This window comes from Castanea sativa, chromosome 6 (assembly GCF_040712315.1).
Source record: "Castanea sativa cultivar Marrone di Chiusa Pesio chromosome 6, ASM4071231v1".
Taxonomy (NCBI): Eukaryota; Viridiplantae; Streptophyta; class Magnoliopsida; order Fagales; family Fagaceae; genus Castanea; species Castanea sativa.
Genome location: NC_134018.1, coordinates 49,274,554 through 49,345,492, shown reverse-complemented (window position 1 = coordinate 49,345,492; position 70,939 = coordinate 49,274,554). Strand labels below are relative to the sequence as shown.

The 70,939-nt window shown below is 35.3% G+C and overlaps 6 protein-coding genes and 1 long non-coding RNA gene across 8 annotated transcripts in view; 4 read left to right on the top strand and 3 right to left on the bottom strand.

Annotated features, from left to right (window-relative positions):
* LOC142639195 (protein TONNEAU 1a-like) overlaps positions 1 to 883 on the top strand; it is a 4,507-nt gene extending 3,624 nt beyond the window's left edge. The window contains exon 8 of the mRNA XM_075813320.1: positions 591 to 883. Coding sequence (XP_075669435.1) covers positions 591 to 642 — 52 coding nt within the window. The 3' untranslated portion in view covers positions 643 to 883. The remainder of the gene's footprint in view (positions 1 to 590) is intronic.
* A 939-nt stretch (positions 884 to 1,822) lies between these two features.
* LOC142639194 (putative adenylate kinase 6, chloroplastic) lies at positions 1,823 to 6,629 on the top strand. Its single transcript, XM_075813319.1, has 4 exons — positions 1,823 to 2,382; positions 3,774 to 3,914; positions 4,618 to 4,890; positions 6,009 to 6,629. The coding sequence occupies exons 1-4, from the start codon at positions 2,047 to 2,049 to the stop codon at positions 6,150 to 6,152; spliced, it is 894 nt and encodes a 297-aa protein (XP_075669434.1). The 5' UTR covers positions 1,823 to 2,046; the 3' UTR covers positions 6,153 to 6,629.
* Positions 6,630 to 23,974: 17,345 nt separating this feature from the next.
* Positions 23,975 to 33,088, top strand: LOC142639161 (two-component response regulator-like PRR37). The gene is made up of 9 exons (XM_075813281.1): positions 23,975 to 24,211; positions 25,470 to 25,980; positions 26,392 to 26,553; positions 26,668 to 26,801; positions 27,107 to 27,271; positions 30,549 to 30,720; positions 30,818 to 31,259; positions 31,341 to 32,142; positions 32,566 to 33,088. The coding sequence occupies exons 2-9, from the start codon at positions 25,611 to 25,613 to the stop codon at positions 32,671 to 32,673; spliced, it is 2,355 nt and encodes a 784-aa protein (XP_075669396.1). The 5' UTR covers positions 23,975 to 24,211; positions 25,470 to 25,610; the 3' UTR covers positions 32,674 to 33,088.
* Positions 32,742 to 33,762, bottom strand: LOC142639162 (uncharacterized). The gene is made up of 2 exons (XR_012845135.1): positions 33,710 to 33,762; positions 32,742 to 33,211 (listed from the first exon to the last, which is right to left on the bottom strand). It is a non-coding gene; the product is annotated as an uncharacterized LOC142639162 (long non-coding RNA).
* A 1,827-nt stretch (positions 33,763 to 35,589) lies between these two features.
* LOC142638389 (elongator complex protein 6) lies at positions 35,590 to 39,258 on the bottom strand. Its single transcript, XM_075812427.1, has 5 exons — positions 38,930 to 39,258; positions 37,994 to 38,066; positions 37,260 to 37,459; positions 36,994 to 37,140; positions 35,590 to 35,971 (listed from the first exon to the last, which is right to left on the bottom strand). Exons 1-5 carry the CDS (start codon positions 39,170 to 39,172, stop codon positions 35,849 to 35,851), a joined length of 786 nt encoding a protein of 261 aa, XP_075668542.1. The 5' UTR covers positions 39,173 to 39,258; the 3' UTR covers positions 35,590 to 35,848.
* Positions 39,259 to 49,496: 10,238 nt separating this feature from the next.
* LOC142638422 (putative serine/threonine-protein kinase PBL7) lies at positions 49,497 to 55,102 on the top strand. Its single transcript, XM_075812462.1, has 5 exons — positions 49,497 to 49,676; positions 50,663 to 50,856; positions 52,940 to 53,129; positions 53,634 to 54,025; positions 54,442 to 55,102. Exons 1-5 carry the CDS (start codon positions 49,586 to 49,588, stop codon positions 54,703 to 54,705), a joined length of 1,131 nt encoding a protein of 376 aa, XP_075668577.1. The 5' UTR covers positions 49,497 to 49,585; the 3' UTR covers positions 54,706 to 55,102.
* Positions 55,103 to 56,299: 1,197 nt separating this feature from the next.
* LOC142638421 (uncharacterized) lies at positions 56,300 to 68,613 on the bottom strand. 2 transcript variants are annotated; one of them, XM_075812459.1, is made up of 19 exons: positions 68,284 to 68,404; positions 67,902 to 67,983; positions 67,683 to 67,752; positions 66,580 to 67,206; positions 66,299 to 66,484; positions 66,064 to 66,177; positions 64,690 to 64,748; positions 64,392 to 64,458; positions 64,196 to 64,247; positions 64,004 to 64,096; positions 63,748 to 63,831; positions 63,194 to 63,618; positions 61,992 to 62,053; positions 60,831 to 60,900; positions 59,777 to 59,857; positions 59,564 to 59,665; positions 57,318 to 57,442; positions 56,959 to 57,076; positions 56,300 to 56,767 (listed from the first exon to the last, which is right to left on the bottom strand). In XM_075812459.1, exons 2-19 carry the CDS (start codon positions 67,976 to 67,978, stop codon positions 56,660 to 56,662), a joined length of 2,520 nt encoding a protein of 839 aa, XP_075668574.1. In that variant the 5' UTR covers positions 67,979 to 67,983; positions 68,284 to 68,404; the 3' UTR covers positions 56,300 to 56,659. The 2 variants fall into 2 exon arrangements, with proteins under 2 accessions (XP_075668574.1, XP_075668575.1); XM_075812460.1 differs by lacking the exon at positions 67,902 to 67,983 and having other exon boundaries at positions 68,284 to 68,613.
* Between the last annotated feature and the right edge of the window lie 2,326 nt (positions 68,614 to 70,939).

The window sequence follows — 70,939 nt, the reverse complement described above, 5'->3', positions numbered from 1 at the left end:
TGATGCATTTTGTTTTGTTAAGAGATGTATTAATGAATGAACAAGCATGTAATATTCGTTCAGCACTCTAGTTCAAATGTTGGCATCTCCTGTCTTTGTAAAGACAAAATGAAAGGCCAGATTACAAGTTCAAGACCCGTCATATATGCATGCATGTATAATTATATATCAATAATGATTTTTTAAAAAAAAAAATCCATGTGGTAGCTGATAGTAAAGGATGGCAACTTGTGCTCTTTTGGCCCCCTTTTTGTTTTTGTTTTTGTTTCAATTTTTCTTTTAAAGTGTGCATTTGACTCCAAATTAAAAAGTCAACTTATTTCACTATTCAGCTTATTTTTGTTACTATTCATGGACCCTACGACACTTTTAAGTACTATTCATGAGTCTCATTGTACTATTTCATCAAACTTTTACCTTTATTTACAATAGTTCAAAAAGTTTTTAGTTTTAACAAAATAAGTAGACTCCAAATAATAATTAAAAAAAAAAAAACTTGGTGTCAACATAGCTTGTGCCTGACTTAACAACCTTAACCTCATAGTTGATGCATATTGTTTTCTTAGCTTATTTGATGGATTCGGCTGCAGGCATGCTGGGGATGGAATCAGTGAAGATGATGGCAGGCCAGACCATATGTAGCTGAGTGACTTCCTTTGTACGACTGCATGTGTATTTCAATGTATTTTTTTTTTCAACTTTGAATGAGGGTAGTGATGTTATGTAAGATATTGTATTGTGATTTGATTTAGTGCTTTGATTGAGCTTTATTTAGTTTTGTTTTATTTCTGACCCATGAATTTCATATCAGTGACTTTGCCGTGTAAAAATTCCTAATTTGGAAGGATTAAATGTTGTGCGAGTGCAAAAATTAAGTTGGCTACGTAGTTCCTGGTCAGCTGTGGCGGCCTTCCCTTTTGGTTAGAATTTTTATCTCACGTTCTGGCATTTGATCTGGATTCAATCCATATACTATTCTTGACAATTCTGGTCAAGTTTCTCTTAAATATTATCTAAGCACTGCAGTCCCTTCTCTGAAAACAATGTAACATTTGGAGTAAGCTGGAGAGAGAGAGATAGGAGGGTTGAAATTATTTTTGCTTCGTTTTCCTTGAGGAAACCAATACTTTAACGATTGTTTAAATAATAGCTTTTAAGTTTAAAATATTTGAAAAGAAATACATGTGGGTGAAAAAATGTGAAAATATATATAATATTGTTTAAAAATTAAAAATTATTATTTAAAACATGTATCAAATACACCTAGGTAATCCGTGACTGTTTCTCAGTTCTCAAGAATGCCTTTGCTCCCTGCGTAGATGTGACTGATCATGATATGGCCTTTATTACCTACTGTTGTAATTGTAAGATTCATTTATTGTAAATAGAAAGGAGGATAAAAACTAGCGTAAACTCTCTTAAGTAGGATATAAAGGAGGATACAAACTAGCATAAACTCTCTTTTAACCAGAACAAGGATCCAAATTTCATGTTCCATATTGTTTTCGATTCGATCCTCAATTTGTGCTCATTTGATTTTTTTTATTTTTATATATATATAAAAAAAAAAACTCGAGCTATTCTTAAACCAAATTTCTAGGTTTGATCCTCAATGTGTGCTTATTGTGAGTTAAAAAAGTCTCTAGGTTCGATCCCCAGTGAGTACTTTTCTTATTTTACCATAAAAAGCTAAAAAAGAAGAAGAAAAGACGGATGGTCGGCAGGGTCAGCTTGTAAGCTTGAAAGTAACCCCACATAGGAAAGAAAAATCAAAGTATCATATGATATCCTTCACGAGAACCTAAACACCTCGTGGGCTAATTCAAAGGTAAACACACATCGTGGCTTTATTTCAAACGTCAAAAACTTTCTTCAGTCCTCACTTTCAGGAACAGGAACACAACACAGCACAGCACAACACAACACAACACATGCGCACAACACAATAATCCATACTTTTGCCACACTCCCCCTAACTTTTCTCTCTCTCTCTCTCTCTCTCTCTCTCTCTTGCTCTGCAACGCTCAAAATTTGGAGCATTATTCCATGGCGGTGTTGAACCGCTTATTATTGAGAGTGAGAGCGAGAGCGAGAGCCACAACTACAAGCTACTCCAAATTCCGTACCTTCTCTTCTCCTTGCTCCATAGCAAATCCAGAAGCTGACCTCAAAGCCTCTTCGTCTTCGTCTTTGCTAGGCTCAAAACCTCTACCTCTCCGCCAAGACCTCCGCCACCCAGTCCAGTGGGTTTTCCTTGGCTGCCCAGGCGTCGGAAAAGGCACCTACGCCTCTCGCCTCTCAAAACTCCTCCATGTCCCTCACATCGCCACCGGCGATCTCGTCCGCGACGAGCTCTCCTCCTCCGGTCCCCTCTCTTCCCAGGTTCAATTCCAATTGTTTTAGGAAATTGAGTCTGACTTTTTTTTTTGGGGTAAAGTGGACTTTTGAGTTACAAGTTACAACAAAGACAATTATTGTTGTTTGTTCTACACTAAGGTTATAAATTGATCCATGTTGGTGACAACTTAGTTTATTGTAACGGCCTTTGATTTGATATGTATCCATTAGCCAACTGTTTTTGTCAATGTTACTGACCAGCTCTCTACTTAATAAGATCTAACTCATCTAAGTAAAAATCAACAGGAAAACTAGAACCCCTTACCTTTTTTTTGCTAAACAGAACCCCTTACCTTTGTAGCAATGATGACATAAACAGCAACTTGATTCGCTTCTCGATAAATATGATTTCCCTTTATATCTTGACTTACTTATATATACTGACTATTATCACAATCATGAATTCTATAAAATCTTTTTCAGCTCATACTAATTTTATCATAAGGTTGTTAACAAGCCAAGGCTACAAAAAAGGCAGAGGAATTCTTAAATTCACATCAGTAGAAGTTGTAAAAAAATGACAAGTCTATTAAGAAGGGGGCAAAGAGTATGTATATAAATAGGATGGAGTGTCAAAAAAATTATAAGATATGTGGCCAATCCATATGAATCTTAATCTGTTAAGGATCCACAGCTAACCCCCAAAGTTGTGGAACTAAGACTTGGTTGTTCTTGTTTTTGAATCACCTTATATAAATGTTACACAAACCCTTATTAATACATGCTTGTAATAAATCCTCCCTTAAAGCTATAGTTTCAATCTTTGGAATAGAAATTCACCTTTTTACCTTTTACCAAGTGCTAGAACACCACCTGTTTTAAAATCTAGAACCATCCAAATTTATTTTAAACCACCCTTGTAGAGGAGGATACCATTGTATGAATCTCTTTGTTTTCAATAACTTTTCATGAACTTTCTTCATCTTAGAGATTTGCAGGAGGAAATAATCATTATACGTTCTGGCAGTCTTTTCTGAAATTATACAGGGCATTTTTTCTGACATTTTCTGCTACAATCATGTTAGAAAAGAATTTTCCTTTTATATAAAAAAAATTAGAATCATTGAATGTATCCAATTTTAAATGACATCGAACTATAGGATAGTTGAGTGTGTGCTTTCAAAGCTTATAAGTTATACGTGAAGAAAATCTGTAAAAGATTTTTTTTTTCAATGAAGATTTGATAACATGAGGACCATTTGTCTTTAGTTATTGCAAAATTTGGATAAAAACCAAAACTTCTCTGAATTTATGCTACATAAGATGAGTCTAATTTTTTGGATGAGTAATGAGTTTTTATTTTATTTTATTTTTTGCTTGGTTTTTTTAGGTGTTTCTCTGAATCGTCTTTATTTTATTTATTCTTTCATTTGCAGCTTGCAGAGATTGTTAACCAAGGGCAATTGGTTTCGGATGAAATTATAATAAATTTGTTATCCAAGCGTCTTGAAGCTGGTGAAGCTAAGGGTGAATCTGGTTTCATTCTTGATGGTTTCCCTCGAACCATAAGACAGGCAGTGAGCATTTCTTCTGATGAATTTCTTGAAAATTGAAACATTAATTTAGCGATCTCTGATATCTTGTTTGATATTGTATGGAATGAATGTTAATAAATGAAGTAGAAAAGGACAGGGGGAGGGGGGGGGGGGGTAGAGAGGCTAATAGAGTTATTGCTAAAGCTAATAAACTTCTCATCAATCTTAGACTCTTAGTACCAATTGTTACTTATCAAAATAAAAATAAAAATTGTAGTACCTGTCATGATGGTTAAGAGGATTTTCCAAATGAGACAGACAAAGTAGCTCTCTTGATAGTTCCTAAAGGTAGATGTCTAAGGGTATGGGAAATTACCATGGATTTAGTTATATAAATAACCTAGTCTGCAATGACACATCGATCCTAACACCAGCCAAAATGAATGCCACTTTTTTCCGCCTAAGCAACTGGAGGACTTATCACTTCTTTTTCAGTTACTCTAATATTACACTCTTTTCCAAATAGCATATATGTGCAAATCAAAAACATATACCCTTTCAGTTCTGTGCCATATTGGTTTCTAAGGTAAAATTATTAACAATGATAAGAAGAGTTTAAAGATTAATATTTTCCAGCTTATTCATATCCTTCTTATTGTTCTCACTTCATACTACATCTAGTGTCATTTTAATGGTGAAGAGGCCTAATAAATTATCTAAACATTATGTTTTGGCTGTTGTCCAGGAAATTCTGGAGGGGGTAACAGACATTGACTTGGTGGTTAACCTGAAGCTTCGAGAAGAAGCATTGCTTGCAAAGTGCCTTGGAAGAAGAACATGTAGTGAATGTGGAGGAAACTACAATGTTGCCTGTATTGACATAAAGGGTGAGGATGGGAGTCCTGGAATGTACATGGCTCCACTTCTTCCCCCTCCACATTGTGCATCTAAACTTATCACTCGAGCGGATGATACTGAAGAAGTTGTAAAGGAACGCCTTCGTATATATTACGAAATGGTATTGCTCCATACTCTCAAATGTTCATTGTTCAACATATTTTTATTAAAATTCTTCTTTATAATATTTTGTATTTCAAAAAATGTTAAAAAGATAGAAAGCGACCACCTATGATGCATGTACACTTTTCCCTTCTGAGCCCTGCTGAGGATTGATGTGTTGGACACTTTGCTGCGCTAAAATTGGTGTCTAGCATCTGTTTCGAGTCTTTCAGCATTTAAAAAAGCATTACCTATTTTTATCTATGAAATTGTTCATAAGATGAGGCTGTAATATCATATTGCTGTAGAAACTTATTCTGTCTATGATACATGAATGTTCACCAATGCAATGCCCTGATGTCTACATTTTTGGAATTGTGTCCTTTAATGTCCCTCTCCATATTTCTCCCTTGTCTATCACCATAATTTATGGAGCCTCTTTATGTGAATTCAATATATTAAGCTACTAAAGACTGTCTCAATTAGTACTGTAATTCCTTAACCAGTGTAGCCTCTTTTATTGTTCATTGTCATCATCATTGGGAACTCAATGGTCCGTAGGATGATATTTGATTGAATGACTGGGAACTTTATGGTCTATCTTCAAAATAGAGAATCCTTTTGCAAGTTAAAAAGAATTGAATAAAGGTTCTGGGGAAGGGGGTTAGGGTTGCTCCTGAGAATGAGGTATTGGATTTCAGTTTTTTATTTTTTTTACTTATCAAAAATAGTTGTTCCATGGTGTTTCTTAAATATGGCCACCTAGTGTTTTGATTTGCAACTGAATCTTACTACAAGTAATTGGTGTCATTTTTTAGAGTTTCGGATGCCTTAGTTGGCTTCAAGTGGTAAATTTAAAGATCTACTACTCATCTATAAGCTACTTTAGAGGAGACTCACAATCATGTGGGGTGGAAGAACATATTAGAATGGAGACATGAACATCCCTAGCTGTTGGGAGTGGGGTGCAGAACCTCATGATCAATGGTGAATGCAACTTGGGCAGTAGAAAAATACATTTCTCTAATCAATATCATACTTTAACATGACTAGTAATTATTTTTAACTTAATCAGCAATGAAATCCATTTTTTGTTCAATTAGTGAGTTTTGCACTGAAATTTCTTCATTCTTGCAGACTCAACCTGTGGAAGAATTCTACCGCAATCGTGGGAAGTTGTTGGAGTTTGATCTGCCAGGTGGGATCCCAGAATCCTGGCCAAAGCTGCTTCAAGCTCTGCATCTTGAAGACCATGATGACAAGCAGTCTGCAGCAGCATGAATTAAGTTCAATCTGTAGTATATATACGAAGTAAGCTAGTTCATTCTTTGCATGTTGAAGATATGTGCATGCATATCTGTTTAAAAACGAAGGGCAACATCATTTATGTCCAAAAAGAAGTGATACATGCCTAGGCATCTACAAGGAAGCTCCCTGTTAGGATTTTGGAGATATGTGGAATTTGTAAGATAATTGTTTGGAGAGCAAGGAGGAATTTTTATATTTTTTTAGCTTGCCTGAATACGACTGGGCCAGTGAGGGCAGCTCTACTGTTTCAAATTGTGTTGTGAGAACTTGAGGATTGAAGGTCCCATATAGAACAGATTTCCCTACTTGTGAACTGGGTCAGAGGTCATAATTCTCCCGATCCACACAATCTGGTGCATCTTGAAACCTTAACGAGTTACCATGAGTTTAGGCCATGTTACTCATATTCAAGTAATCTGTTTTTTCTTTTCTTTACCTTTTTGGGATTATTACGTGAACCATAAGTAACTTCTTGTGTCACATTTTTAACCTAGTTTTCTACACACACACACACACACAGATTGATTTAACAGCCAAACCTCATTGAGTAAAAAAATGTTCTAAATTCCTCTCCCTGATGTCTTTCTCCTTATGCATTTTTCAGAGATTTTTGTGTTCATGCAAACCACAAAAATCTAAATATTCTGCTAGTGTGTTCATTTGGTAGAAAACCTCTAGGGAAATCTTTGGAACACAATAGTTTCGAATTCGTTGTAGACGAGGTTTGTTCATGGAGGAAGTCATGTAGAAAAATTTTATGGACCACTATGGTAAAAACGAGAATGGCATTTGCTTGCATAGAGCATTTTGGATTGCAAAGGTTTTGTAGGTGTAGGCTATTGTAATTGTTTTCTTCAATAGTGCATTTTCTATGGAATGGATCTCATAGGACATAGGGTGGTTTTTCCCTTGAAGCGGTGCTTCATTAGTTTTCCACTTTCATCACCAAAATTAGTATTTTGGTTTTTATTGTTACTAGTTGTAGACTTTGACAATTTTTTTTTTTTTTTTTCAGTAAAAAATGAAAATAGTAGATGAGACTTATAAGTGTTAGTCTCAAATCCTTCTTAAACTAATATAATTATATTTTCTAACAAAATATATTTGATACAATTTATCAATATATTAGATTTTCTAAATTAAATTATCTATAATTCTATATTAATTATTTGAATTTTTTTTTAAATTTTGTAATTGTTTTTTCAAGGAAACATAAAGCTCGATTATATTCAATTATTATAAGACAAGACATTTTGTAAATAATATAATGAGTTATTGGAATTTGTTTCTAGTGCTCCTTACAAACGGTTTGTCATTTATACATTTTGAATGGTCAAAAGAGGAAACAGATATAAGTAAACATATCACTTATATTAGAAGAAGAAGAAAAAAAAAGAAAAAAAAAGGAGAAGACTTTAATAACATATAAGAAAGATGTAGTTTTATCAAGAACCTACTAACATTACGAACTGAATGTGACATAATTGTAATAAAACAATTCCTATATCTACTAGGGGTGGTAATTTGTGTTCACGAGTCGGGTTTGTGTCTTGTCGAGCCATGTGTATTTGGCTATATGAGTTGATCCAAACCAGACATGTTTAGTAAACGTGTCAAGAATCTTCAACCCAAACTCGACTGGTTTATTAAACAAGTCGACCCGACCTGACATGTTTAACTCTTTTAATTAACAAGTCATATAAAGATCAATACAAATGACCCATTTAATAATCTATTTGATTAATAGGTCATATCAAACCTATATAATTTTTTATCAATTCTCATATATCTAAAATTAAAATACAATTTGTTGATGCTCATTTTGGAAAGTCCAACAGCAGGAAGAAGCCCAACTATATGGGTAGGAAGAGAGTTAGTAAATTGAGAGAAGAAACTCATTAAGTCCCATAAAGTAAACAAATGGGCCCAGCAAATGGGCCTACAGGAGCCCAAAGGAAGCAGCAGTAAACCCATGAGCATTATGTGATGTAGAAAAGTGAGAATGGGTCACAGCAAAACTGAAGTAATGAAGTAAGAAAGTAAGGGGTTGATGGAAAGCCCATGAACCCCAAAGATGAAGGATACAGTAATTGGGCCAGGGAAACCCAAAAGAGTTAGTAAAAACCCATGGGAATGTAGAGTTGAAAATGGGCGGAGGACGCCTAAGGAAGGAAAATGGGCCGAGGATGCCCAACGAGGAAGAAATGGGTCAAAGGAGTCCACAAGCAATGTAATTGGTCAAGAAAGCTCAAAGCAACATGATTATAAACCCAATAACAATATTGGAGCTTTGTAACTAATTGAGGGAGGAGCATGCAGTAGGCTTGAAAAAGGCCCAGCAGGCAGGGATCAAATAATACCGCAGCAGGAATAACAGAATGGCATGGCAGGAACACTGACAAGCCAATAGAATGGACAAATAGAGGGCTAAAAGAGAGAAAAAGCCCACTATCAAGCAATGCCCAGCCCTTAGGGGAAGCAAGCCATGAAGGATGAAAGGTCAGAAAACAATTCACGCCACAAGAGGTCAAGAATGAGCGGCAGAATGCACAGGCAAGCCTCCGGTCCACGGCAAACGCATGAGCAACAGACAAGTCTTGGACATACACAGAATGTGGAGCACGCACAAGGCCTAGGCACCACCAACTTGTACCCAGCCAATACAGGAGTGGTGGGTTATGGGTCAAAGGTAAGAAAGGGTATAGTCTGGCAATGGGGAGAAGAGAAGGCCTATTTTGGGGTTCTTGTTCAAACTCTTTTGGGGGAAATGTCTTTCTGGGATGACATACTACCCAAAAGAGGAATGATGAGTCGGAACCACTAGGTGCATGTCATAAGGGATAGTGAGAGAGAGAATACCCACATTATGGTGGATAACAATGCCACGGTGAACAAGCAAACAAAATAAAACTCTTTGTTTGGTAATGGGGTGTGGCACGACCAACGCAAGTAAGTGGTGGTGGCCAGGCAGCTGACAAGCCAGTAAGTGGTCTGGAAGTACATCCACACCTAGAAAAAATTGTTAAAGGGTAAAATAGTAAAACTAGTCACGACAGGCAGTATATAAAAGGCTCTCGCTGTGCACTATATCATCACCAGAACAATAGCAACCACAAAGAGAGAATCACAGCACCACCAAGAAGAAAGAAAAGGAGTGGGAGAGAGAATCAAAAGTAAAAAAAAATGGAAAAAAAGATAAAGAGAATTAGGAAGAGAAATAGAGAGTATAGAATGGCAGGCATGCACCAATAGGTTAATATCCCTTCTCTCCCTCTAAAAGCCTGCCCTCTGTTAAGGATAAAGGGTTCATTTGAGGATAAGTCATTCAGACCCGTTCCCTCAAAGTAGGTAATCTCTAACAGCAGGATCCTCCTGTGAGGATACCCACGTTGAGGAAGTGGTTCCCTCCTTGGACTTAGTTCCGTAACATAGCTGAACGCAACAGACTAACATTTTTCTTTTGCTTTTTATTATTTATCATAATTATTTCCTTTCTTGTCTTTGTAATCTCACTCATAACGTGTTTTCTTATTGCCATATCATTCTATTTTTTAAAGATTTCTCATTTATTTTGTCTAACGGGAAGTACATTGTCCTTATTATTGTCATCCTGCACCTGTCTACAATAACTTTTTTGTAACAGTTTCGCCTACCATGTGCATGTGACCAAAATTTCAGCAAAAGAGGCAGTTTGTGCACAAGCCGGCCCAAGGTGGGTTGCAATTTGACCGGTCCCAACTCTTATATCTAGAACACTCGGATCTTAGTACAGCAGGAGGCAATTTAGCCCAAAATCACAAAAAGCCCACCACACAATTACAACTATAAATATAGTAATAAACATATAAAAACAACTATTAATTAAACAATAATATCAAAATAACTAATCATTTTATAAGTTAAACGTGTCAAATGAGTCAGATGGGTTCGCATGTTGAACACGAACATAACCCGTTTATTAAACGGGTTAGCCGTGTCAACTCGAATATGACCTGAACTTGTTTAGCCTCAACCCATGATCTGTTTATAAATGGGTTTGTCATGTTGGGTTCGCAGGTCGTGTCAGATTTTGCCACCCCTAATTTCTACACAAACTCTCCTCCTAAAGCATCACCAAAGTGGACCAAATGGACTAATGTGAACCAAAATGGATTGAAAAAGACTAAGACCGAGTTGACTAATAAAAGCGTAACAAAAATAAACTAAGCTTTAGCTTCTAGATATTATATCTTTTTTTTTTAAATTTGGCGATTTACAACTATTGTTGTGCAATTTATTTGTGCTAATTTGCATAGAATCATTCAATAATTATTCAATTAATCTGTTGTTTTAAGTTATTTGGGATCAAAATAGTTTTTTTCGCATGCGTGTTAAGATCTCAATTCTCCACGAGGAATGAAAACACTTCTAAAAAAATTGAAATGATATGAACGTGGCTCATTCTTAATCCCCCCCCCCCCCTAACTTTGTGGTTTTGTCGGAGAATCAAGATGCTAATTTTGAAAAATTCTATGTCTACAACATTTTCACAATAATAAATCATAAATGTTGACAGATTATTAGTGGGCTAAAAAGTAATTTTAATGGTAAATTCAAATTAGAACCAATAACAATTGAACAAAGTTTAGCTACGAAATTGGTTGTAGCTTAAGACTACAACCTTATTCAACAAAATAAACATTACTACATATTTTGAAAATATAGCCGTTGAATTTCATATTTTTATGTTATTTACGCTCTTAATACACATGTCAAATTTTGTGTCAATCGGATATTATTTACCATATGATCTATAAGTTTATATCCTATGCATAATTTCAAACTACAAAAACTTTCAATTTAAAAAATTTATTAATGATATTGCTATTGATCTTTAACTTTCTAGAAATTTTGCAAGTGTGAAGAATATAAGAAGAGATGTTATCTAATGGTGAATTTGTCAAAATTCTCCTCAAATAAAAAAATATTGGATAAGGTTGTAACCTAAGGCTATAACCAATTTTGTAACTAAATTTCGTTCATAACAATTTATCATATATGATTTGTTATGAAAATATTGTGTACGTTGCACTTATCGCAAATTTTATGCTATCTAAGCTAGAGCCTAGAGGAATTAATTATGTATTGTAAGAGTCTTGGAGACTCTATTACATCTACATATACAAATATAGAAACAATATGAGAAGAAAGAGTTAGTAAATTGAGAAGAAAACCATTAAGCCTAAATAGTAGGAATAACGAACCATAGGCCTAAAAAAATAGCAGAAGGGCCTCAAAGAAAGCAAGTGGGCCCAAAGGAGCCCGAAGAAAGAAGTGTTAAACCCATGAGCATTATGAGAAATGGAAAGCAAGCAAGAATGAGCCGAAGGAGCCCAAAGGAAGGAACTAAGTAATTAAGGGGTTGGTGGAAAAGCCCATAAACTCCGAAAGTAAAGGATGTGGTAATTTGGGCTGGGGAAGCCCAAAAGGCTTAGGAAAAGCCCATGGGAATGAAGAATTGGATTGGACCGGGGATGTCCAAGAAAATGAAACGGGCCAAGGAAGCCTAGAAGCGATGAAATGGGCCAAGGAAGCCCAAAACAGCGTGAATACTAGCCCAATGATAATGCTGGGCTACTGGAATTGAGCAAAAGGAAAGCGTGCAGTAGGCCCAAAAAAGACCCAACAAGCATAAGTCAAATATTAGCATGGCAAGAACAATGAGATGGCATGGCAAAAGTGTTAACCGACCCACAAAAGAGGGTAAGGAATGGATTGGAGAAGGAAAAGCCTATGATCAAGCAAGACCCAACAAGCTCAGAGACTCATCCACAACACAAGAGGTCAAGAACGAGTAGCCGAACGTGCAGACAAGCCCTCAGGTCATGGCAAACGCATGAACAGCAAAAAAGCTATGGACACACATGAAAATGGAGCACGCACAAGGCTCAAGCACCATCAACTTGTACCTAACCAATACAGGAGTGGTGGGCCATGGGTCAGAGGTAAGAGAGGATACGGTCTGGCGGTGGGGAGAAGGGGAAAACCTATTTTGGGGTTCCCACTCAAGCTCTTTTGAGGGAAATGTCCTGTTGGAATGACATACTACCCAAAAGAGGGAAAGATGAGTTGGGATCACTAGGTGCATGCAATGAGGGATAGTGAGAAAGAATGCCCACCCTTATCCAAATGGGAATTTCACGGTGAGCAAGCAAACAAAATAAAACTCTTTTGTCTGGGAATGGGATGTGGCACAGCCAGCACAGGTAAGTGGTGATGGCTGGGCAGCTGACAGACTAGTGGGTGGTCTAGGAAGGACGCCCATGCTAGGACAAAAGCGATTTAGGGGTAAAATAGTAAAAACCCGCCACAGCAGGAAGTATAAAGAGGGTCTCAGTCGTGCACAGTAAGAGGGAGGACAACAATAACAAAACCACAGAACAGAAGGGAACAAGAGAGAACGAAGAGAAAAGAAAGCAAGAAAGGGAGTGAAAGTTAGAACAGAAAACTTAGAAAGAAAAAAGAAAAGGAATTAGAGAGAAAAACAGAGAGCAAACAAGAATGTGGTAGTGGGCATGCACCAATAGGCTATTCTATTCTCTCCCTCTAAAACCTACTCTCTAGTGAAAATTAAGAAATTTGAGTATAAGCCATTTAGGCTCATTCTCTCAAAGTGGGTAATTTTCATGGCAAGATTTCCCTATGAGATTGCCCACATTGAAGAGTGGTTTTCTTCCTGGATTTAACTCCACAAAGAAGTCAAGCACAACAGACTGATCGTTCTTCCTTTATTTTATTGATCAAGCATTATTGTTGTTTCCTTTTCTTTATTGTTATCACCTTATTTATGTTGCATTTATATTACTGCATTGCTTCTTCCTTTATTAAGATCATGATTTAACATTTTCCATTTTCTGGCTAACAGTAAACATATTCTCCTTATTATTGTCATATAACACCTATTTGTCATAACTCTTTTGTAACAGTTTGCTTTGTTGTGGGTGTGTGTCCAAGGTCTTAGCAAAAAAGGGCTCTAGTTTGTGTACAAGCTGGCTTGGGGTGTGTTGTAGTCAAGCTAGTCCTGACTCTCCTACCCAGAACCATTGGGCCATAACATGGCAGGAGGCAGCCTAGCCTGCAGTTGTGAAAAAGGTCCACCACAATCTCGTCACCTTCCTAAACAATATAATGTTATATTCTTGTATTGAGATTACATTAATATAAAATTACAATAACGTAATATTACAGTGTAATGTAATATTACGGCGAACCAAATGTGAAATGCTCCCTTAAGGCGACCCCTCGCATGTCACACCCCACAAAAGAGAAAATCAACCGGCACAAAAAAGGAAGAAAAAAAAAAAAAAAAAAAAAAAGGGTTCTCCTAGCTCGCAGTAACGTGGATTTCAAAGATGAAAAAGGTAAGGAATCGAACTTTTTGCCCTTGAAGTGTAGGTTCAATGATATGAGTACTACAACGAAAACTCAAACTAATAAGACCATAGAAAAGGTATAAGATGCAAAGGTTTTAATGACAAAAGTAAAAACATAGCATGGACAGAGTCTCCCAACAGGTCGCATTCTACTCCCACTATCGCTTTTTATGGGAATCAACTAATAAGTTGAACATTGATAATTTTGGCCGCAAATGCAACTAGAAATTGCTGTTGGAACTAAAGAAATGCACTGTCATGAATGGAAGTTACTAGAGGAGGTAAACCTTAGAAAGAGAGAATTCATTAATATATAAATCAAAGGAAAAAAAAAAAAAAAAAAGGGGGAATGCCTTACATTTATTGTCATGTGAAAAGTTGGAATGAGATCCTATACAACTTTGCTACGGACAAGGGTCAGCTCAATATAATTTGAGATTTCAAGTCGAAAACTTTAAAGGACTTTTTTGTATATTTAAATATCACTTAAATAATCTTTAGTGTACTAATTATTAATTTAGTTAATGTGTTATATTATAATTTTTTTATTTAAAATTCATTATCTTTACTTTTTAATATGATTAATTCTTTTTTTAAGAATGATTGATTTATTTGAGTAATGCTATACGAAATTTTTTGGAAAAAATGCCCATACACTCCTTGAACTTTGAACTAGTGGCCAAAACACCCCTAAATTTTTTTCTTAGCCAATTTACTCCTTAAACTATACACACCTGCCCAATTAATACTCCAATTAGTTTCAAGTTAAAACACCAAGGGAATAATAGCATGTGAGAAGCATGTGATCTTTAAAAACTAACTAAATCATAGAAAGAAGAGACTGACCGCTGAGGAGAGAGAGAGAGGGAGAGGCAGTAGAAGCATAAGAAAAATATCATTTTCTCCTTTGAGTGGGATTGAATGGAGAAAGATGAGGAAGAGTTTGTCATCATCTTCAGTTTCTATGTGGTCTTCAGCAGTGTCTTCTCGAGAAAATCTCTATAATGGAGTGGGCCCGCACAGAGGAGAGTGAATTGGGTGGCCCATCTGGGTTTTCATTGTTGGTTTACTCTTGGAAGAGATGAAAGCTATAGAGAGGTTTTGGCTGGATTATCTTTCACTTTTGTTTAATTGATTAGTTTGTCTCACTAACTCATTTGTTCATGAACATAGAAGAATAAAACAATTTACAAGATAATATATATGGATTTCATTTATACATTCTTAGCACAACATGCTCGCAGGACTGGGAATTCGCAAATTCGGAAGGGAGTTACTCCTCCTTTTCTCTCTTTGTTAATTCAATCAGATGTATCATAATGTTTAGTCTTGGGTCTTGCCTATGCAGACATGGTTTGTATGTATTTCTTTTTCTGGTTTAATGAAAATCATACCCACTTTCAAAAAAAAGCTAGATCTAACAACTTCTTTTAAAGACAAAAAAGAGTTTATAGAGAGAAAAAAGTTTACAAAGGGAGGCCCAGCTGTGAAACAACACAACTTGCCTAGAAACATCCCCATGCCGGCAATTCGAAAAAAGAAACTCCAAAAAATTCGGCAAGTCTTTCTTTGCTAGCTTTTTTTCTGGGTATGGTAAGGTATTTGTTGTCCGATCTATGTTGGAACTAAGATCCAAAATTTTCCTCTGATGGATCTACTGCCTCTCTCTCTTCTCTGCCGGTCAGTCTCTCCTTTACACCATAAAAATTTTAAATTTCTATCTTGTAAACAGTAATTTAGCTAATTTTTAAACGTCATGTGATTCTCACATGCTGTTGTTTTGTTAGTTTTTTAACGAGAAACTAACTGAGGTAGTAATTTGGCAGATGTGTATAGTTTAGGGAGTAAATTTGTCAATAAAGAAGTTCAGGGAGTGTTTTGGCCACTAGTTCAAAGTTCAGGGGGTGTACAAGCATTTTTCCCAATTTTTTTATTACATAGGCCATACAAACTAACATGTCACTAATCACAAAAAAAAAAAAATGATTCAATCATTCATTTATTATATTATTTAAGTGGCAATAATCATTTTCTTGCCGCATCAGTTTATAAGTTTTTTGTAGTAAAATTTATAGTGGCTTTAGCATTTTCTATTCACTTAATGGTGATTTGGTTGGATTTCTTTTAATCTTTTTTTTTTTTTTGAAAAATGCTAAAACTACTATAAATTTTACTACAAAAACCTTACAAACTAACGTGAAAATTAATGTAATTGATGGCACTTCAATAAGATAATAAATAAGCATTTGTATGACCTAACTAATAAAATTTGATATTTTATCATCAATCAATTTTTATTTATCTATTTTTGATTTCTTAAATTGGAGGAAAAAATATACAACTCACATTAAAAAAATAGAAAAAGAAATCACTTATTGCCTCCAATTTGGGATTTTTCTTAAGTAGGGGCCCTAAGCCTAGGCCAACTAGTCCTACCCTGCTATGGATATAAGTTTTCTACAATTTTTTTCCTTAACTTATTGATGTATCACATAATGAGTATGGATAGTCATTTTTAAATGGATCCACCAACCACCATTATTATCACAATCTATTAATTATCCGTTACAATATAGGTTTTGTATGTCTTTTGATTGGCCAAGAACCTTGTAACTTAACTAATTGACACATCATAGTGTTTTCAACAGAAACATCAAATGTTCAAATCCACTATCCACCATTGTAACTATCGAATTATTTAAAAAAAATGTGTAGAATAATATTCAATCGATTAAAACATGTTGATCGTAAAGTCAGTCAAAACTATGTTGTCCATAGGGGGCTATGGCCCCACAAACTTTTATAAAATCTCTCTAATTGCAAGTAAAAAGTATATTCCAATTCCTATTTATAGAGCTAGCCTCTCCAAGTGCAAAGTTTAGCCCCACTCACCATCACAAGAAATTATTTGATCCACCGGGAGAATTGCTAATGAAATAATGCCACTTATATGCAAATATGTAAGTCAGTTTCTTAATCAACACAAAAATAAAAAATAAAAAAAACTACTAAATGATGTCACATTTGCATAATGTCAGCGTTTTGTTGGTTAGAAATACCAGGAAGACCACTTCAGCAATCCTCCCAGTGGACCTAATAATTTCTCCTCCATCACAACCACAAAATTTAACCCCTTCCCAAATTCCAATTATTTCAACTTTTATCCCATTCCTCTTCCCAACATGTGAAATGAATGCCCATGTATATTTTGTTTACTAACTTTCACCACAAACTTTAGTAGCTTTTATGGCCCGCTTGGTTAGGTGGATTTTAAGAATGATGGAAAAAAGTAGAGAGAAAATGATAGTTTTTTTGTGTTTAGTTAGGAGAGAAGGGAGGGGGGGGGGGGGAACTGGCTCATAAATTTTCTCTCCCAGCCCACCAAAAGTAATCTCCCTAAAATGGGGGAGAAAATGAGAGAAAAAATGTGAGACTACCATTTTGGAAAAATTCATCCCCATATTCTTGCCTTTTTTTCTTTTGGCTTTTGTCTGTTTCATTTTCTCCTTTTCTTCTCTTTCCTTTTTTTTCTTCTTCTTTCTTCTATGCAACTTTATATAGCTTTTGTCTCTCTCACGTTGGACAAAATTGTCCCCTTGGCAACAATCTCTCTTCTTCCTTTTTATTTTTATTTTTTTTTATATATTTGTTTTGGGTTTTTTTTTTTCATCCTTCTATTTTCCCTCATTTGTTTTGGTTTCTTATACTTTTTTTTTTTAAAAATGAAGTGTCATCCATACACAATTGTTTAAAAAAATAATGATATTTTTTTTAATCTAACAGGGGTTGTGGGGTGGTAGGTCCAAGAGTATGTATTGGGCTAGAGGCCCAATCCGAGAATGTTAAATAGTCCGAGGACGGGTGAATGTCTTCCTAAGAATCCGTGTTGGTAGGTAAAGAGGTAAAGCCTGATCGTGATCGTCCAACAAGGTGGTTCGAGGATGAATACTTCCTCGGTTGAGTAAAGCCGAGGTTGGAGGGTACGGTTTGCAACCCGAGAACACCACCCTAGGAGATCCTATAGGTAAGGATATACATCATGAGAGCACAAAACAAGGAAATGTTATGAAATGTCTAAGAGAAAGCTGCTACCACTGCATTGAATGCTCTACAGCTAACTCTTTGGTCGCATTAATGAAGAAGTGATGCCTAAGTAGCATGATTCAGCCTTACAGCTGTTTCCAAAGACTTTAGGAAAGTGTTGATGGGACAAGTATCCAGACAAACAAGCTAATACATACGTGGAGGTTAGAGAGAGGAGGAGGAATAGTATAAAAGGCAAAGGAAGCCCCCAGAACGGGGGAATCAGAGAGGAAGTAGAAAAAACACTGTAGACCAAAGAACAATATTTGTAATCTATCTTTAAGTGAGATATACAAAAGAACTAGCCTCCTCGGATTGAGTCCGAGGACGATTTTCCTCATATAAAACTGTTTCATCTTTACTTTTTGGTCATTTTGGTCCATTGCAATTGATAGACAGACTTATTGGAACCTAGATTTCAAACCTATCCTCTACAAATTCATTGTATTGGACTCTTTGGGCCTATTCCCTTCCTGTTTTGGGTTTAGGTGCAAATTATGTCCTTGCAGGGGTTTTTGAGTAAATTTATATTGTAAAGGTGGGTTTTGTATCTTGGGCCCAAGAATAAATGGATTAAGGCCCAAAGAGCCCATTAATGAATTTGTAGAGAGTGAGCTTAAAAGTTAGGCTTCAATGGATCCAAGAATACATGCTGCGAATAAAAGATAGCAGGAAAGTAAGGAGAACAAGCTCTTAAGTGAAAGAAACCCTCCTCGGCAACGTCCGAGGAGAATGATCTTGGCCTATATTTCTCTTAGTTTCAGACCTTATTACAGTTCTTACTACTATAGTGTTTTCTTCTCTGATTTCCCCCTAGCTCCCGGAAGGTCCCTTACATTATATAGCTCCCCCTAGATGATCTTGGCCCTCCATTTGTTGATCATCCTAACCACCATTCGAGTGTTTGTCCTATCAGACACCTTCTCCAAACCCCTTGTGAGATGATGTAGCTAAGGCAGCACTGTTTAGGGGTCTTCTCCACATAAATGCAGTCAGGTTGTTTGGTGGGATGCATTAAATGTGGTGGTAGCCACCATCCCTTTAGTCATGTCAGTGTTAACCTCTTCCCTGAAGCTCTTTCTCTACAGTATGACCTCCTCTGATGACGCGCTATTAACGTGACCTTACTATCCGAGGATGTGGCCTCCTCGGAGTGATAATGGCCCTTCTCAGCTATGGGTATGACACATGTCGCAATTACCTTATTGGAATTCCGATACCCTACATACACAAACTCTATTTTCTATCCTCCAATTTTTCTTCTCAACCAAACCAAAAAAACAAAAAAAATTCATCCCTCCACTTTTCCACCCCTCCGACTTAACACAAATGAGGGAAAACTAAATTTTTTTTATCCTTCACTTTTCCATCCTCCAACCATTTACTTACTTTGAGCTTCCCTTCATTCATCTGTCCCCATTGCCTCAAACTTTTTAAATTTCTAGGTTCCAACTCCCCTTCATTTAACTTTTCTATTTTAATTCAATTTCTATTTATTTATCTTATAATTTATTATTTTCTTCTTAAATTCAATATATATTTAGCTGAGATACGAAAATGGTTTTGAATTTACTTTTGACCATAGCAGTCTAGTTTATTTTAATTTAAATTCTATTTATTTTATATAAGCAGTGATTTTGTTATATTTAATTTTTATCAATAGTATGTCTTCTTGTACAAGTAGTCTAATTTTGTTATATGCTTATATTTAATTTTTATGAATAATATGGGCTTATGATTGTTCAAAAGAATATGAGAAACTCAAGGAAAAAATGACCTTAAGATACTCAATTGGTCATTTAGCTTTGTTAGTATTTTGAGTGCTAATAAATAATAAGTAGTACACTAATTTAAAATCCCTAACAATAATCTTGTGCTATTGTATATATGATTTATGGTTTACTTTGGATTTAAGATTCTTTTTTGAAATAATGCACAAAGAGATATATGGATGTAAGTACGTAGTACTATGAGTTTTTCTTCAATTGCAAATCAATATGATAGTTTTACATTGGCCCCACAAACAAAAATTCATGATTCTACCATTTCCAATCCATGCTCATTACTGTCTGCTTAAATCGTCCCTATTATACTTTAAACTCGTCACAAAGTTTCCATGAAATTAACCTTAGAAAGACAATGAATCCTACCACTCAAGTCCCACACGGAAATGGCTTGAAAATTTTATAAAAAATAATGAAAAAAGAAAAGAAAAGAAAGCTTAACATGGTCATTTTCGAAAGAGAAAATTTGTAAACACAACTTTTGTTTTAATCCTGATGTGATTGATTATGAATGATGGGGAAAAAAAAAAGCAATAAGTTAACGTGAAAGTAATAGGTATACTATTCACAAATTACCACGCTAGAGTTGTAGCACAAAAATTGAGGTCTTAAAAGAACTATTTTCAAAAGTCTCTTGCTAGATAAGTCCACACCAACATCGATGGTGGCCCAAAATTTACCTAGGGTGGTTGTGAGCAACATGTCCATGTACTTTACATGGCACAAAAGTAGGTTTGTTCAAGCTTCAAATTGGCATTGTTGGAAGTTGAACTCTTCAAAATACTCCACAAACTGCTTTGTGAATATAAGATGGATCCCACCATACTTGATCATTTACTCTGATCTCATTTCAAGAGCTCCAGAGTTTTCCATGCAAGTATATATATATAATAGACCAACTTCTTCTGGATTGAATGACAAAACACCAAACTAGTTTGGAGAGAAATTTTGTTCTTACTTGAATAAAATTTTGACAAGTTTCATTTACATGTTTTGGTTTGGACAAATTACATGAACCTCATTTAAGATTTTATGAAATGACTCTCTCCTTTAAACATTTCAAAAAAATGACTGTCCCTCCCCCCTTTAAGTTGTATAAAAACAACAAATAAGTCTTTATCCTTTCACACTATGACTTAAGTATAAATGACTCATTCTTGGGGTTTGTAAACATAAATGAGTCAAAATCTTTGATTTTTTAAAATGAAATATTTCCATTAGAAAAAAGAAACGCAATAATTATAGTTTTTTTTTTTTTGAGAATCCAAATGGAAATTTTATTCAAAGAAACTAAAACATTCTACAAAAACATTTGGATCTATATCTTCATGTACGTCTTTGAGCCAAACCTGCAGCTCTTCACAAATCTTTTGTGTGTACAAACAAAACCTCCAACTCTTCACAAATCTTTTGTGTGTATGTGTTTGTACATGGTACTAACATTTTTGCTTGCCTTTCTAACTAGAGCATATACTGCAGTATATTCTTCGATGTCAAACATGCTTTGGATTCAAAATAAAGATATTTTATTTACAAAGCTGTTAATATACCTCAAGGAGAAAATAATATAAAAATTTTACCAAAAAGAAAATAGTAGTTGTTGATGCTTATTTAAGGAAGCCCAGTAGGAAGAAGAAGCCCAACAACGTGGGCAGAAGAGAGTTAGTAATTGGATAGAAAAGTCATTAAGCCCAAGCGGCAGGAATAATGGATCATAGGTCCATAAAACAAACAAATGGACTTTGAGAAAACAAACAGGCCTAAAAAGGCCCGAAAAGAGAGAAGTAGCAAACCCATGAGCAGTATGTGATGTAAAAAAGTGAGAATGGGCCACAGCAGCCACAACGAGCCCGAAATAATGCAAGTAAAGAAAGTAAGGGGTAATGGAGAGTCCATAAGCCCCAAGGATGAAAGATAGAGTAATTGGGCCAAGGAAGCTCAAGAAGTTAGTAAAAGCCCATGGAAAATGCAGAATTAGAAAAGGCCAAGGATGCCCAAGGAAAGTAAATGGGTCAAAGATGCCCAAAAGGAAATAAATGAGACACAGGAGCCCGCAAGTAATGTAGTAAAAAGCCTAATGATCATACTGGGTCATCAAAAAAGAAATAAGTAACATGCCTAAAGAGGCCTAGCAAGTTTGGGTCAAATAACATCATAACAGGAATAGCAAAATGATGCGGCAGGAAATGATAACAAGATCGCAGGAAGAAGCAAAAGAATGGCTTGTGGGAAGGAAAGCCCACAATTAAGCAACGCCCAATCCCCTAAAGGAAGCAAGCCAATAAGGAACGAGAAAACAGGAAAACGACTCACGCCGTAAGAAGTCAAGGATGAGCAGAAGTCAAGGAACGCAGCTTATGCCGTAAGACGCCGTAAGAAGTCAAGAAGTCAGACCGCATCGAACGGATAAGCAACAGGCAAGTTTTGGACGAACATAAAAATGAAGCACGCGCAAGGCCCAAACACCACCAACCTGTACCTAGCCAATACAGGAAGTTGTGGGTCATGGGTCAGAGGTAAGAGGGCATGGTCTGGCGGTGGGGAGAAGGGAAAACCTATTTTATGGTTCCTGGTTAGGCTCTTTTAGGGGAGGTGTCCTGCTGGGATGACATACCGCCCAAAAGAAGTAAGGATGAGTTGGAACCACTATATGTATGCCATAATGGATGAAGAGAGAGAGCACCCATGCCGTGGTAGGTAAGAATGCCACGGCAGGCAAGCAAACAAACAAAATAGTCATCTTCGTCTGGTGATGTGGAGTGGCGCGGCCAACACAGGTAAGTGGTGCTGGTTGGGCAACTGACTAATCAGTAATGGTCAGCAAGGACACCCACACCAGACAAAGGTGGTCAAAGGCTAAAATAGTAAAAGCCAACCGCGGCAGACATTATATAAAGGGGGGAAGGAGCACGAACAGAGCAATGGTAACCTCTAGGAAAGAATCACAACAAAGAAGCAAGCATTGAAAAAGAAAACGGAAAGAAAAGAAAAGGATAGTTAGAAAGAATAAAAAGGAGAGAACATAGAATGGCAGACATGCACCAAATAGGCTAATCCTTCTCTCCCTCTAAGCCCCTGCTCTCTACTAAAAAATAAGAAACTCTTCTGGGCACAAACCGTTTAGCCCCATTCCCTCAAAGCAATTAATTTCTTTTTTGAGGGAGATTATTTGCATTGAGGAAATGGTTCCCTTCTTGGTTCCAGCCCTATAAGATAGTTTGGCACGGCAGACTAATGTTCTACTCTTTAATTCAATAAAACTTATTACTATCATTTCCCCATTTAGTTCTGTTGTTTTATGTATGAGGAGTCTTTTGTTACTCTCTTTTATTTATTCTATCTAAATAGTGCGCATTTTCTTTGTTATCTTTATTATATCTGTCTGCCGTAATTTCTCATAGCAGCTCTGCCTGCCATAGGCATGTGATCAAAAATCTTGACAAACGGGGTATAGTTTGTGCACAAGCAAGACCAAGGTGGGTTGCAATTGGACCGGTCTCAACTCCCTAATCCAGAACATTTTGAGCCTAGTACAGCAGGGGCAGCCCAGCCCAACATTACAAAAAAAGGCCCACCACAGTAGTTTAAAATAAATAATGCATTGTCAGTTTGGATAGTCAACATAATAAAATTGACACACTACCCTTAATTAGCACTATCTAAGTCTCTTTTATCATTTTTATTTGTTAATTATTTATCTTCTTTTTTATTATAAATATGTGGCAATTTATCATTTTTTAAAAAGAAAAATAACTTAAATTACTCGAGAGATGATTTAATAATTTTAATGGTAGGAAATATTTGTGATGAGAAATTATTAGGTCCACCAAGAATACTGCTGACGTGATCCTCCCTAACTTCCCAACTAATAAAATACCGTTATTTATGCAAATGTGACATCATCTAGTAATTTTTTTATTTTTTATTTACATAGATGACATCGTCTCATTCGTTGGGAAGACCACATCAGCAGTCCTCCTGGTAGATCTAATAATTATTCTTATCACCCATCACACTTGTAAATTTGGAAGTTATGAATTCAAGTAGTAGCATGTTCCATTATTATTCAGGTCTCATACCATACAAGAGTTGGGTTTAAATAAGCAGAGACAATGATCACAAACGCGACCCCTTTCTTTCATTCATAATATATTTTTTTTTTTTAAACATAACTTTAGCACAAATAAATATTGTCCCGTTGGAATATCAATTTAAATAAATATTGACGTGGAAACCAAAAACGACACAGCCGACTCGTCGTCTACACCAACAAAGGGAAAGCATCTTTAACTCTTCGCACAACGCTCCACGTTTCCAAACCCGATCAAATCCAACGGGGATATCACGAAACTTATATTTATCCTCTCACTCACAGTTCAGCTTTAGATCTCCGACCAGCTCATCCGACGTGTCATCCTACGTGTCATGGCCCAAACCTCCACTTCTTCCACGTCAGTATTCAACCCCTCTCTCTCTCTCTCTCTCTCTTATAATATCTTTTTCGCATCTCTCAGCTTTTATAAGCTTCGCCGTTTCTCAACCAATCACTCCAGTCAAGCCGATTCTTCATCAAAAATATTTGTTCAAACTTTTTATAAATTTTTTCTTTCTCTATTACCCTAAAAGTTGTTTAAAGCTTCGAAGCTTTGGTTTTTTGTTTTTTTTTTCCTATGTGAATCTCGGTGCTTGCTTGAAATTTCGAATTCTTTGACCGTTGTTGTCGTTTAACCGATCTCTAATCAGAGTTACAGAGGTATATAATTTCGTTTAAAGCATGTGAATTTTGTTTCTATTTCTCAGTTTGAATTTCGGCCGTTGCTGATTGGATCCAGCTCCAACTATATCACACTGTTTTTCTTTTAAATTTTTTGGAAATGAAAAAAATATATATCTTTTTTATAAGTTCTTATATTTTTTGAAAATTATATGATTTTTTTTAAAAAAAAAAATTGAGAACTTGGTTGCCAAAAAAAGAAATGAAGTTCTATAAATTAAAAAGATAAAATTAACTAATTAAAATGATTTATATAAGTTTAAACCAAAGTATAAAGTTCAATTGCTGTTTTTCCTTGGTGAAATCTGAACTATATTTTTTGAAATTTGATATCTGTGCTTAATTAGCATCTGTTTGGTGAATGGGAAAAATAAAGAAGGAAAAAAAATTCTGGGACTCTTTAGGTTTGGTTCAGTTGAGTAACATACTTTTTACTTAGGTCTTAACATGAGCAGTTGACTTTTCCAACAACTTTTTTTTTTTTTTTTTTCTGAAACCAAGTTCATTATTTATCTGAATTATTGAAAACTATAACGGAAAAGTTTGGAATGTTGATCATTTTATGATGCTATGAGGGGTCCTATAGGTGCAAAAAAAATTTAGTTGAAGATAATTTTGATAAACGCAATGTTTTGATTATTGATCAGTGTTGTATGTGCAAAAAAAGTGGGAATTCAGTTGAGTGTCTCCTGGCAAGAGATATTTGGTCATTTATGTTTTCATTATTTGTTAGTGTATCTTAGTTTATGCCGAAAACTATGACTCATATGCATGATTTTTGGTGAGGAAGATATTTATCAACACCAGAGTTAAAAAATATGGAAGGGTGTTCCTTTGTGTGTATTGTGGACAATTTGGCGAGAGAGGAATGGTCAGATTTTTTAAAGATTTTGAGCATCTTCAACGTGTTAACATGAAAATATATATACTGAAAACCATAATGTTTTGAATCGTATGTACGTAATCTGCCTTTCCTGGGTCCCAAATGATAAAAAATGTTGATAATTCCAATTCTTTTACACAATGTTTTTGAATCAGGATCCATGTTTGAGAAATTATTCAAACTAGAGGACAAATTTTAGGTTTAGAGCATGTGGTTAATCTGTTTTCTATTCTTTTTACTGTTACAAAAACCAAGGAGGGTTTGAAGGTTTCATGTTATTGTCAGACTAATATTAGAGAACTCGAATTTGTGCAGCTTTGTATTAAAACAGTGGTTTTTATTGGACTTATGCAGGATTTATTGAAGTGGGTTTGTTTGTAGAGGCTTGTATCTTGAAGACATCGGGATGTGCAAGCTCTCTTCAGGATTGGATGAGGGTTTTGCACTAACTCAATCTATTACATTTCTCATTATTAGCCTTTTTGAATCTGGTTGATGAGAATAGTTCAGATGAATAATAATGGTCCTAGGACCGAAGGGTTGATGAAAATAAAACACCATCTGCAAGATGAGCACAAGGAAATAAAGAATGGGAGGATTTTAGGTGAGGACCAAGGTCTATCAGAAGAGAATGAGTCACGGATTAATGAGGATGCAGAGGATGTTGATGATGGGCAGATGGAAGCAGCCCAAGACAAGGTGCAAACCCAGGTTGTCATGCAGGGCTCACAGCAACAGCACCAAAGGCCTCTGGTTCGCTGGGAGAGGTTTCTGCCTCTTAGGTCTCTTAAGGTTCTACTGGTGGAAAATGATGATTCAACTCGGCATGTTGTCAGCGCATTGCTTCGAAATTGTGGCTATGAAGGTAGGTTCTATATCTGTTCCCTTTATAAAATAAATAAAAAAGTTATGTTGAAGTTGAAACTTCAATATAGTTTCACACTTACCAAAGAAAACCTCATGTTGTTCTCATGGTTAAGATGCTTTCTTGACCTATTGAAGTGGTTTATTATGTGTTTTTTATTCTTTTTTTTTTTTTTTTAATGCTAGTTCTTGAACTTGGCATTCTTAAGATTATTTGTTCTCTTTCCCTCCTTTGGGGACTGAAATGCTTTTGGTAAGATGTTATCCATTTTAAATGCAATATGCTTGGTGCATTGGTATCTGAAATTCTGAATATTGTCATTTATCTTGTGTATTGTGCATCCTATGCAACATGGTGTCCTTTTGGCCGTCACTTCTTAAACAAACCTAACAGTTAACCCAATCTTGGCAGTTACAGCAGCAGAAAATGGTCTACAAGCTTGGAAGATCTTAGAAGATTATACCACTCATGTTGATCTAGTTTTGACTGAGGTAGTCATGCCTTGTTTATCAGGCATTGGCCTTTTAAGCAAGATAATGAGCCACAAAACTTGCAAGAATATTCCTGTGATTAGTGAGTGAATTTCTATTATCATTTCTTTTATGTAAAAGTAACATGATATTACCCCTCTTATCTTTAACCAATTGATACTTTTAACTGCTACACCTGGGTGAGTTTTATTTGCAGTGATGTCATCTTACGATTCCATGAATATAGTCTTTAAATGTCTGTCAAAGGGTGCGGTTGACTTTTTAGCAAAGCCGATTCGAAAGAATGAGCTAAAAAATCTTTGGCAGCATGTTTGGAGGAAATGTCACAGCGTAAGTTGCCATAGTTTTTTCCATTTTATCTATGAAACTATATGATGGACCAATTGTTCACTTATACTTCAGGTTGGTTCATAACTATGCATTACATTTTCCCTGAGCACCTATTTGAACCATACCAACTAAAAAGAAGGCGTTGATTTTTCTTGTAGTCATGCCATTTGACCAAGTTTGACTTTTGGAGATATTTTTATCTACCTTTTCTGTTTTCACCATTTATACACCACTTAATTGATAATCACAAAAAAGTGCAGAATTTTCCTCTTCTGTTTTGTATTTATTATTCCTCCTTTCATCAGTGTAGTGGCAGTGGTAGTGGAAGTGAAAGTGCTGTACATATACGAACTTCCACAAAGTTGAAAAGTGGTGATGAGTACAACAACACTGGCAGTAATGATGAAGATGATAATAGAAGCATTGGTTTGAATCTTAGGGATGGGAGTGATGATGGAAGTGGTACTCAGGTATTACTAACAATTTTTAAGTAGGGAGTAGTAACTCTTTGTTGTTTCAATTTTTGCCTCTTCTATACATTGATAGTAGGTGTTACTGACTCTTCTTTCTTATATTACATGCACAACCTATCTGTATACCTTCTTATTTATTAGAAAAATTTTAAATTTCATCAAGATGCTAATTTACTTGCATTTATAATTACCTATGGAAGATTTTTTTCTCTTTATAGTTTGTCTTACCATATCTGATGGTAAAGTTCTAGCTTCAAGGACGTTTCTTTGAAGTTGCATTTAAGTTGGTTATAGTAACAACAGCTTGTCTCTTTAATGTTGGCATGAATAATTTAAAGTCATCAGAGAAGTACATAAGCTTGAAATCCAACTGAACTGATAACTATAGACAATAGATTTTATTAAAAGCACCAAGAAACAAACTTATTCTCTTTATAGTTTGTCTAACCATATCTGATAGTAAAGTTCTAGCCTCAAGGATGTTTCTTTGAAGTTGCATTTAAGTTGGTTATAGTAACAGCAACTTGTCTCTTTAATGTTGGCACGAAATAATTTAAAAATCATCAGAGAAGTACATAAGCTTGAAATCCAACGAACTGATAACTATAGACAATAGATTTTATTAAAAGCACCAAGAAAACAAACTTATTCCTCCCATACAAGTTTATATGAAGTATTATGCCTCGTATCTACGTAATAATTGCATGCACATAGAAGAAATGCATAGTGTAGATAATACCAAAAAGAAGAGAGAGAGAAGGGGGAAGGGGGAGAGGAGGGGGGGGGGGTGGGGGGTGTGCTTACGCTAGCATCAGTAATTAGCATTAAGTGGGTACATGATAGTGTGTTAGCAGAATACCTTGCGCTGATTGGAGAGTAACATTGTTTGAGAGGGAAACAAGGGAGGGCAATGATGGTGGTTTGTGGCAGGCCTCCACATTAGTAAGCTTCTTTTAGTGCACATGGTGAAGCAATCAAGGGACGCGGATAGAAGTCCCACATACATAATGAAGATGCATGTCTAGCTTGGTGAGCCCTTTCTCCAGTTATTAGGCTAAGACCCTGACTCCATCTCAAAGAAACCTTATTTGGTTGTTCCACATAGTAATCTTAGTACTACTATTGGGGAGCTCAAGACCATTGTCTTTCCTGGTGCCATGGAGAATGGGGAAGTTGTCAAGCTACCAACATCACAGAAATGCTTTCTTCATTAAGTTGTTGCTATTTCCATTACTATTAAAAAAATACCAAATATAACATCCAACAAGGATCAAGTCATTGGCTAACAGTTCAATTGTTGGGTCAATGGTTGTCTGGCTGGTTTTCAATAACAAATAATCTCCAATTCATGTGTTTGTCAATTGGACCCCAGGTCTGGTCGTCTGCTTCTTTTTTTTAATAATTATGATTTCTAGGCATTGTGGCAGTCTGTGTAGCAAAACATGGTTTTTCAACACTTGGCAGTTGGCACGTGATAGATCAATGGTTGCCATAATGACATTTTTCAAAAACAACACTAGTATTTTGTCATCCAATGATAGCCAATACCAAACTAATGATTTAGCAGCCATGCATTAGTCTGTATTATGACACCTCATTTGAAGCACCATAATACCTGATCATTATGATACTTGCAAACAGAGAGACTCCTTTGCTTTTACCACCTATCTTGATGCGCCTGATTTTTGTAGTTTGCTTTCCAAATATGGTCTCCCTTAGAAACCTTTATTATCTTGACCATGGTGCAACTTCTGGCCTACTCAAATTTACCTTTGCTTTCTGTTTATAAGGAATTCATTATCAGTCATTTAAGGGAGCAATAAAAAAATTAGTCATGGACTTAGGTTGGACCCAAAAATATCCTAGTTTCAACCTCTTCTACTCAAATACTAAGGGATGCAAAAGAATGCATCTTCCAATATTCCTTATGTATGCTTTCCTTATACCAGTTAGTTACGCTTGACAAGTAACCAAGGAGGGAGCACTATATTAAGTTTTTATCATATTTGGCACATCTCTTCCATAAAATAATCCATACCCTATACATTTTTGCCACTTTCTAGTATTATATTCATGGGTTCGAGCACAATACTGTTATTATCTTGCTAATAAGCACAATACTATTATTTACTCCTTCACTGTAAATAATAATAATAATTCTTTGATAAGTATTAATTTCAATTTAAAAAAAAGGCACAATAAGGGGCGCAACTTGACTACAATGGATGTGGACAGTATACTAGAGAAACACCTAAAAACAAAAGTAACATCTAAAATAAAAAGACCAAAGAAGTCCAGCAAATTTAAAAACGAGATATAATGATTTTATCGAATATACATGTAAAATATTGGAATCCAAAAAATTCTTTCTATATGAGCACAAAATATCACCATTGGTCTGACTAGGAGGACAAGCAGATGTCCAACTAGAAAATGGATTGTGTACGGCGTACGGCAAGAAGCCACTTTTATTAGGCCCAAGTTAAGGAAGGCCCATGGACAATATTGCACTTGGGCTTATCGGCCCATGGTTGGCCCAAGGTCACCAGTCCACTGATCGTTGTCTCGGTATCCAAATACACCTCGGTGACTAAATGATCGGCACGTACACCAATGATGTTCGGTAAATCTCGGCAAACTAGTAATGCCCTGGGAAATTGCGCAGTCGACCAGATTTTGGTAGCTAGCACCAATTCCAATGTGATAACTCTCATTCCCAACGAAATTTATTCCTTGTCAGGAATAATTAGTTTGGGCCCCACCCGCACGAGTGGGGTCCAAACCTAATCATGGTTTCACCGCTAGCCTTAAGCTATAAATAGTGGAAGGGACGATAGAAAAGGGGTTGGAAAATTGTATGTGAGATTGAGAGTGTAACCAAGCACACCCCAGAAAGTGATCTTGTGTGCATTTTGTTCCTAAGCTTGCCCAAGGACTGCCCTTAGTAAGATACCCAATACCAACTGTACAAATAAATTGTGAGCCCAAACCTTAGATCCAGTAGAGTTAGGGGCCTTGGGTACGCACAGATTGAAATGGTAAACGAGACATAATGATTTGATTTGAGGTCAAGGAATCTCATAACTGAGCAGAATTGCCAAAAAAGGAGATTTGTTTAGCCAGGCATGATTAGTTGGGGTGAGGTATTATTGAGTGTGAGCATATGATATATTCTTGTTTGTGTATGTAAACATAAAATACTTAATAGCTGTGATAGAAGGCCTTATAATCCCAAAACAAAGTGAAATTTGAAATTTCTATATGCACCTTGCAGAGCTCTTGGACAAAAAGGGCAGTAGAAGTTGACAGCCCCCAACCAATTTCACCATGGGAACAGTTAGCCGATGCTCCTGATAGCACTTGTGCCCGGGTTTTTCATTCAAGGCCAGAGGCATTTGGCAACAACTGGGTGCCTGTGGAGCATGAAGAGCATGATGATGAGTTTGGTATGCATGGCTCTGCTTTTAACAATAATATATTGACATCTAACTCTGCTATATCTTTACTTATTTTCCTACTTTGTACTGCTTCATTTCAATTTAGACAATGTTGTCATGGGCAAAGACTTGAAGATCGGAGAACCAAGAATTCCAAATTTGCAGCTGGAAGACCCAAGTGCCAAGGGGTTGGCTAACTTAGCTGGCACTAGTGAAGACAAAATTTCTGAAATAGATTCAAGGAAAGATGATGAGAATCTGCTGAAAAGACAAGTGGAGCTCCACAGTGAGAAACTAAATGGCGAATTGGAGGACAAAGCCTCTGATCTAATGGGTCTGACCACTAAAAGGACTGATCCTGAGATGGAAAGTGTGGTCTTTAATGTCCCAAATGGTACCTCCAAGGTATCCAACATGAAAGATAAGGCCATCTTTGACATTAAGGAAACACCGCTCAGTTTAAAGAGGCTGAAAGATGTTGGAGATACTGGCAACAGTGCTCCTGACCGAAATGTTTTGAAACATTCAGACCTTTCAGCCTTCTCAAGGTATATAGACTTAAGATTACATCCATCTTCTGACCTGACATCCTCCAAATTTGACAGGCATAACAATTTTCTTACTTGCAGGTACACCTCTGCAACTACTAATCAGGCTCCAACGGGGAATGTTGGTAGCTGTCCTCTTGGTAAGAGCTCAGAGGCAGCTAAAACTGAATCAAAGCAAAATTTTCAATCTAGCTCAAATAATACACAACCCAATCAATGTTCCAATGGCAGTAGTAACAACATTGACATGGGCTCCACTACTAATAATGTTTCCACCAAACAAGTGCCATTCGATGACAAGTCACTACCCAAATCTGCGGTCAAATGTCTCCATCCCTCCTCTGCCTTCCAACCAGTGCAAAATAGCCATATTCCTCACCCTCAGTCAAGAATACAAGATAAGAAAGATGCTGCAATGACTAATATGATTTTGGCACAAACAAGGGGTCTCAACCAGCAGGTCCAAGTGCAGCACCACCATCATCATTACCACCATCACCACCACCATGTGCACAGCATGGCCCAAGAGGAGCTGGATAACCACGATGATCTGTCTTTGAAAAACCATGCAGATGCAGCTCCTCAATGTGGATCATCAAATTTGTTAAGTGCGTCCCTTGAAGGAAATGCTGGCAGTCACAGTTTGAATGGAAGTGCCTCAGGAAGCAACCACGGAAGCAATGGGCAGAATGGAAGCACTGCCACTTTAAATGCTTCAGGAACAAATATGGAAAGTGATAATGGGATCGCTGGAAAAGGGGAAGCAAGTGGTATAATCGGATTTACAAGCAGAAGTGGAATTGATCCAGACCGTGTTGCACTAAGAGAGGCTGCTTTAAACAAATTCCGCCAGAAGAGGAAAGAGAGATGCTTTGAGAAAAAGGTAACTGAAAGTGTGTTAAACATTTGAGTAACATGGCCACTAGAGATTCATTAAATCGTCCCTTTATATATAAATATACTTTTAATGGAAAGTTTCCCATCATGAAGTATGTCTTCAAATCTTCGATAGTTTTCAATCTTGATGTTAGACAACCTGAAATCATTAAATCACCGTTTCTATTCAAGACAAATGCTAAATCAATTTGAGCTGTATTTCACCTTTTCAACATACTTTTTGGCATTCATTTAGTATGATCAGTCTACATTTCTTTTCTTGGGTAATTGGTATGACCATAGTAAGATAAGTTGTTTCAATACTGAAAAGATTTGATTACTTGTTCCTGCATTCCCATTATGTAATCTTTACTCCTTTGATTTTGGAAGAGAAATGAAAGAACTATCTTCTTTATGTCTTCTTCTTTAGGTCCGATACCAGAGCAGGAAGAAACTGGCAGAACAGAGACCACGGGTTCGGGGGCAATTTGTTCGACAGGTGGTGCACGAAAACCAAAGCAAGCATACACATTGCTAACCCGATTTGTCCCTGATAGTACGTATAGAATCTTGTACATGTAATAGGCACTAGCTGTGTTCAGGAGAGGAAGCATACAGATTTCATCTTGCTGGATGTGGGTATGAGGTGGAAATTTACCAATGTGGTGATCAAAGACCAAATGGATTGTGTGTGAGGGACTCGACAGAAACACCTTAGACCTTAGACTCTGTTTTATTGTTATGCACTAGTACTAGTATTAGTACTACGATTACCACTACTCAAAAGGTGGTAACCCTTGAAAGGGTAGACCTCCTCTAAAAAAACTCTTCCAACTCGGTTTGCTGTTGTATTTTAAGACTTTTTTACATGAGTGGATGCTTGAAGAACTCTTATTTTTATGTAAACCTTTTTCGCTCTTATTTTGAAGCATTTCTGTTCTGATGTTCTTGGATTAAGTGGCGTTACATGGATGTGCAGCCAACCAAATGAAATTATCATTTGGGCAGCAGTGAAAAAGACCACGGGTCACCAGAAGCTTTGGTCATTCCTCATCACACAAGCAGGCTAGCTGTGCCTGTGAGTTTGAGATAAGCACAAATCAAATGTTTTGAGTTCCCAAAGAGACATTAACCAACAGTTTTATGCAATCATATTCACAAACTCTAATGATATCTGAACTGATAATTTCACAAACGGGCAGCACTTTCAACTAATTATGCCATGGAAGGAGCTTCCACTTGCAGGCAGACCTGCATGTGTGGCATGAGGATGAAATTTAATTTTTCTGTATCATGGCCACCAAAGCCCTTGGCTCGAGTGGTTCATCCGGCTCTACCCCCATGGGAAGGCTCGGAGAAATCTGAGTTCTGTTGTCTCCTTAAAACTTTTGTATAGAAAAAAGAAATTCAGATTCTGGATCATGATTCATGATTGAGCATGCTCATGAAGACAATTACTCAATTAGACTAGGAAAAAAAAACAAGCACATAATATTCACAGGGGATTGTAGCTCAATTATATTCAATATTCATAGATTAATCAGATTACCAGAGAGAGATAATGAGAAGCTAACCTCTGTGAGGCTCCAGCATCTGGGCTTCAGGCAGCTCCAGGATAAAGCACAATACAGGAAAACAAGGGGGAATTTTTTTTTTTTTTTTAAATGGTCCTTTTTTTAAGAAACAAATACTAGCAATGACACACACAAAAGGCAAGGGAATGTGACTATTGTATTGATTGCACAGCAGGTACTATTTTAATGGGAATAAAAAATTAACATACTATAGTATAGGTCTGGTGAACGCGTACCCTTAAGATATATATTAAGCCATTTATTTATGGTAAAAATTTTTCAAAAATTGAAAAAAGTGTTAATATTTTTGAAAATTTTTGAAAATTTTTTTTTTAAAAATAAATAATTATTGTGTACTTTAAGACATACATTAGCAAAATTCTTATAATATATATGGGTAAGGAAAAACGAAAAGAGCTGCACTTGATGACATGGCATGAAGCAATTGGCTTGGAAACCATGAAAAATTGGATGGCTTTTTATACCAGTTATGACTTATTATTCGTGGCTCATAAACAAAGGAAACTGAGTGTACAGTATCCAATATTAGCTAAGGTCTGGTCCCACTCTATCCATTATCCGAACCAACAAAACAGTCCACGTGGCAGAGGTCAACACGAACACAAAACGTTCGCTATTACAAGGTAGTCAGTGTTTCACGTGTCATTATCAACTTGAAAAGTGCTCATCTTTTTCTTCTCATAATCATCAAGTGATGCATATTATAAATCTTTTTTTTTTATTACTTCCGGATAATTTGCCAAAATCTTTAGGCAAGAGACTTTATTCAACTTGGTTAGGCATTGAAAACTCAATGAATCTATAAATTAATTCCCATAGTGCAAATATAAAATAAAGACAATCACTTGTGGAAGATCACTAATTATTTTTTACTTCGAGAACAAATTTTTTTTTTTTTTTTTTATATCCTCTCAAGTAATAATAGGTTATTGTCATTAAGTTTATGATAAAATATTTATCATTCATATAAAAATAAAAATTGAATACTTTTAGACCACATAATTCATAGTCATTCTTTTTACTCCTTTTTTTTAGGTAGCTTCTTTTTATTCTTTCACATTACATATTCAATCCACACCCACCCTTCTTCTCATTTACTAAATGCCTCCCCTTTTACTAAACCTTCTCTCCTTCCTCCTCTCACTTTTTCTCTAAAAATTTTGTATGCATTTGAAAAAGAACTTCAACCAAGCTAAATTAAAGGTTTCATCGAGAATCAATTCTAAAACCTAGTTTTTTCACTTTGGGTCTATTCCTCAAAAGACCTTCAACCAAGTTGAATTAAAGGTTTAATCAAGAATCAATTCCAAAACCTAGTTTTGTCACTTTGGGTCTATTCTTCATCTTTGAGTTTGTCATTCACCTTCTTCATTACATGGGCGGTGGGCTCCACCACTTTGTGCACAAATTTGAATTTGAAGTATGAGATATGCACACCCAAGGTATGGAACCAAACACATATTTGGGGTGAAGAAAAAACAGAGATACAAATATGAGTTATGAGAATTGAGTTAGAGTTATAATAAGATATGAGAACTGAATTATGAGTGATGCTTAAACCAAATGCCCCTAACTTCTACCTTTTATCTCTGGTGCTTAAAGCAAAAGGTTATCAACACAAAGCTAAATTAGTTGTTTCCGAATTGACACTTTTGTTGTGCTCGTTTATGAAGGTAGTAGGTCATATAACTAACCAGTTAGGAAGTCACTCACATATGGTGTGATTTCCACTCTGTCGGATGTCCAAATCCCTCGCTCACCCCAAAGGCGAAAGTAAATGCTATTAAAACTCAACATTATATTAAGTAGATGGGTCCATTTGCTGCTGTCATTGTAAAAGCTGATCGTGAAGCCTTGAATTTGAGTTTGATTGGAAACTTGGGATTGATTAAACTCTGATACAGATTCAAATACATGGTCTGCATATGAACTTATATGCAATACACTCCGCATGGTCTATAATAGAGGAAAATTTATCTCTTGTAACTCACATACCAAGTCATCCCCATTAGTTATAACAAACAGAGGAGTAGATAAAAAGTTATGTTTCATTGTTTCTAGTTTCCCTAAACTCATTTCTCCATCTTATCTTGACTTTCCCAACTAGGTGGTGTCTCATCAAGTTTTGCTTCCAGGATAAAAATATTCAACACCGTTCTCCTTGACCCTGAAGTGAAAATTACATATCTTGTTTCTTGAGCTCCCCTGCTCATCCCGTATTTCCTTGTTTAAAACTCTCAACTGCAACAAAGAAACATAATGACTAATCAATTTGAGGCAAATATCAAATGGCCGTACAAACGTAAAATATGCTCTACTTGTATGACTCGAATGATTAGGTACAAATTTGAGACATGTTATACTTCAGGTACAACTTGCTATTTTACACCATCCCATATGTTAAGATCAAATAGTCTTAAAGGATCTACACATATATTAGTGGGTGCTCTTCCTGAATGTAATTCAATTGAAGATAACAGAACTGCTGAAGTTATAGGTAAACTTGGCAGTTAACCAGTCACTTTTTAGAAGTAGGCTGCTGTTGATTTTTAATATATATATATATATTAGGTTAAAAAAAAGGACTAAAGAAGAAAAACCAACAGTAACTTTTTCTTTTAATACCAACAGTAACATTGTGTGAGACATTGTTTAACAAAATGAGTGTAAAACTGTGTCAATGCAACATTTGGAGGATAAACATAGCCCATGTATATTTTCCTACAACTAGATATAGAATGTAATTTAATACACAGTAAAATTATGTAATGTCGTAAACTAACAACCAGAATCTAAAAATGAATCCATGAGTACACAAAAGTAATATGATCAAGAATACAGTTAATGTCAATGAAGACTGGGATGGGATCAATATAAAGTTTTCTTTTTTCCTGTGCTAGTACTGTCTCCAGGCTAGCCGCTATGAGTCATCAAATGACCAACCATGACCATGGCTGAGAAAAACCAGCATGTATAAAAGTTATTTGAACTTTGAAGATCTCACATATTAACTTTTTTTAAGGTCTCGCCTATTTAAGTCAATTGCACCATCTAGACTCACAAAACAGAACACCCTGAGAAACAACCAGTATAAATAAGAACAGAGCACTTATTGGGGGCACAAGAAGTTTCTACTTATACATTGTGGCTGTTCCATTACCAAACCTCAGTAAGGCATTAGATTAATAAACACACACGGGCATGCATGCACGCACACACACATAACATAAAAGAAAATTTAGATAGAAATAACAAAACCCTACCTGTCCGTGCACATCTGTGGCCAAACCAGTGGCCAATGGTTCTGCCTTTATTAGAATGTCTGCAAGGTACTCCATCTGTAAAATAAGTGCAGGTCTCTCTATGCTTGAATATATATCCTCATGGTTAAGGACAACTAAAGAACAACCCTGATACAAGAATAGAACAAAAACACTATAAGAAGGCACAAGACTCAACAAAAGAACCAGAAGTAGAGAACAAAATTAGAAGAAAAAAAAAAGAGTTGACAGTAGCCTCATGGTCTTACAAATGCCGATGTTAATGTGCGGCAGTAACGCAGAAAGTCTAAGACATAATTTGTAGAGCCATTAGCAGCCACCTCCATAAGAGAGAAATCATCTATAACAATGGTAATACACTTCTTGTTTTCTTGAAATGAGGTAGTGACCACTTTTTCAATTTTCCCATACAAAGCAACAAGCCCATCTTTATTTCCTTCATCTCCATCTATTCATCAATTAACCAAAGAAAACTTATTGTCATGGTTCAATCCTATCAAGTATCATTTATTTGTCTTTTATCATCCTCCAAAAGATCTTTTATTCTATCATGATTTGTTAAAGCAATAGACTAAATTTTTGCAAAAAGCATAAAGGTCAAATAACTGGACCATGTGTGTACAGCATACATATTCTCGGGTGCACAAAGTTTTTAAACACACATTGACATTTTTATTTTTGATATGTAACACATTGACAAATTTTCTTGAGCGCACAAAGTTCTATGTGCACATTCATTAAGTGATTAAAAAGAAAAATAATAAAATAAAGTTTCTTGACCACACCTAACAAATGGTAAGACCAAAAAGAACAAGAATGCTTGATGAACAGATCTTGAGCTGACATTTAGATTCCAACTTTTAAAAGACCTGTATTTATTCTTCCCTTATTAAAGAGGTTGCATTTATAGGTTCCGTCAGAAAAAATGCAAAAAACATTGTAGCTTAGAAATAGCAAGAATCAATTACACCTAATTTCTCACCTGGAAACTCTGACATGAGCAAGTCAAGGAAAAAGAATCTGTTATTCTCTCTTTGGGCAGTTAAGTTGCAACCCTGTCATAACAATATACCTCAAAAAACAAAATATATAAATTGTATTTAATTTTCATATAACATACATAAAACTGCTTTGAAAATACTAATAATATTAACCACTGAGCTAAATCTAAATGAAAGATGTGAGGAGTAGAATGAGGAACGATTTCACAAGTGCAATTTGATATTTTAAAAGAAAGAAAAATTATCCGGCACATTCTGCATCTCGTTTTTAAAAGCTAAAAGCGTTGTCTTAGGGACATTTGATTAATCACTTATAAAATTTTATTGCAGCAGCTAGCTCAACATAATTTTAAACAAAAATATTCCCATAACTATAGTAGATATGAAACACAACATTGCGACCAAACAGTCTATTAATAACTAAAATTCACTAGCACATGTATTCTTTTTCTGTCATTCTAGTAAATGACACTATTTACTATCTGACATGTCCCTTTTTACTGCTTCTACTTATGTTATTTCAAGCCTTCCTCTATGTTTTGCCATTCCCTCAAATGACATTTAAAAAAACAAAATTATTAGAAATGCAAAAGAATTGTAATCCTTCTAAATTTCTTGCCTTTTTGCTTAATTTATATAAACTATTCTATTTAAAACACACACACATACACACACAAACACAAACACAAACACAAAACACACTCTTTTTAAGAGAATATAACAAACAGTAAAAGGAACAAAATTTTTCAAACAAAATCACACAATTCCAAGAATGGTTCTAAACCCACGAAAGTAAATGAACAAATAAACCAGATAATTCACCAAAATCAAAGAATTGTGGTTAAATAATTGAACTTGATTAATGCAATTGCAAATGCGATAATTGAGAGAGAGAGAGAGAGAGAGAGAGAGAGTACAAGTTTTCTGAGGACGCGATCGTAGTGAGAGAAGGGCTGAGAGAAAGCGAGGAAGACAACGACGTCGTTAGAGGAGTGAGGAGAGAGAGCACGCTTGAGGAGGTGGTGGAGAACAAAAGCGCCGCTAGTCTCGACTCGGTCCTCCACGAGAACAACTCGGCTGCTTAGCGGCCAAGGCTTTGTCTTTTCTTCGTCCACAAGCCCTAGGGCTTCGTCTAGTAAGTTCGGAGCTCGCTGATCCATTCTCCGTTTTTTTTTTTTTTTTTTTTTTTTTTTTCTTCTCTTGTCACTGCGTTTTTGTTAGCTTGGGAAAGGATGATGGCGTTGTTAGAGTGTTAACCAATACAAATCTTTGCAAAAATAGTTGCTAAATTTTACTAAAAGTTATTTTTCATTCATAAATTTTAAAAAATTTATTTTTCATATCTAAACTATTGAAAGATTGATGTTTTATCTCTAAATTATTAAAAATATTTTATTTATGTCCTTAAATTTTATTAAAAGTTATTTTTTTATCCCTAAACTAGTGAAACAGTCATTTTTTCGTCGTTATTTTTATCCCTATACTATTTAAAAAACTCTTTACAAAGTTGAGGGATGAAAAAAGAACTTTTTAAAGTTTAGAGACAAAAAATAAACTTTTAGTAAAGTTTAGAGATCAAAATAGTATTTTATCCTTGTAGGGATAGGATGTTCAAGTAGACATATTGGGCTCTGGGCCAAGCCCGAGGATGGTCGGTGGGATTGCTAGGCTAGATCAATGGGCCGAGGACAAAGGAAAATAATAATGGGTCGACTTTGATCTCCAAGGAGTTGGGCCACCTCGGGAGGGCTTCAAGGAGGTAAACGTTATGGAATGATAAGCTTTAGAAAAAGTAACAGAAAACTCAGTCAACCCTGCAAGACGAAATATTTGGGAAGAATGCTACCACCACCACATTAAATGCATTGCACCAAATAAGTTGGAAACATTTATGGAGAAATGACACCTAAACAATAGCAATTTAGCTCGTAGTTACCTACAAAGCTTCCAGGAAGACCTGATGGGACGAGTATCCAAAAGATTTTCTACTAAATCAACAGGTGGAAAGCTGGGATGAAGGGGAGCAAGGCTATATAAAGAAGTGATCACCATAAAAAAGAGGCATGTAATCTAGGATAGAAAAAAGGACAGGAGAGCATAAGTGTATTACCATAAACCTAAGTTGAATATAAGAACATCTCATCCTCGAACTTGACTGAGAAGCGTTGTTTTTATTAATCTGTGCCCTCAATCTTACTGCCATGGGTCCATCAATCTTACTGCCGTGGGTCCTATCAACTGTGGTCCACTTTCCTTGTAGAGTCGTTCTCTGGATCGACCCATTCTCTTACAAATACATTGGTTTGGGCTTAGTGAACTTTTGATCATTGTTCTCGGTGGGCTTGAGTTCATTTTCTAATCCTTACAACTTTTTTTTTTTTTAATGAAAGTTAACCAATGCAATTATTGGTTAATTTTGTATATTTGTCCTTAACCTTGTGTTTGTTTTGGGGGAATGGAATGCAAATAAAATAAAAGGAAATTTTTTTTTTTTTTTAATTTTATTTTGAAAGGATGGGTTCTCCATCGGCCAAGACTCGGATATTACTAAAACGTCTGACTCGAGGTGAACCGAACTGAAAATTGACTAATATAAATCATATAATAGTCAATTACTCAATTAGTTGAAAACCGGTCCCCAACTCTAAAAAGTAAAAACCAATTAGATTGGTTTCAACTTTCGAGTGGTGTTTCTACTCTTATGCAATTCAACTTCAACCAATCCAATTGAAACCACCTTCAATGCCACAATTCTCTTCCTTTGAAGTTGCCATTCTCCTCATTCGACGTTGCCATATGGTGAGAACTCTATCAAATTCGAAAAGATTGCGGCCAAATCTAATGACATAACAATCAGATTCAACGAATAGAATGCATTGTAGAGCATCCATTCTATTCCTTTCTCCGAAATATAGAATATTTCTTTCACGTGACATATTAAATAAATCATGTGACTTAATATACATGTGAATTGTTTTATCAATTACCATGTAGTGGGTTTGAGGATTTTTCATATAAATTAGTATGGAAGTAAACTTTTCATAATTTGAACATATCCCAAAATGGTGATAGACAACTCTTTTTCTTTTTCTTTTTCTTTTTCTTTTTTTAATCTTGATAATGAAATAAAATGTAATCCATTCATTTTAAAATGAAATGAATGAGATTTTAAGAACATTATGGTAAATTAACCTAAGAACTTTAAATGATTTTAATTCTAAAAAAAAAAAAATTGCAAAATAGTTGAATGTAGGAAAACTCAACTAATGATTGATACAAAATGTTATTTTTACCAAAAGCCTTATAATTCAAGTGGCACATCCTAGTATTTAATAGCCCTGAAGTTGAAATCCCCTTTTTCCCACTATACGTATTGAATTATTCTTAAGAAAAATATATTATTTTTAGTAGTTAGGTTGAGTAATGGCATTTTAAGAAAACCCCAACCCATGACCTTCCCCATGGGCAATGCCCATTTTGTCTTTAGCAGGCTAGGCTATCAAATTGAGCCTAATGAGCTACCCATGAATTTGTGTTAGCATATTGTTTTATTATTTTTATAAAGAAATAATCAATTTTTTATTAGGGATTAATCAATTTTTTTTTAAGGAAAGAATCAAATACTTTAATACTTAATTACAATTTTGTTTACAGTCAAATCTATTTAATTTTTTATTTTGTTGATGGAAACCTATTTAAATTTTTTTATTAAGGTTTTAAATGGTTTTTTTTTTATCTTAAAAAAAAAAAATGTCAAATGGTTAGTTCAAAATTGCTAGACTACTAGAAGAATATATATTTAATAAATTAAGTTTAGCACAATCACTTTAAATATCATAGTAGTTGGCACTTGAGGGAGTTCTCTTAAGAAATTCCTCTATAATGTGATTAATGTCTCAAGATTAATCCTTTATACCTACCCTATATATTTCTGTTATGAATTTTGAGCTATTGAGTTGGGCAATAGGTTAAACCAACGGGCTGGGCTATTGGGCTAGCCCACCAAATGCCCATGGGCATAAAGGCTATCCCATGGCCTGACCCACTGGGCTAGTGAGCTACCCATGGGCCTCAATAATAATAGGTCGGGCCGCCCATTAACTTGGTGGGCCGTTGGGCTCTTGGGTCGAGCCGTGGGCCATGGGTTGTTTGGTGACTTTTAACTTTAACATAATTTAATAATTGGCAAGTTTCGATATCATCTATTGGGAAACAATTGGGGGGGGGGGGGGGGGATATGTTCAACTCCATAACCTTCTCCTCCAATCTTTATTTGGGTCTGTGTCAGGTTACAAGGTGTAAATCTTAAGGTGAAATGATATTTCTTCAATATTTTCCTGATCTGTGTTGTAAAATAAAATTACTGGATGATACTCCCAATTTGTGCAGAGCTAGTGAAGAGGTTTCCTTTCTCCTCCACAAAGTGCTTGTAGTAGTTTCTCAACCAAAAACAAAGGCGCTTATAGCATAATGATGCAGAATAAACCTTGGAGCATGTGTGTTTACACTGCCCTTGGGTGTCACGGGTTTGGCTAATTGCACTTTGGCTAATGAACTTTTTCTAGATTGCCTAATATTGACATCATATAGTGGATTAATATAATCATTGATCCAAAGTCAAAACCGTGCAAGGAAAATCCTTCGGTCCTTCCATAGCAGTAATGGGTAGAGATGATGTGGGGAGAAGCAAAAGTAGCCCTTGTGCAGTAAAACAAGCAGAAACATTAGGCTTCAAGAGGGTGATATTTGAAGGAGATGCTTGGAATGTAGGGGAACTTTTCAGGAAAAAAGTGTTTTCCCCTTATTATTGTAATGATATTGGAAGACAATCTTTCCTCTACACTTTCTTTTTAATGACTTTTTTTGTTGGCGTAAATGCACTTTTAGTCCCTACATTTTGACCCGATTTCTATTTTGGTCCCTACATTTTATTTTTACCACTTTTAGTCCCTAAACCAATTAACGCGTGACATTTAAGTTCTTACCGTCACCCAATTAATAGAAAATGCTGACGTGGCTGACGGTACAGTAAAATAATAATTAAAAATTTTATTTTGGTATTAAAAAATTGCCACGTCATAATTTAAATTAAAAAAATTAATTTATTAATTTTAATTAAATGAAAAAAAAAAAAAAAAAACTCAAGAACACAAATCACAACCACAAAGAACTCCAACCCGTGACTGCCCTCAAATCACAACCACAAATCCAAAACAATAAACCCATCCACTACCCATACAAACCCATTGGAGCAAACTACCCCACCCAAATCTGATTAAAAAAAAAAACTCAGCACGGCAGACACTGATCACCACAAACCCAGACGCCGATCACCACAAACTCCACCACAGACGCCGATCACCACAAACCCACACCCTCCACCACGCCGATCTACAAACTCAGACCTCCACCACGCCGATCCCCACAAACCCACGCCCTCCACCTCACCACGGCAAGTCGGCAACACCATATGCACAGAAACCCACAAAAAAAAATGCCAAAGAGAGAGACCCATTGATTTGAGAGAGGAGCTTGAGGCATATGGGTTTGGGTTTGAGTTTGAGCAAAATCAAGAGATAAAGAGAGTTCAAGAAGGCTAAGCACCAAGATAGAGGGAGAAAGAAGAAAAAGAAGAAGAAAAGGAAAGATTCTTTGATCGGGTGGGGTTGATTCTTTGTTTTTAAAATTTAAATTATGACGTGGCAATTTTTTAATACCAAAATAAATTTTTTAATTATTATTTTACTGTGCCGTCAGCCACGTCAGCATTTTCTGTTAGTTGGGTGACGGCAAGAACTTAAATGTCACATGTTAATTGGTTTAGGGATTAAAAGTGATAAAAATAAAATATAGGGACCAAAATAGAAATCGGGTCAAAATGTAGCAATTTTTTAAATTTAAATTAATTAATTAATTTTTTTTTAAATTTAAATTATAACGTGGCAATTTTTTAATACCAAAATAATTTTTTTTAATTATTATTTTACTGTGCCATCAGCCACGTCAGCATTTTCTGTTAGTTGGGTGACGGTAAGGACTTAAATGTCACGCATTAATTGGTTTAGGGACTAAAAGTGATAAAAATAAAATGTAGGGACCAAAATAAAAATCGGGTCAAAATATAGAGACTAAAAATACATTTACGCCTTTTTTGTTTTCTTTTGTGAAGGTAGGGCAATGTCTAGATCCATCTTCGGGCCCAATGAGCTGCTTTTTAGAATTAGTATGGGCCACTCTTCGTCTCTTGTCCCCCTCTTTGGTGTCCTAAGTACAAAGAGATAGTTCTAGGCTTATGTATGTTGATCATTTGTACCCATCTTTCTTTCCATAATATCCTATCTATTTATTTATTATTTTTGAAAAAAGTAAAAGGCCATTGATCCAATTTATTGAAACTGGTTGCTGCATTACAACTTACAAGCTTGCATAGAGTCATCACACACTTGTCAAAAACTAACAAACATGTTCCCAATAGTTTTTATTTTGGGTAAAATATAGCCAACATCTTGAGGTTTGGCCTAATATTAGCTAGGTTCAAGATTTTTCAAAATTAACTAATTAAGTCTCTAATCACGATAAGAAGGAAGAAAAAATAAGTAACCGTTTAGAAATTAAGTTGGATTTAGAAATCAAATTAGTCAATTTTGAAAAATTTTGAACCTAGTTAGTATTAGCCAAAATATCAAAAGTGTCAACTTGTATTTTATTTATTTTTAATTCATCTCTGTTTTTAATAATAATAATAATAATGTTCCAATAATTAGTACGGACTAGGTAGTAGGGAGAACCAAACCTAGGACTAGGAGACCATAAAACTGCCCCCAAAATCTACAAAATAGAGCCGCCTCCACTTGGCACCAGCTGGCACTTCGAGACACACATTTCACATTTGTCTTTAAGCGGCCAAGGTGGATTTAACAGAAAAAGAACCAACACAAAATACCTATTATAAAAACCAGTCAATCAATACGACAGTCAAGATATTTTCGAACTTCACACAAATTCTATTGGCTTCTTTTTTGTTTTTTTGGTTAACTCTTAGCTAAGCTTCAATCCCATCAATCCGCGGCCTCACCCGCACTTTTTATCTTGATGATCAATGAATAAGAATGCGATCAAATAGTAATTCCAATGTGCCAAAATGGTTGTTGGTACAGGGTCCACCTATATAGGCCCCACATACAATTATTTTTAAAAAATTATGATGTCATGCCCAATTACACGACTTTACCCACAACTCACTCATGTGTCGAGTTGTGGTTGGTGGACGGGTGATGGTGGTTCCATGTGGAGACACTCCTCCACCAACTACAATTCTCCACATAGACAAGTTGTGGACAAAGTTGTGTAATTGAGTATGACATTAGAATTTCTCATTATTTTTTAGAAAAAAAAATAATAATTACAGCAACTAGTATGAATTTCTGATCTAAATGTTATTATGGTAACACTTTAATTGCTCTCGAACTAAGACTTCTATCGTGTATGCAATACATAGGAGTACCAACGAGTTATTACAACTTAAGTTGTGCTTGTATTGCCCCAGATGCCTTACCACTAGACCACCGACCCAGTTGATAAGGCCACATACATTTGTAGACCGTTCTTTCATTGGTAGACCATTCTTTTGTTAGCCTACACATACTTGAAGATTCTCTCTCCAAAGCTTCCGTAGCCGAATTACTATAAAACGATAAATTTTGGCTTTTACATTCTCATACAAACTTAAAATATATATATATATATATATTAAAGATTAATGTTAAGTTTATTATTATTATTATTATTATTATTATTATTATTTCGTATAAAGAATTAATTCTTTTTTTTGAGAGCGTATAAAGAATTAATTAAAATACGTTTTCTTTACAATAAATTAAAACCCTTAAAACCCGGTATGACAAGAATTGCTTTTGTCAAAGCTTCGATTGTACCGCGCCTAAAGTCAGGAGGGCCAAGAAAGGAAGTTTCTGAATTAAACGTTAATTAATCATTTCAAAATTAAAAGAAAAATCTCAATTTTTTTAATAATAAAAAATAAAGTTTGATACGGGTCACCTTTCCTTAGCACTTAGCAGCCTTTTGCTTATGAAGTGCCTCCTATTTATCCATTTATTTATGTGAGCAAATGACTGGTTTGCCCATTATAAATTGGGTGATATGCATTTCTATGGGAGGATACAATTGTATATATTAGCAATTGGTCTATAATAAATTCAGGCGCCCAAGCAATTGGAAGACTTGGTCGGTAATAAAGAGATTTCCGCAGACAAAACAGGGTGTTACTTTGGTAGTCTTGTAGTTAACTATATTTATGATTTTTTTTTCCCATTTCTAGTTTCATTCATTTTCTCTTCTAAAAAAAGAAAAAAGAAAGTTTCATTCATTTTAAGTTTTTAACAAGAACCTTTTAGGAAAATTTTATCAAGAACCTTGCCATATATATATAGTCTGCTCTCAATTTTTTAAATTTTTAAGTAATTGGTTTGCTCTGAAAAAAAAGAAGAAGAAGGTTATTATACATCCTTACAAGTTTTCTTCTAATTAAAAAGTTACTGGTTACATTGAAAATTCATATAGAGTCTAGTCAATATAATCTCAAAAATAAATACACTCATTTACAATTTTATAAGTAGCAATACTAGAAATGCAATTATTTTAATATTTTTTTTCACAATTTATTAAAATGGTAAATTAGAGATTGGTTCAAGTTACACCTAGTGTAACTCTACAAGAGTTACACATTTTTTAAGCCATAGATTTCTAAAAGATTTAACAGTAAAAAAAAAAACATCACCATTTTTTATATCATTAAAAGCTTACCTAATTAATAGCATCCTCATTATCTCTCTCCTTATTAAATATTTTTGTGTCTAGTTTTTTTTCTCCCCAATTTCTGTGATAGATGCGCTTTGTTGATGGCTGCACAATAATGTAAGCAACCCCAGTTGTTGAATCTCCTCGTCCACTGTGTAAAAGCCGAACACAGTGTGATGGGGTCAATGGTGTCCTTCTTTCCCATTTGTTGCAAGTCTCAGATAAAATCCCAATAACTCCATTCCCAAGCATGGTTGTTGCTGCTTATGCTTTTGTCTCCTTTTTTTTTTCTTTTTGTGTCGTGTGTTGTTGTTGTTGTTTTGTGATCATAAGAATTGAATTTGAATTCAATCCAATCGAGAAAAATGAAATCAAAGAAAGTAAAAAAGGTTTGCGTGAATTTTGAAGAATTGCTTGGACTGAGGTGATGGAAATAAAAGAGTGTGGTTGGACACTCTTTTCGCTTCTGCAAATGGTAGTTTTAAATTGTTGGTTTGTTTTGTTATATATTGTTTTTATGGTGTGCGTATGAGTAGAGGATCAAATAAAATGAAATAATAAAAAAATTCAATTTAGATGGATAGAAGAAATAATGAACCCGCACTTTGTATGAACCCAAAAAAAAAAAAAAAAAAAACAATACATACAGAGTAAAGAATGAACGATTTGCAGCTCCTAGTGAATATCTTCCTAAAAAAGATGAAGAAAGTAATAGAGGTTTTATGAGGGGAGAAATAAAAGGATAAAGCATAGAAAGTGGAGAGAAAAAAAAGGAGACAAAGAAATATTTAATAAGGAAAGAGATAATGAGGATGCTATTAATTAGGTAAGCATTTAATGATGTAAAGAATGATGATATTTTCTTTTTTACCGTTAAATCTTTTAGAAATCTATGACTTAAAAAATGTGTAACTTGAACCTCTTATATATATATACACACACACACATGAATACATTATTGGCATTACTTTTTACATCAACTTATTGTTGACATTTTTTAAAATACACCCATTGTTGCTATATGCCACATTAATAGTCGTAAAAAAATTGTATTCTTATATTCATTGAAAAGTGATACTTGAAAAAATGATATCTGTTGCTTAATAATGTGAATAATTCAAATACATTTATATGTACTATATACTGAAGATAAATGTAATATATAAATTATAAAGTTTATAAACCGTAAGTTAAATTAACCAAAGTGCTCGAATTAGGTTGAAACTATCTTTTAAAAAAAAAGTGCTCAAATTGTGGGTTCTAGTTAGCTCAACTGGTAAAGTCTCTGATAGTTGTATAAGAGATCTGGGGTTCAATCTCCGCCTACACCAGAAACTGATTGGTGTCTTTATTTGATAATAAAGATTCTATCATCAGAAGCGGACGACATAGGTTGAAACTTTCTAAAAAAAAAAAGTGCTCAAATTAGTCTTTTTTTTTTTTTTCTTTTTCTTTTTTTAAATAGAAATGCTCAAACTAGTCTACTCTTAGGTAATTGCCACGCAATCTAAAAGTAGAAAATAATAATAGCAATAATTTGTGCGAGCAAACTTAGAAAATACAAAAAAGTTGTGAGAATTATGCTCCTTGTTAAAATATATCTAATGTGGGGTATATATAGAAATACATTAAGCTTAGTTTTTGTTTTTGTTTTGTTTTGTTTTGTTTTTTTTTTGAGGAAGTCATTAAGCTTAGTTGGTAATCTTGAAACTACAACAGCTAGCTCACAGTATTAACATATTCTACGAAACCATGATTTACACATTTATAAAAATATTCTAATATGTTAATTTCTAACACAAATAATGGTAGTCTATCAACACGCTACTTGTTTTTATTTGTACCTTTTGTATGCATTTTTTTATTTTTTTTACTGAATGAGTAAAGTTTTTAGAGTAAAATATCAAGGCATTAAAATTTAAAACAATGTGGCATTTTTTAGCAATGTTTATTTTTACAAATACACGTTTCAACAAACTCTTTATCATTTTTTTTTATCACATTTAAATATTATTTTTAATTATATCTTAAATATTCTTGTACCCATTTTTTCAAATACAAAATTTCATTTTTTAAGCCAAACATTTTTTATGTAATGAATAACGACTCTTCAAACAAAGAGAACTACCATTCTTGAGCAATTTTCCCCTATTTTAGGAAGATTGTTGGACTTATATTTTAAGAGTATGCCCTATAAAATAGAGAGGGTTTTAGGTTTGCCTATTCTATTGGATATGCAATAATAAACAAAAACATTTGAGTAGAACTGGTTTCAAAAGCAAAAATTCTAGGACCATATAAAACACCACAACCACAATTGTTCACATGGTAAGCTGCGAGTGGTGGAGAAAAATTTGTGGATCCATATGAAACCGACAAACAACTAATCACAATTTACGGTATAGAAAATTTGTGGCAAAAGTTGCCGTGTTTTACGTGGTAATAAAATTACTCTTTTACAAATTATTGCTTCACCAGCTGATTTGGATGTTTTAGACTTCTAGTTAAAAAAAAAAAAAAAGGGGAAAACAAAATGAGTTTAATGTGAGTAAGTAAATGGATAATTATAGACTTTTGAGGGCTAGAACACACTTTAATAATTCACAAGGACGTATTTGCAAAAAAGGTCACTCAATGAAAAGATATATACTAGTGTCTCAGTATAACACACAGACACAGACACAGACACAGACACTCACACTAACACACACACACACTCTTTCTCTCTGTTACCTTACCCTTAGAATCAATAACCCATGGGTTGGTTACTCTGTCCTGGAAAATCAAACAAGAAATCAAAGAAGAAGCAGAACAAGAAGTCCAACGATCCGATCTCATCAACCTCAGGTACTTCTATGAAAGAAAAAAAAAAAAAAAAGAGCAAATTTCAGTCACACTTATCATTCTACTTAAACTTAATTTTAACTCTTCTGTACACAGTACCATATTTTTTCTTAAAGTTTGTTTTTTTAATGTATGCGTGCCATTAGATACTTGCTGGGATTGATGGGCACGTGTCTTTTTGCCTAATTGTGTGGATCATTGTTGTGGGTCTTTCATATTGCTGTGATCTGCTTTGGATTTAGTGGGGAATGTAATTGAGAAAACTGTTTCTGCTGATGACTGTGTTTTTGGTGGCATTGTATTTAAATTGATTTGCTTGCAATAAAATTCAGATTTTGTGGGCATTCTGATTTATTTTCCTTTGAATTTCAGAGTTTGATTTGCCTTCAAAGTCTTTTTTTTTTTTTTTAAAGTAATGAATACTGTTTGAGTGTCAATTGTGTTGTTTAATTGCTTCTGGATTTGTTTCTTTGAGACCATATACCAAACAAGCTGAATTATGATTTTTTTTTTTTAGTGTTGGAATAGATGAAAAATCATTGGTTAATTACTGCAATGGAGCTGATTATGTTTTAGTTCTTGTGAAAGGTGGGTGGAGGGCTGTTATATTCTGAGGCTGTCTTAAAGTATACCAGAAACTTGTGTAGTTCATAAACTTCTAACTTCTTGTTATGTCATAATGAATGGTGTTGATATCTATCGATGTTTCACTACATTAATTATGCAGATGTTTCCATATTTGTTTTATGTGTTTGAAAAATCCAAAATTGAATCCTTTTTAGGTGCTATTTATTTGTTTTGTCTTTTGTGATGCTTGTTTTCTTTCTAAGCTCTTAATGATATTTTTTGTACTTTTTCTGTTGTCATGGCACCCAAATCAAAACCCAGCATTAACTTTGCTGGCATCATGCTATTGTTGCTTATCGGGTTCATTTTTAAAAAAATTATTATATTAATAGCATTGTTGCTATGTTTTTTTGTTGCTTTAGAGAAATTGAAGCTGAATTCGTCACTAGACATAAAGGAGGAGGCCACGAAAGATGGAGGGTCTGATCACATTGGTGCATATACATTTACATTTCGTGAATTGGCAGCTGCAACAAAGAATTTCAGGGCTGATTGCCTTTTGGGCGAAGGAGGTTTTGGACGAGTATATAAAGGGCGATTGGAGAGTAGCAATCAGGTTTGTTGATTTTGTCAGTTGTTATGCATTAAAAAATAATTATAATTTCCCCCCCAAACTGGTCCTCGAACTCACTAAATGGCAATTGAAATGACCATTGACATCGGGTTTTAACTACATGATGTATTTAATAGTCACATTACTAGTTTAGACGGCTTAATGGTCATGTGATTAAAAACACATGGATGATTATATGAACCACCACATGGTAGATTTCGAAGGGGATTCCTCCAAAGCCGTTTCAAATGACCATGCATGTGTATTTAATTACATGATCTAGTAAGTCACTTAAGCAACGATTAAATATGTCCTGTGGTTGAAAGGACACGTGGATGGTAATTTGGAATTTTTCTCCAAAAGAATTTGGAGAAAATTTGTCTATAAGTAAAGGATTTTCATCAACTACAAATATTTAGTGCCATTTATTAAAAACAGTTTTAGATGGTGGGTACTTAGGCTGTATGTTTGGAATATTTTTTATATTTTGAAAGGGAAAATCTATTACCTAATAAATCCAAGTTCAAAAGGCAGTAAAAATTTCTTGTAATTTATGCGCCTGATTGTACTTTGTCCCTGATGTATACTTCCTGTATACTCAGGTGACACTCGTTTTAAATATGGTTTATTTTTTCATTACTTATAAAAAAAATGCAGTAAAAATTTCTTACCCACATTGTGACTTACTAAAGTTTAATAAAGCCTCCACTCACTTGTGGCAAATCACTGTTGCTTCAGCGCCATCACTTCTCCCTAGCAATATCCTCCATAACATCACCAGGACAACCGCTAACACTGTCACCTCATCAAACCATTGCTGCCATAACCCTAGTGCCTATTGCTACTTGCATCATGTCTCCATCATCAATGCATTTGCTACAGCTACAAGATCCACCATAATTGCATTCAAATTTTCCTCTATCAATTTTCAATATCCTACCACAGAATTGCCATATTTTTCACCATTATAACCATATCCACCTCACCTGTAGATTGGGCCCCTAATACAGCTTTCTGTTCATAAATTTTGCTTCTTTTAGATAGGAAAAAGGCGAAGGGGGTACCTATAAAAATAAAAATAAAAAGAAGGAAAAAGACAAAGAGTAGTGAAAATTATGAAGTACAAGCAAACCACTCTTATACTTTTATGATGCAGGACAGAAGCTTTAATGAGCCCTAATACCAATTTTGTTGTGGGATATTTAGGAATTCAGATCTGAATTAGATTTCTTGATTGATCTTTAAGGGTTTTGGAATAGCTTTGATATTTAAGGGTTTAGGTAGGTATAGGTTTTCTTAAGCAATCACACTTAGGTTTTTCTAACCTGCTAGAATTTTATTAAAATCAGTTTCACTATGAATGTTATTGGCTACAATAAAAATATTAGGATTACTAATAACAAAGAAGAGTACTTAAGAACTTCCAAACCAGAAAGGACTCAAAACATAACTTATGGACCTCTAGAATAGCCCATTCAGCAAACTACCACTACTTTATTAAAATTGAACCAGCAACTTTCTAACCTAAAGAAAATTAATTCTAATACTCAATAATAACTAAAGGAGCTTATAAAAGGTGCCAAGAGGTTGAAATTAGACCACAATTCTTGAATCTTTTGGTATTTAATCTTTTATTTTTTTCCTCAAACTCTTAACTGTCGGCATCTTTTTAACTCATGCCCAATTAAACATAGGGGTAACTTTTGCAAAGAACTCTCACCAGAAATCATTTATACTTTCAGCTAGTGTAGACGTAAAAGGCATACTTAGTTCCCGTCATTTCGCTAAAAATTGGGAGGATGCTTTCCTAGCCATGAATTTTTTTCCCCTCTGATTACTGAGTTAGACATGCATTTAATGTTCTTGAACCCATGACCTTGTCCTTCACCCTATTCTTTTATGGGGGACGTTTGCTTTCAGTTAGATCTCATTGGCATGCTCCAACCCCTATTTACAGGCGGAGGAGATACCATTTGGTGGTATTCATCAATATTCTTACTACCATTGTTCATCAAACTTTGAACTTTGAATTTCTAAGTAGGCTTGCAGTAAGTCCTGAACCTTCAACTTATTTTGTTTGTTGTAGGTTGTAGCTATCAAGCAACTTGATCGTAATGGGCTGCAAGGGAACAGGGAATTTCTTGTTGAAGTATTGATGCTAAGCCTGCTTCACCATCCAAATCTTGTTAACTTAATTGGTTATTGTGCTGATGGAGATCAGAGGCTTCTGGTTTATGAATACATGCCATTAGGATCTTTGGAAGACCATCTACATGGTATGTTCATCATCAGTAATGTTCCTTTCCTTCTTAATTCAAAATTTTATGATTTTCTAGCACTTCTCCTCTAAATATCCCTTTGTTCCTTGAGAATTTTAAGAAGTAATTGTTCACCAGACAGATTTGCTGGGTTAAAGGAATCAGAAAGTTTGGATGATTTTGGAATCGCTTGGTTTTTCCGGACTGATATTTTTCTCCTTTTATCTTTCATTAAGTTCAAGAACTTATTTTAAACAGATAATCCTAAATCATGTGATCATGACTTTTTCTGTCATGATACTCCCTAAGTGGTTTACTAATTTTTTAACCACACTGTTATATGTGTTGACTTATGGTGCTTAGGAAATTTCCATGCTTGTTATTTGTGGCTCAAGTGCTTGATTCAGTTAGGTTATCTTATTTTTTGGTTTTTTCTACCTTTCATGTGCATATTCAATGTTGACAACTTATCCAAATAAGTAAATAATAGTAATGATTTACCTTAATGCTTAAACATGCCAGACCTGCCACCTGACAAAAAACGACTCGATTGGAATACAAGAATGAAAGTAGCTGCAGGTGCTGCAAAGGGCTTGGAGTATTTACATGACAAAGCTACCCCCCCTGTGATTTATCGTGATTTGAAGTGCTCAAACATTCTGCTCGATGAAGACTATCATCCCAAGCTATCTGATTTTGGCTTGGCCAAATTGGGTCCTGTTGGGGATAATACCCATGTATCCACCAGAGTGATGGGAACCTATGGATATTGTGCACCTGAGTATGCAATGACTGGTCAGCTTACATTGAAATCAGATGTTTATAGCTTTGGGGTTGTTCTTTTGGAAATTATCACTGGAAGAAAAGCAATTGACAACTCAAGGGCTGCTGGGGAACACAATCTGGTTGCTTGGGTAAGATGTCCTTGTCTTCTCTGCTATGATATCTTTGATGGTAAAATGATAACCTTCTGGTATTGGGGCTAACAAAATAGAACTTGTATACAAGTGTGTGTTATCATGTAAACTCCGTAGAGATTTCTTTGTTTGTTATATGAGGTCTGCAACCTACCTTGCTATTCATGAATCATTCAACTTCTATAAGGTCCTTTATTATCAAGTTTGAATTGGACCATTTGCATATTCAAGAGTCAACTTAAATAGCACATTTGATGGACAAGCCTCGTTGGCAAAAAAGTATTTACATATTTTGCAGTAGTGATAATTTCATATAGAGAAAGAAATAAAATGGTACAGTTGTAATAATTTGTTTACAAAAAAGTGATTACTTGTGTGATCCTCCTAATATAAATGTTTTCTCTATGTTGCAGGCCCGACCACTGTTTAAAGATCGAAGAAAATTTTCACAGATGGCTGACCCAATGCTCCAAGGCCAATATCCAGTAAGGGGATTATATCAAGCTCTTGCCGTTGCTGCAATGTGTGTTCAGGAACAACCTAATATGCGACCCCTGATAGCTGATGTAGTCACAGCACTTTCTTATCTTGCTACCCAAAAATATGACCCTGAATCCCAGCCAGTCCAGGCCTCCCGCTCGGTTTCTTCTACTCCCAGAACCAGAAGGGAGCAGTGAAATAGTATGTGATCAAGCCAGAAGATTTTTCCATCTTCAGAAGCCCATGATGAAGTTGCTGCCTCCTGCTACCTGTGGTGTGGTGATGCATCGGAATGTTCTCCAAATGGATTGGAGCTATTTGTTTGCTATTGCCATTGCCGGCACATGTGGTGTGCCTGTTTCTCAAATTTTGCATCACTCCAGATAGCAGGTGTCATGGCCAGTCCTATTGTCTTGTAACAGGAAATATATAGTATTCTTTTTCCCATTTCCTCTCTCTTTTGACGAGATTCTTTTATGTACAATAGAGCTTGGGGTTTTTGTATCTATATTGAAACTGTTCCCCTTGAAGAGTATCCTCAGTACTGCATTGTTTAAAGAGTTTGGTAAATAGTTTGCCCCATCCCTTTCAAATTTACTTTTTTAGTTGAGTTTCAAGGTTTCAGAGGCCTAAGAATAGATGCCTAACCCTACCACACAACCTATTTTATTTCAGTTTAATGCCTTGGGTTTAACTTCATATTTCAATGGGCATTGCTCTAAATAATCATTTGTATGTGCTGCGATTTGGCTTAGTACTTTTATTTTTGTTGAGAAAGGCGAAGCACGGTTTCTTGGTTGTTAAAGAGGCCTGGGAGGATTTCTTGCCTTCGTTAGGGAGGCAGAACCTTTCAACCTCTGCTGCGCTGAGAACAGAGAGAGTAGACACGCTAAGAACCTGAAAGAGCTGGAAATTCCGAAATTGCCTTATTTGCAAGATAAGCTTGGCAACTTTCCCAGTTCTGCCCAGAATAATTCAGTTCTCCCCCAAAGTTGAGGTTATAAGTAACGTTAAGCACAATCTGTCACATCCCTTGCAATTTTCCGAATTTATATCCAGACCTTATTACCCAGCAGCACTGATGATTCTGATCACCGGAATTACATGATATAAGCCAGAAGTCGGCCGGAATAAACGACCCCATCAATGTTGCAGCAGCTCATTTGCAATTGGATTATGTATACAATTGTACCATCATCTTGAAATCCACATAGAATAAGAAGATCAAAAAAATTGGTTGTCAGTGAAGCAAACAAATCAAGATGTTTAAGGAATACAAAAATGCCAACTGCAATACAACTCTATTTTTATAGACTCACCAAACTATTCCCTATCCCCATCTCCACCATTTATTTTGAAAAACTAGTACACCTGTATGTGATAGGAAGGCTGGGGATGGATGGTTTGTAAAAATATTCCCTGCGAGTAAAAGAAATCCCTTATTTTCAAGTGTGCAGCACAGAAAAAATATACAAAAAGACTGCCTGGTATTCTGAATTCCAGAGCTTTGAACGATTCCACTTTATTTCTTTGCATATTTTGTTTTTCAACCTTATCGAAGAATGGACTGAGTACGAAAAACAATTCTTTGCAACCCAAAAAAAAAAAAAATTCATATACTCCAGATAACTTTTCCATATAATATATTACATGACTAACTGGGCCAACTACGATTTGGAAAGAGAGAGAAAGAGTGTGTGTGTGAACAGTAACTGCCAGGGATTTCTACTGAGAACTACACTATATACAAAATACAAAACAAGAGAAGACACTGATTGGAAGATTATACAGATGCGACTAATATGCAGTAACTGCTGGAAAATTCTTTCTTGAACTGCAAGTTCAGATATATCAATACAAGACAGTAATGCAAAGATTATACAGTTGAATGACCATTGCTCTCATGTTTCTTACATCTCCTCCTCTATACTATTATTACTACTGATTTAATGAACAAACAAACAATGAATGAATATAAGCTTTATATTGGCTCTGTCTAATCAAAATTACAGACAAAGAGACTATATCTACCCGATCCCTGAAGTGTCACATTGATGCATAAAATATCCACCAAGCAGAAAAGCACATTAGAACTGGGGCAGTGAAAGGAGTATATCTATTGGAGTATCATTCTAATAAACCTTCTATTCTCTATTCTTTGTCTTCTACACCATTAGCACCTTTCTCTAGCGTGCTGGGACTCTGCCCCTCATTGGTAGATTTGCCATCAATTGGCTCCTCAACATTAGTTGGTTTCCCCTATCGCATTCAATGAAAATTTGATTAATAATTTTAAAACATATGGAGCACAGTAACAGAAATATTGTAAACCCCTTACTTTATTGAACAAAATGATTTGTGTCCTGCTTACTAATATTGTAAGATTCAAGATATACAGTGGATTTTAAGCATGTATGGCGTGCATGAAGAGAAAACAAATAGAAACTAACCTTGTTCCGATCTCTCCAGCCAATTCCAAATGGACGAGATAGCAAACTAATTTTTCTTGCAGGAAAATCTTGTGCCTCTTGATTGCTTTGTACTGTTGAAGAATCTGGATGTGGAGATCTACAAATCAAAATTGCACAAATCACATCCATAGGGGCATAATATGCAAGCAATACAGAAATGTTCCTAAGCTGATACCCTACATATATTAGGACCTCCCCCCCCCTCCCCTTGAGGTGAGGAATAGGTAGGGAAAGGGTTAGGGGGTAGATGCATGTAAAAAGGCAGATGCTGCAGCAAATAGAGACATAAAGGCAAAAGAAGAATCATATTAACAAATGGACCAAAGTCAAATACATACCGAGGGGAAGGTTGTGCTTTAACTTGGCCAGATTGGTACTGCAAGGTAGCTTCCAGCATTGATTCTGCCATAACCACTCTCTTCTCCATTTCAGCAAGTGAAGCAGTGGCCTCTTCATACTTTTCCTGCATACATATAGTTGTTGTAGCAGGGGGTATTACATACAAAAAAAAAAAAAGGAACAGAACATCTGAATAATCAATATTGGAAAGTCCAAAGATAGTAATTCCACTAAATGTACAAAACCATCCAATCTACCCATTCCATCGAGACTGGTGCAGACCAACATGAATACACAATAGAAGTGCTTGCAGCTGTTGGATACAGAACATACAGGAGACAGAAAATTGTAACATGATGTATCAAACTAATGACCGCAGTTCATAAAGAGTCAAATTTTTCAAAAGGAAAAAAAAGGGTAGTAAGGAAAAAAGATGGTAACAGTTCCAATTTTATCACTCCAATAGACAAACTTGAAAATTTCTGAGACACACTGGTTTTTGATTCATGAAATTTGGAAGGAGTCCTAAGTACATTGCCTTAAGTGGCAGAGGTAACCAGGCTGGTTTGGGTTTTATGTATACTAGTCACAGACCTGTGTGATGTGCGGAAAAAATTGACTATTTGTTTTTTTGTTAAGTGAAAAATAAAAATAGTAGATGAGACTTATAAGTTAAAAATGTTAGTCCCAAACTATTCTTAAAATAATGTGATTAGTTTCTAACAAAGTATAGTTTATACAATATATTCAATTTTCTAAATTAAGCTATCTATATTTTTTATTTATTGTTATTTAAAAGTGTTCTAAATTTTTTATTTTTTTTTCACGGATATATAATGCAATTCACATTCAATTATTATAAGAGCAAGATACTTTGCGAGTAATGTAATATGTGGTTGGAATTTGTTATAGTGTTTCTTACAAACAGTTCATCATCTATACGTCTTGAATAGCTTGAAAAGGAAGCATATATAAGTAAATCCATCAAAAATATTAGAAAAAAAAATACAAGACTTTAATAACATAACAAAAATGTAATTTTATCAAGAACCTACCAACGTTACATAGAGAATGTGATGTAATAGTCAATGAGAATGTGGCTTTCTCTCTCTCTCTCTTTATTTTCATACACCCTAATACTCCACCCCTTTTGACACCTTTAAGAATTTCTTACATATAGATGAAAAAAATTGAGGAATTGTGGAGCATCGAATATCAAAGAACTTCATTCCAAAGAGACCCAAGGTTATCACTTTAAAATCCGGATGAAGAAAGACATAAAAGGTAGATAGGATAAAAAATTATAATACTTGTCTACAAGAGGTACTATGGGATTTGCTGCTAGCGTTTTTGCTGCAGGTTTATCTGGTTTGAAGAAAGAGCTTACTCATCCAAAAAATCCGTTGAAGCAATTATATAAAGCACTGAAAGAGAGCACAACATGATCTAAGATGATATCAAACATAATTATGAGCCAACCTCCCCCCAACTCTCATCCCCTTCATAGGATATTTTATCAGTATAAGACACTTTTTATTTTTGATGAGTAAAATTTTTTAGTAATAAATATAACTACCCAGGTACACTGGAAGTATAACACTATGTAAAATGGTAGTAGAAGACATGTAACATAAACAAAAATGCTGACATGTTACAGAAAATATTAATGTTTCACTATCATGTAAGACAATAACAAATAAGATAATAAAGTCTCAAGGAGGGGAATATTGTGCAACAAAAACATCGTTTCAAAAATCAGCTTGGTCAAGATAGATAATATTGAGATTAGAGCATCACCAGATATGGCTCAATACATAATACAGAAGGAAGTTTATTAACATGTTTTAAGGTACAAAAAGACAATTATTTACATAATAATACCCACGACATTGATGTAGTACAGAATCAGGTCAAGATTAAGTAATGTAAAGGCAGCCAGGCTTCACCTAGGATATTGTTCTAGATATTAACATACTGGCCAAAGACGACCATTTTGTTGACTCCAGATAGTTAGCAAAGATTGATAAATGTAACTACAAGACAAGGGCTAAAATTGATACAACTACTAGAATGAGCTTTCTTCAACTTGCAAATATATAGCTCAATAGAATCTAAGACACACTCAACATCAGATATGCAGGCAAATTTTAGTGAATTAATTACATAAGGATGGTAGATGATGGAATAACTACCCAGCAAAGCAATGAAGAAACAAAACCAAATGTATAGAAACTAAGAAGTAAACCTGAAGCACTTGAGCAGCATATCTTTGAGCTGCTGCATCTTGCTCGGCAAATCTACGAGCATCTTCTGTTACCTTTTGCTCTTGCTCTACCCGCATCAAAACCTACAAGATTGGTAAAATAATTCAATATAACCATGAAATACCATAACAAGTTATTAGAGTAGATGGTCTTATCAAAGTAGGAAGTTAAATAAAATGGAGGAAAAATGAAACCTGAAGCATGGCATTTTCTTGTTCCTGCTTATCAGCAACGGCCCTCCGAAGCTCAGTAACCTCTTGCTCTAACTGCTCAACCTGCAGATTGTAAGCAGAATTAACCTTTGACTAAGGTCTTCTAACAATGGATAGGAACTTGCAGAAGAAAGCATCTATTTTCACAGAAATGTTTTGGCATCCCACATACTAGCATAACACTAACTTCAGAACACGAAGGCTACTCAATACATCATTGTCTTTAACTCTCTTATTGCCTCTAAATTAGGCCAAGCACTAAGCAGTTTTTTGATAATTTGGCAGTTACAACAATGGTGGAGGGGGGATTTGAACCCTATTTCTCCTAACAAAGGAGAGTGGGCTATGCCACTGAGCTGCAAGGCTCACAGCACCAAAGTCTACAAAGTTTGAAGCAAAATCTAAATGCAATGCACATTAATTTCACTATGGCAGTGAACAGCTGCTTGCAGACAAATCTATTAAGACCTTGCAGTAAAGACTCTACATAAATTAAAGAAGATTCACTTTTTTCTTTCAATTTTTTATAGGTAAATACAGATGCACTCATACAGGGATTAGCAAGTGACCTCACCTCGCCACCTTTTCGTTGTGAGGGAATGATATACCCATGGTGAGTGCTTTACAACCATCCCCAGATGTTAAAGGAGATAATATATATCAACTGAAAAACTAAAAAAGGACTATGCTCCCACCATAGATTTCCTCAGTGAACTGGGTTTTTTTTATTACTCTGGCATAAGATCTACACTAACCCCACCCTCATATTTACCAATTTACCCAAGGGCCAGGGGCACTCATTGTCCCTCAGTTATCCTTTAAAGGATGTTCTTCAAACCAAGGTAAGTTTAATCTAGAAGATCACTGTAACATGTACAACTAGACATACGCTTATATTTTAACATTTAAATACATTTTCAAAATCATGCGCGCAGCAAGCTCAGCATGGTAACCAAAAAAAGGTAGATATACATTACAAGAACTGTATTTCTGATCAATAGAAGTACTGCTATGTGTAATGGTATTCAGGATATACCCTGGCACTCAATTGCCGCCGATTGTCCTGCTTGACCATCTCCATTAGAGCTGTCTCCAACTCCTCAGCTCTGAAAAAAGTCAGGAAGAAGCCAGACTATCAGTTATGTATTAATGAAAAGCAGTACTTGTGATTTGTTTAAGAACAACAGAATTCCATGACTGAATGAGGTTGCTGTGAAATCATACTCTGTAGACCAGGGGACATCAAGGAACTTTCCTCAATTTCCATAACAGACTGCTATCTTAAGGCACCCCAAGAACAAAGAAAAATGACTATAAACAATATAAAAAACAAGAGAGCTCAACAAAGGTTGTGATCTTAAAACAGCTAAAATAAATTTCAGATATACGAGAATTCTCCATGTCCTTTCTAGAGAGGAATCCTTGTAAACATTGGTACTGACATTGTACTTAACACACAGACTGTCTAATGTATTGAATGGGCAAAGGAATTAGGACCTGGAGCAAGATGGAAAACCTTTTGTGGAAAATTTTTGATAAGGAAGCAAAGGTATAAACAAACAGCAACTATAGGAGTTCTACCAGGAAGAAGATTATATAGTAATTACAGCAAATGGGTTACTTATAAAAAAAAACTACAGCAAATGGTTAGACAAATAGATAAAAGGGCCAAGTGAACATTTCCAGCTGACAATGGAAACTCCACTTAGTAACATCTTGAAGTTTCCCTCCACTACATAAACTAAACATTGTTGCTATTCAAACTCATAACCCCAAATGCAGTGCATGATGACCAATTTTCAGCTGTTCTTAATAAGGCAAATTCTGGTTTCTGCACACGCACCGAGTCCCTGATCGGACATAATTTAAAAAGATCCCCCATCCACCCCACCCCCCAAAAAAAAGAAAATCAATATTCAATTTATGATGACCAATAGGTGAGTAATTTGAAGAGGAATATGGAATACCAAAGCCTGAAAGCAATAACTGAATAAACAATTGTTGAAGACTTTCCTAGTAACAGGGACTTTCATGCTTAAAGTATACATGGTACACGGGTTATCTTATGTGTAATAAAGTCCCTATCATCATAAAGCAGCTAAGATCGAGAACAAGACCATAGTGTTGGCAACCAAGAAAGATAAAAAGGATTCCTATTATAAGTTAGGAAGATGTGCATTTAATAGCAAATATTAACCTGAGTACAGCCGATCTTTCCTCCTCAAGCAACTTGCACAATTCAACCTTTAACCACACCACCTGCATGTAGTTCATATGTTAGACTCACCTATGGTGTGAGGAAAATGCTCTAAAGTATCATCAACAAAGAATTCAAATACTTAAATTCATATTTATACAATGAAGAAAAGGACTGCAGAAGACATTAAACATCCTTCCAAAGCTTTCTACCTTGAGAATCATTACAAAATGGAGTAAAGCCTTTCTTTAAATATTATTTAAACATGCACCCCAATAGCTCTTGAACACATGAACTCACCCTCCACTTTGCTTTTACAAGGGGTGGAGGACCTGGAGGTGCCATTTAAGCCAGAGCTCATTGAGTTCTTTAACAATAATATGAAATGGCATAACATTAAACCTCCATTTCTCTTCTTTTGCCCCTTCCACATTTCATATTCAAAAAATAAGATAAAATCAACAAAATAAGTTTCCCTCCTTAAATTTTGGCACAATGATCAATATGCTAGTGTGTGATCTGTATTAATTTGAGTCATGACGTGACACCTCAAGATTTATTATAATAATAAACATATCTTGTTTTAAGAAATATTCCGCCTTGATTTCTTACCTACATGGATGGTTTCTTCTAGTATATATGTAACTACAAATCAAAAAAATATGGACATCTTTGTTCTTTTCAGTAATTATGGAAGGAAAAATAAAAAGAGCAAAGCCAAAAGTACAGAGGACAGATGACATGATGATAATCAATATATTGTGACTTATAAGCTATCCTAAAAAAAGTAACCATTTCCCTTTATATCATCTACAAAAGGAATGCAGTGTCAAGCAAATTTTTTTTTTATGAGGCTCTTAATCCTTTAAGAATGTGATGCTTGACTCAGCCCAACTTTGATGATCATGCACAGACCTGTGCAACTAAGTTGATAGCAAATTTGAGTAAAATAAGTGTTAAATCTAAAATAAAAAATAGCATAGGTTAATATATTTAGTACCTTTTATCCATACATGAATCTATCCTATTGGCTGAATAACCATGAACAAGCATTTACAGGAGCGAAATGCTTACTTCATTGTTTTCCGAAGTTAAGGAAAGGACAATGCAAAGAAGAAGAGGAACAAAGAGCTTATTTAACTTACTTGCTATCTAAAGAAAGGACAATGCAAAGGTGACAAATATGAGAGAAGACACAAGACCTGCTCTTGAAGATCTTTGACAGAATCAACCTCCACATCCCCAGTCAGGCTAATGACAATTTCATCTGCATTAGTGGACCCAGACTCCGAACGAGATAGACTACCATTTGTTTGTGCATCAGTCAATTGTTCTGTTTTATTAGCTTCTAATATCATTGATTTAGGATCATGCTTAAAACCATATAGTTTAGAAGCCAGTCCCTTAGAGTCCCTCCAAGCCCTAAGCCCCTTTGATCTTTCCTCAACTGCAGCTATAACTGCTGACCGATGTTTATTTCTCAACTCCTGTAATCGGGTTTCGTTTACATTTTGGTAACCCATGCAAGCAGTCAGTACAAGTTGACTGCTATCAAATGTTGAGCCAGCCAGCGATTGCAGCAAAGTAACTGCATCTCCAGCATCCTTAGTTGTAACCAATGCAGGGCCTACATGAAACTGAGCTAAATTAAGTTTTATAGAGTAAAACCACGTACATGGTACTAAATTTATATTACTTGCACCCCCAATAACATATCAAAGTATTCAAAAAACTCAATTATTTTTTTACCCAGTACCATATAACTCCATCAAAGCAAGTGCTGTTCTAAACAGCATGACGCGGTTTCCCTCAAAAAGAAGCACGTCCCAGACTCGAAGAACTGGAGTTAAGGATATATCCATCAGATTATATAAAAGCTTTATAAAGAAGGTACAGGAAATGAGAATGCAAAGACTGGTATGATAGCCAAGCATCAAAGAATACGCATATAGATATAAGATGCATGTCAACACAACTACGCTTTAAAATTAAGACACAACATAAAACCTGACCACTTTCCCATGGAAGCATGTTCATAAAAATGGAAAGGAACCACGGTCCAGTAACCCAAGCCACCTGTACTCCCAGGTAATCTAGATGATGGACTGCATCAGATGTACACATAATGTAAAAAAACTACTCAACAAGCTTTGTACAGATAAAAAACTCAGTAACTGCAAAGACAATGCCAAGAATATACGAACCCAATTTAGGAAATCTTTCCCGTACCAACTCCTCAAAAGCAAGTTGGTCAACCTAAAAAGCACAACAGCCTATTAGAAGAAATGTGCCATCCTCAACCACTATGCAGTAGCTATGAACTTTCCTTGACTTCATTACCATAGCACTTTTGAGGAGAGTAGAAAAACGCATATCACCCAAACATGAATGTAAGAATACCTGAGACTCTATCATTTCCTCTGAGTAATAGCCATCAAAATAGTCATCAATGATGCCCATCAAGGCCCTGAAAATTTTTAGCTTGATTAGTAAGGGCATATAGACAATAAAGTTGACAGCGAAAAACATAAATGTTTCACAATTATAGAACATTTAGTCATGTATTCTTACAGGAGAGAATGCAACTAAATATAGGGACAATAACATTAATCATGTTCCCTCTACAGCATATACTTATTCTATGCAAGTAAGGGAGTATGCATTCAGGAAAGGATTATGTCAAATGTTTCAGACTTACCAAAATGCATTTTCTTCAGGCATCAAAAGTAGTAATAAGCCAGCAAAGAAATTCATGGCCTGCATATTGATCAAGTCCAATAAGATAAATGTCAGACAGTCAGTTATCTGGATTTGTACGGTAAATAGAATAAAACTTAGCAACCCAACCAAAACAGAAATTTGGGTAAGGAGTGGCATGTGAAAGCCTCTTTATTCCACTGCAATCTGCTGCAAATCTTTGAAATTAACTTTTTGGAAAACCCAGCTTAATACGTCCCTCTTCACTTGGCCATGCAAAACTAATTTGAAGGGAACTAATTTTTTTAACAATTATAAGCCAAATGAAGAACTAATGGCTTATACCCTCTTTTTGATGATGATTACACACAGACTTGATGGGCCTTGAACCCACAACCTCACACTCCGCCTTGTCTTACAAGTGGAGGAGATGCCATTTCAGCTAGAACTCATTGGTGGCTAATATTTTCTCTGAAGGCAAAGTATGACACATCAATCGATAATCGTGACTGTTAGTAACATTTCCTTCTGGAAAGAGTTACTTTTAAAGTTTTAATTTCTAAGCAAATGTGATTTTCTAGATCAATCTACTTTCCATTTTTACTTCCGTGAAATCTTTCTAGTGTAGTGGGCTCATGTAAGCTTTCTAACACTATGTTTGGGAGTTTATAAAAAAATGGAATGGAGTAGAATTAATAAATCATAAAGGAATGGAATAGAAATAGGCATGGGGTGTATTGTCTTGTGTCTGGGATTATATAATGAAAGAACAGAAACCAAAGAATTATATACAATTTTACTAGTAAACTCTTCCTCATTTATTAGTCTTTTTCTTAAAATATGGAAAAAATGGATATTTCACCTCTAATTCATTAAAGGAACAAGCGTCCTCCCACTTTTGAGAGGAATGCTTAGGAAAAAGTGGAATGAAATGGGCATTCCCTCAGAGTTCTTCCATTCTTTCTACTACAATCCCAAACAAGGGAAGAGATGGAATATGCTTCTTTTTTTTTTTTTTTTTTTTGATAGGTGAAATATTATTTGGACAAGAGGGCCCAGTCCACACATGTCTAAGCCTAATATGCTTTAAAAACCTTTGTATTCCATTCCTTTACCCCCTTTCCCCTTCCAAACGAACTGTAAAGGTCACAGAGGCACTTTAGTTGTCGATTTGTCACATTGCAAAACATAACTATTTAAATAATTGTGCTAGGTTGGGTGCTATAAGTTCAAACTGTGTTGCAGATGGCTAAAAGTTTTGTGTCATTACATAGATTGTTCATATCATTTAAGAGATTTCTGTAACAGTAGTATCCTTAAAAACAGTGCAACCACAATCAAAATAAAGCATACAACCTCTTCTAGATTCAAATACCTGACAGTACCCAACAGAGGGATTATGTCTAGCATATGCTGTAAGTAAGCGCCTCAAAGCATTTCTACCATCCTCATCCAAAGCAGGATGCCCTGGAAATGTTCGAGGCAAATCCTGCAAATAAAACCAATAACAATAAGTTGAGAAAATTGGATTAATTATATACACATAGAAGGTAGATCCACAAAATGAAGCTATTGAACACTAAGGTTGAATAAGAGTGGGACGTAATGACCTTCTCAATCTGCCCTTTCCATTTCTCTGGCACGCATACAGAATCTGTAGTAAATCCCTCACCATTGTTATCTGACTGCACGTTATTTTGTTCTTTGTTATTGCCAGAATTAGTTTCTTGAGTTAGCAGATCCTGGTAATAATTGTCAACTCGACGTGCTCTCACACCCACAAAAGCTTGCCAAAGCTGAAATATTTCGGGCATAATGCAATTACAGAACTTAGTCACCAAGAAATAAAATTTAACTATAAAAAATAGCAAAATGTAATATTAATCTGCACCTCTCCCCTTAGAGCCATAGGCACTCCACCGCGAACAAGGACTTCTAACTCTTCTTTCCAAGGAAACAAAGATTCCAAAGGGGACACATCACCAGCAGCACCAGTAGCGGGGGCACTGGCAGTATCACTTGCAGGAGCATCTTGAATGGGATCAGTCCTCTCTGCGTCATAAAACTCTTCCTCAGAGTCCTCCTCAGACGCTCCCTTAGAGTATTTAACCTCTTCAATAGGGGAAGGAAGTGGCTTCCCAGTTCCAGCGCCTTGCCCATCTTTTGATAAATTAGACTTCTTCTTTACACGAATGCTCATCATCTCTTCAATGGCACAAAGGGACGGTCTGATCTCAGTCCAAATTTGAGCCTTATGAGTTTTCGTCCCCTTAGTTTCAGGTACCTCCTCCTTTCTAGCACCATTTTCAGCCGAACCATTGGAATCGAGCTTCTGGCTACTTAAATCGTCTCCTTCAACAACCTTCTCTAAACTAACATCTGCTTCTTGCTCTAAAACTCCAGCAGAAACGGCCTTCTTATCTTCTTCCACTGATAATCCATTTACAGGCGGTTGAGCAGACTCTGCTTGCCGCTCCAGGAAAGACTTCCACCTATCTGATCTTTCCTCCTCCTCCTCCTGAAATGGTCAACTAACATTACATAAAAGCACAACATTGTTTTACATTGCGTCTCTTCAAACTCCATTCGGTTGCTGAGAAGAAAAATGTAACTTATGATTTGATCCCTGAAATTTGGGGTATGAAAAGTTTCGATTTATTATTAAAAAGAGAAGAATAATTCAGTCCCTCTATTTAAGGAGTCGGTTCAATTTTGGTCCCCTAATACGGAGTTGGTTTGATTTTGGTTCCTTAAATATGTGGGTAGTTAGATTCGGTTCAGAGAACCAAATCTCTTTAAACTCAAGCATTCTCTTTTGACTCTTTTTGCTTAGTCTCTAATTTTAATAAATTTTTAAAAAAAAAATTATATATATATTATAAACTCTATAATCCTTTTCTCTTTCTTCTTCCAAATTTTCTCAGCAACCAAACAAGAGTGTTGACTGTTGAGACTCAAGACTAGTATGAAGGAGCACAACAAGTAGAACAGAACCTTATAGATATTAGCATATTCGCGGTATCTCTGTACATGTTGAGGCCTCACAGCAAATCCATAGGCGTCCCTGTACACACCAATTCTATCAAATTTCCAACAAAAAAAAAAAAAAAGCAAAGTTCTCAATCACAAACTAATCAAAAACTTTAAGTCCATCACAACTACAAACCATGAACTACGAAATTTTTTTCAGAGCGCGATCGCAGCTCGAATTACCTGCAATCGGCCTTCATAGACTGCCGATTCACACTCAAAAGCCTCGATCCTATTCTATTTCTTTTACCGTTCGGCATTGTGCCTTAGCGCCAATTCAAAAATCAACTAACAAGATTCATTACACACTTCACACTAATTAAATCCAAGCAAACTCACTGAATTTACATACATAAAAAATAAAATAAAATAAAATAAAAACGAATCAAATAGCAATAACTACTTTTAAAAAAGAAGATACGATCGGAATAATTGGCGGTGAGATTTTAGCAAAAGTACACTACGTATATGTAAATGTATGAAAAGGAGTTTGATGGATCGGAGGGCGAATTGGGAGAGGACACGTGGAGAGGAGAGAAGGGGGGTAGTATGAAGAGAAGCGTACCTCTTGTGGTCGAACGTGATGACTGAGGGGTTGAGGGCTTTGGTGGTGGCTTTCATTTAGTGATAAAGATCGGGGTTTTTTTGATGGGTGAGTTTATCAGTTTGATGAGATCTCTGTGCTGCTACTTGATTTGCTGTAGCAAGCAACTCTGGTAATTGAAAGGGAGAGAGAGTCTGGGATTATAGTGAGAGGCCTCTGTGTTTTTTGTATGTGAATTGTGATGGAGTAGGAAAGTTCTAAGTAGAGAGATGTGCGAGAGTGAGAGAGAGAGGAGTTGAGATTTTGAGGGTCACATGCTAAGCCAAAATGGGCGAGATTACCGCTCACGTTGCTATTACATGTGCTTTTTAGATTTCTTAACACTGAGTTCTAAGATTAAAAAGTGACAGCCTTTTCCGTTCTAAGATTAAAAATTTGACAGCTTTTTTCATTTTGATGAAAAATGAAAAATGAAAAATTGTTCATCAAATCTCATTCAAAAACAAAATTGTAAAAAATAACGTCTTCTTTTTTATTTAACCTATTTCACTTTTTTTTTTAGAAACTTATTTCGCTTTTGTACATTTTTTTTAACCTTGATTTTACTAGACATACTCTATTATAACACATTGTTTTGTTTAAGTGATTATGTTTATTAGAAAATGAGTTATTTTTCAAAAAATATTTTCAATAAAATTATCTTATTGTACTAATGTTTGTTAGCAATCTTAAATGAATTGAAAAACAATTTATTAACTTTTCATATTTAGGTTGCTGTGAGATAGAGTTATTTTTTCAAAAAAAATTAATAGAAAATAATCTATAAAAATAAGTCATACTTTTTCGTTTTTATGTTGACTAAAGATAGTTTTCTTTTGACTCATTTTTTTTAATACTATCAAGCATTGGAAAATACAAAAAAAAATTACCTTTATACAAGGTTTTTCGTTGAAAGAACAGAGCATTATAAAAATAGGTTTATTGGATTTCTCCAAATTTTAATGAGTTGAAACTTTAAATTCAAACTCTTTATTTAAAATAAAGGATAAAAATGACCACAAAATATAACATTTTTATTGCTCATTTGGGGCAAGTTGTGTTCATTGATTTGTTAAACTTAGGTCTGTTTGGGATCCGCTTATTTTGCTGAAACTGAAAAACTTTTTTTTGAAAGTACGGTATATAAAGGTAAAAGTTAGCTGAAATAGTACAGTGGAACCCATGAATTGTATCAAAAAGTACAATGGAACCTGTGGGGGGCAAAAAGATCCTGATGGGAACGTGGGCCTTTTGGGCCGTGTTAAGGAAGGCCGACCTGATCCTGGGTTTAGAAATTGTTAGTAGTATGGGTCAGCCCATACGCCGAGGATCCGAGTATCCAGCCGAGGGTGACCTTATCCTCGGATGAACACTGAAGAACTCGGGATTTCATAGTAAAGATTAGGGGATGACATGGTTAAGGCCAATGGTTAAAAGGGGGGAATCCTAGAACGCCCCAGAAGTACCGATGTTGAAGAAATGTCAAAGATAAAGGCTGCTACCTCCACATTAAAGACCCTGCACCTACCACCCTGGCCGCATTTATGGGGAAGTGACACCTGAACAGTAGAAGAGAAACTTCTGGTTACTATTCAAAGGCACTGAGAAGGGAAATATCTAGGCTAAGGGGGAGGTAGGGCAACACGTGTACAAAGTGTTCAAAAGAGGAGTATTTAAGGAGGAACCTGGAATAGAAATAGAAAAACTTTTTGTAACCTAAAAAGAAAGAAAAGACTAAGAAAGGGATATAATATAAGAACAGCTCTCGGCTTACGTCCGAGGAGGCCAATTTACAATATTCCTTATTGTTTCCAAGTATTCGCAATCCTTAGTTTGTCATTTAATCCCCACATACTTCTAACCCGGGTTTATTGCCCACACTCTACAAATTCATATTGTTTAAGGCTCATTGGGCCTGGGCTCGTAACTGTTCTTGGGGCCAGATGCACTTGTGCACTTACAGAACCCACGAATAGTAGTAAAAATAAGTTGACTTTTTAATTGGTAGCCAAACACACTTAAACAATAAGTTAGACAAGAGTACCTTTAAGCAAATAAAAAATATTTTATGAGATGATTTCATGAGGTGTGCTTCTCCTCGTAACGAGTGGGACTCACATGATAATCTCATGAGACTTTCCTCTCATAATACGAAGGAGTCTCACACATGTGGGTTTCACTTGCTGTGAGAAAAAGTTTCATAAGACCGTCTTATAAAATATCTTCTCCCAACTTTAATCTCAAATTGTTTTTCTAAAAAAAAAAAAACTCATTTTTTTAAAAGCACATAATTTAAAATTACTTTTTTTTGAGGAAGAGTTTAAAATTACCTTTGTTTAATCTAAACTATGAAAGGTTTTAATTATGGAATACAATTCGGGTTTAAACATGGGATACAACTTATACAAGTCCCTTTCCAAAAAAAAAATGCACATGGAATACAAGTCTCATACCACATCTAAAAGCACATTTTGCATTCTAGTTTTACAGCGTGGACTAGTGCTAATGTGGCAGCACAAAACATATGATTCATTATATGGTATTGTCATTGTCCCATTTTATTTTATTTTTAACGTTACTCTTCTCTTCGGTCATTCAGGAGTGGATAATTCTTTGGTGGGAGCCATTTAGAAAGTAA

Bases quoted from the DNA above. Each gene is read 5' to 3' on its own strand.
- LOC142639194 (XM_075813319.1), top strand. From the start codon at position 2,047: ATGGCGGTGTTGAACCGCTTATTATTGAGAGTGAGAGCGAGAGCGAGA. The intron at 2,383-3,773 runs GTTCAATTCCAA...TTTCATTTGCAG, and splicing joins CCGGTCCCCTCTCTTCCCAG to CTTGCAGAGATTGTTAACCA. The intron at 4,891-6,008 runs GTATTGCTCCAT...TCATTCTTGCAG, and splicing joins TTCGTATATATTACGAAATG to ACTCAACCTGTGGAAGAATT.
- LOC142639161 (XM_075813281.1), top strand. From the start codon at position 25,611: ATGAGAATAGTTCAGATGAATAATAATGGTCCTAGGACCGAAGGGTTG. The intron at 26,554-26,667 runs GTGAGTGAATTT...TTTTATTTGCAG, and splicing joins CAAGAATATTCCTGTGATTA to TGATGTCATCTTACGATTCC. The intron at 30,721-30,817 runs GTATGCATGGCT...ATTTCAATTTAG, and splicing joins AGAGCATGATGATGAGTTTG to ACAATGTTGTCATGGGCAAA.
- LOC142638389 (XM_075812427.1), bottom strand. From the start codon at position 39,172: ATGGATCAGCGAGCTCCGAACTTACTAGACGAAGCCCTAGGGCTTGTG. The intron at 37,460-37,993 runs GTGAGAAATTAG...ATTGATGAATAG, and splicing joins GCTCATGTCAGAGTTTCCAG to ATGGAGATGAAGGAAATAAA. The intron at 35,972-36,993 runs GTAGGGTTTTGT...TCTTTGTTGCAG, and splicing joins CCACAGATGTGCACGGACAG to TTGAGAGTTTTAAACAAGGA.
- LOC142638422 (XM_075812462.1), top strand. From the start codon at position 49,586: ATGGGTTGGTTACTCTGTCCTGGAAAATCAAACAAGAAATCAAAGAAG. The intron at 49,677-50,662 runs GTACTTCTATGA...TTGTTGCTTTAG, and splicing joins TCCGATCTCATCAACCTCAG to AGAAATTGAAGCTGAATTCG. The intron at 54,026-54,441 runs GTAAGATGTCCT...TCTATGTTGCAG, and splicing joins AACACAATCTGGTTGCTTGG to GCCCGACCACTGTTTAAAGA.
- LOC142638421 (XM_075812459.1), bottom strand. From the start codon at position 67,978: ATGCCGAACGGTAAAAGAAATAGAATAGGATCGAGGCTTTTGAGTGTG. The intron at 67,753-67,901 runs GTAATTCGAGCT...TGGTGTGTACAG, and splicing joins TCTATGAAGGCCGATTGCAG to GGACGCCTATGGATTTGCTG. The intron at 57,077-57,317 runs GTATGTATTTGA...TTTGATTTGTAG, and splicing joins AAAGCACAACCTTCCCCTCG to ATCTCCACATCCAGATTCTT.